Raw genomic sequence first — 72,089 nt, 5'->3', positions numbered from 1 at the left:
ATACCCAGAATCATAAAATTGGCATTTGTCTATTAAAAGTTGCTGGTGCATACTTTTGCTTTTCCTCTCTATTTGTGTGTCTTAAGAGTCACAGAGAAAGAGTTTCTCCAGTTGGCCATGGTGCCCAGTTGAATACACTATTATTTCCCAGAGATCACTGCAATGTCTCACAACTTAGTTGAGAACAGGATTTGAGTGATTTTTTTTTTCCTTAGGGATGCACAGAGGTGATCTGAATCAAGAAAGCATATAGAAACATATAAAATTCATTCTGACCACAAAAGTAACTTTGAGCCCTGGTGGCACAGTGGTTAAGCATTCGGGTGCTAACCAAAGGTCAGCAGTTAACATGGAAACCCTAAGGGGCATTTCTACTCTATCCTATGGGTTGCTATGAGTCAGAATTGACTTGATGGCAATGAGTTTTGGGGTTTATTTTAATATAAATTGCAACATGATATAATTTAATCACGCCTGCCAAGTTGGTAGCAATTCTTTATGCATTAGTAAGGCTCTCCTATTCCAAGCTCACAAATGAGTTACAATGTGATCATTATTTTCTTAAAAGATCATTATAGATAACGTTGCTATTTCTGTTATTTCTATTGGTGTGTGGCTAGCTAACATCTACAGTAACAGGAAAAACTGATTCCAGTTCATTGGCGGGACTATCCAATAAAGGTTTTTCACATATACACATCTTTTTTACATTCTACAGATCTCAAACAAACACAGGATGCATGCTTATAAAATCTAGCTTCTAGCGTTTGGTTTAAATGGGAGAGAAATGACCACACAATACTGCTTCTCTAAAGCCAAAATCCGTTTCTATGAAGTTGATTCCAACTCATAACTGCCCTACAGGACAGAGTAGAACTCCTCTACAGGGTTTCCAAGGGTGTAATCTTATGGAAGCAGATTGCCACATCTTTCTCCCATGGAGCCTGCCTGGTGGGTTTGATCCGCTGACTTTTCAGTCAGCAGCCCAGTGCTTAAGCATTGGGCCACCACAGCAGGGATACTTAGCTGGCCTAGAGTTCAGATTCCTCTTTCAATCTATAACCTAATCTAGGTAAATAGCAAATGCATTTACAGACATCAGATGTGCAGATAGCACCACACCTTTATTGGGCCTAAGGAATCAGGAGAATAAAGAAAAACCTCAAGGCTTTGGGAACATTTGAAAGGCTGTTGAATTATGAATATGGTATTGTCTCCCATCAAAGAATAACTAAGATTGCACAGACATCCACCTACCTTCCGGAAGAAGCAAGAAGGTCTTTAAAGGACCGCTACAGTTCTGTGAAACTAGAACATTGACATGTTGATGGGAAAGTGAATACAAGGCAGATGAAACCACACGAATGCTGGTCTCTCAAATATGGTAATTTCAGTGATTAGCAAGTGATGTTGTTTGGTCTTGGAACTGGAGAAAAGGGCTAGGGGATGAAGTTGGAAAAACAGAATCATTAGAATATATTAAGAATATATTTACAGTATACCTTTAAAAACAAGCCATTCTTGGACAGGATAGTTCTTGAAAATGCTTAACCATCAAAGGCAAGAAAAGTGAAAAATGCTACTCACTCAGGTTCTGACAAAGGTAACATCAATTTTTTTTTTTAATTACTGTTAGCATAAATGTTTCATCTCCAAGTTTTCCCAGGAACAGTTTCCACTCATTTTATAGAGTGTTTGAATGCATCAGAAGGAGTAGAAATTAGGGTAGACAATTGAGCCTGTTACCAAACAGAGGGTGGAAATCTGTGAATTCAATGGAATCTTCCACGAATAAAAGAGCTAATGTTATATCTGAGGGTTATTTTTATGAGCCACCAAATTCAATGTATATGCTTTAGGGACTGAGATGTTTGAAGAAGTTTCTGTTTTTTAGTGGCCCCAAGAGTGCCTTGCCCTACGTAACTCATTAGCTTCAGTTCAAGTATCCAGAGTTTGACTGCTCCCCAGAGGGAGGCCCTGGAGAAGTGACAAGAGATAGTCCATCTTTTCCTGCCAAATTGACTAGGAGTGAGCCTATTATTTTTGTTTAACATCCATTTCTCATGTTAGTTGTTCTGACTGCAATTATTTTGGTCACTCTTTAAATTTTCACCCTTATTTTAAGAACTATCATTTCTTCCTACCTAAAAGAGAGAGAAAAAAACAAAAGATATTTGCAAATACCTTTTTTCACCAGCATAAATGGCAACTATACACATGGATCTCGTCAGATGGAATACACAGGAATTAAATTGACTACATCTGTGGAAAGAGATGATGAAAAAGCTGTATATCATTAGTCGGAACAAGGCCAGAGGAGGACTGTGGATCAGACCATCAATTATGCATATGAAAGTTCAAATTGAAACTGAAGAAAATTAGAACAAGTCAACGATAGCCAAAGTACGACCTTGCGTATATCCCACCTGAATTTGGAGACCACCTCAAGAATAGATTTGATGCATTGAACACTAATGACTGAAGATCAGGTGTTTTGTACAATGACATCAAGGACATCATACATGAAGAAAGCAAGAGGTCGTTAAAAAGACAGTAGAGGAGGATGGGGCCAAGATGGCTGACTAGGTAGACGCTACCTCGGATCCCTCTTGCAACAAAGACTCGGAAAAACAAGTGAATCGATCACATACATGACAATCTATGAACCCTGACCAACAAACACAGATTTAAAGAGTTGACCTGAGTGACAGAGACCAAGAACGAACAACTACGGGGAAGCAGCAACTGTTTTCGGAGCCTGGAGCCAGCGTCCCAGACAGGAAACCTTGGCGCCGGGCTTTGGACTGGGTGCAGGGGAGCTGAGCACAGCATCCTGTGACGGCACAAACATGGGGTGCGGCCCTACCCCCCTGAACTGACCTCGGGAGGGGGCCCAGCAGGTCTACGAGCAGTGCAGCAAAGTGGCTGGCGGGAGGAGAATTCAACGGGAGGCAGCGACTGTTTCTGGAGCCGGGAGTGCAGCGTCCCAGCTGGGGAACCTTGACACTGGGCTTTGGACTGGGAGCGGAGGAACTGACGGCGGCTTCTGAGTCAGCGCAAGCACGGGACGCGGGTCTGACCCTCGGGGGCAATCTCTACCCAGCCAGTGCACACAGGCGACGCACCGCTCGGGGATTTCAGATAAAACAGTCATCCCAAGCAAGAGAAGTAACTTTGCCTATATTCCGGGGTGCTACTCTCTCCGGTTTTTCTGAACCCTCCCCTCTCCTTCACAGGTGGCTTCATTAACATTGGAATTTCCTGAGCCAGAGGAAGAACTGCCCCCCGGTTTTTCTTTTCCTTTTTTTTTTTTGGTCTTTTCCTAACCCATTCTTCTGGCCTGAGAGAAGCAACCACAAAAAAACCCAGGGACCAAAAAATCCTTCCCTAATTGGACTAAAAACACAGAACCAGCTCCAGCCAAGCATGTGTGATCCACAGTCTCGGGCTTTCATCCCCACAGGGAACAAGGTGGCTATTATAATGCAAAGGCATTTCTGATAGGGATCTGACTGCATTTGTTTTAGCGGATTTACTGGAAAGACAAGTTTCCCAGGTCTGATATCTCTGCATATTCAACAGAGCCCTCACTGGCCCACAACAGGGAACGGAGGGCTGAAGCTCCCCCCAGACCACCTAGCCTCACACCTTAGAGGTCTAAGGAGGGTGACTCCTACCAATCTTTAGAGGTACTTGCATTGGGGGCCTAAGGTACAGCTGCAGAGTCCACCCACCAAGGTGCTTTAGGAATAGAGACACACCTACCTCCCTGACACTGGGGAGAAGCCTGTCAGCATCCTGCCCCACCCCCTGGAGTGTAAATCCCAGCTGCTACTAGAATCTGGTGCACACAACTATCACCACTACTTCTCAAGGTGGATAGGTGACAGTGTGCATCACACACCTGATGACCCAAAATCAGATTCTACTCAAGAATAGTGAATGGACTCAGGCATATATATCTGATACAGCCCAAACCAGCTGGTGATGGTCATAAGTGAGTCAATGGCTACAACAAACAAGACAGCGCAATCTAGTAGCCCATCTACGTATATTGAAAGAAAACAAAACAAGATAAGACTCAGTGAGCAAATATAGAACAAATCACTACAATATCTTAGTGATGGCTCGGAGACAGCAGTTGATATCAAACCGCATAAAGAAGCAGACCATGACTGCTTCTACAACCCCCCAAACTAAAGAATCAAAATCTTTCCCAAATGAAGATACAATCCTGGAATTACCATATGCAGAATATAAAAAACTAATTTACAGAATGCTTCAAGACATCAGGGATGACCTCAGAAATGAAATAAGGCAAGCGACAGAAAAAGCCAAGGAACACACTGATAAAGCAGTTGAAGAACTCAAAAAGATTATTCAAGAACATAGTGGAAAAATTAATAAGTTGCAAGAATCCATAGAGAGACAGCATGTAGAAATCCAAAAGATTAACAATAAAATTACAGAATTAGACAACGCAATAGGAAGTCAGAGGAGCAGACTCGAGCAATTAGAATGCAGACTGGGACATCTGGAGGACCAGGGAATCAACACCAACATAGCTGAAAAAAAATCAGATAAAAGAATTTAAAAAAATGAAGAAACCCTGAGAATCATGTGGGACTCTATCAAGAAGGATAACTTGCGTGTGATTGGAGTCCCAGAACAGGGAGGGAGGACAGAAAACACAGAGAGAATAGTGGAAGATCTGTTGGCAGAAAACTTCCCTGACATCATGAAAGACGAAAGGATATCTATCCAAGATGCTCGTCGAGCATCATTTAAGATAGATCCAAAAAGAAAATCACCAAGACATATTATCATCAAACTTGCCAAAACCAAAGATAAAGAGAAAATTTTAAAAGCAGCCAGGGAGAAAAGAAAGATCTCCTACAAAGGAGAATCAATAAGAATAAGTTCAGACTACTCAGCAGAAACCATGCAGGCAAGAAGGCAATGGGATGACATATACAGAGCACTGAAGGAGAAAAACTGCCAGCCAAGAATCATATATCCAGCAAAACTCTCTCTCAAATATGAAGGAGAAATTAAGATATTTACAGAAAAACACAAGCTTAGAGAATTTGCAAAAACCAAACCAAAGCTACAAGAAATACTAAAGGAAATTGTTTGCTCAGAAAACTAATAATATCAGATACCAGCACAATAGAAGGTCACAAAACAGAACATCCTGATATCAACTCAAATAGTGAAATCACAAAAACAAATTAAGATTAATTTAAAAAAAAAAAACGCTCAAAACAGGGAATCATTGAAGTCAATATGTAAAAGATCACAATAATCAAAAAGAAGGACTAAATACAGGTGGCATAGAACTGCCATATGTAGAGGGATACAAGGCGATATAGGACAATACAAGTTAGGTTTTTACGTAGAAAAATAGGGGTAAATATTAAGGTAACCACAAAGAGGTATAACAACTCCATAACTCAAAATAAAAGCCAAGAAAAACATTACGACTCAGCAAACATAAACTCAAATACTATGAAAATGAGGAACACACAAATTACAAAGAAAAAGTCTCAGCACAAAAAAGTAAGTGGAAAAATGAAACTGTCAACAACACACATAAAAAGGCATCAAAATGACAACACTAAACATGTATTCATCTATAATTATGGTGAATGTAAATGGACTAAATGCACCAATAAAGAGACAGACAGTCTCAGACTGGATAAAGAAACAGGATCCGTCTATATGCTGCCTACAAGAGACACACCTTAGACTTAGAGACACAAACAAACTAAAACTCAAAGGATGGAAAAAAATATATCAAGCAAACAATAAGCAAAAAAGGAGTAGCAATATTAATTTCTGACAAAATAGACTTTAAAGTTAAATCCACCACAAAGGATAAAGAAGGACACTACATAATGATTAAAGGGACAATTAACCAGGAAGATAAAACCATATTAAATATTTATGCACCCAAAGACAGGGCTGCAAGATACATAAAACAAACTTTAACAGAACGGAAAAGTGAGATAGACACCTCCACAATTATAGTAGGAGACTTCAACACACCACTTTCGGACAAGGACAAGACTTCCAGTAAGAAGCTCAAAAGAGGCAAGGAAGACCTAATTGCTACAATCAACCAACTTGACCTCATTGACTTATACAGAACACTCCACCCAACAGCTGCAAAGTGTACTTTTTTTTCTAGTGCACATGGGACATTCTCTAGAATAGACCACATATTAGGTCATAAGACAAACCTTTGCAAAGTTCACAACATTGAAATATCACAAAGCATCTTCTCAGACCACAGGCCGTAAAAGTGGAAATCAATAACAGAAAAATTAGGGAAAAGAAATCAAATATGTGGAAACTGAACAATACCCTCCTGAAAAAAGACTGGGTTATAGAAGACATTAAGGAGGGAATAAAGAAATTCATAGAATGCAACGAGAATGAAAATGCTTCCTATGAAAACGTCTGGGACACAACAAAAGCAGTGCTCAGAGGTCAATTTATATCGATAAATGCGCACACACAAAAAGAAGAGCCAAAATCAGAGAACTGTCCCTACAACTTGAGCAAATAGAAAGTGAGCAACAAAAGAATCCATCAGGCACCAGAAAAAAAGAAATAATAAAAATTAGAGCTGTACTAAATGAATTAGAGAACAGAAAAACAATTGAAAGAATTAACAAAGCCAAAAGCTGGTTCTTTGAAAAAATTAACAAAATTGATAAACCATTGGCCAGACTGACTAAAGAAATACAGGAAAGGAAACAATTAACCCAAATAAGAAACGAGATGGGCCACATCACAACAGACCCAACTGAAATTAAAAGAATCATATCAGATTATTACGAAAAATTGTACTCTAACAAATTTGAAAACCTAGAAGAAATGGATGAATTCCTGGAAAAACACTACCTACCTAAACTAACACAATCAGAAGTAGAACAACTAAAAAGGCCCATAACAAAAAAAGAAATTGAAACGGTAATCAAAAAACTCCCAACAAAAAAAAGCCCTGGCCCTGACGGCTTCACTGCAGAGTTCTACCAAACTTTCAGAGAAGAGTTAACACCGCTACTACTAAAATCATAGAAAATGACAGACTACTACCTAACTCATTCTATGAAGCTACCATTTCCCTGATACCAAAACCAGGTAAAGACATCAAAAAAAAAAAAAAGAAAGTTACGGACCTATATCCCTCATGAACATAGATGCAAAAATCCTGAACAAAATTCTCGCCAATAGAATTCGACAATATATCAAAAAAATAATCCACTATGACCAAGTGGGATTTATACCAGGTATGCAAGGCTGGTTTAATATTAGAAAAACCATTAATGTATCCACCATAGAAATAAAACAAAAGACAAAAACCACATGATCTTATCAATTGATGCAGAAAAGGCATTTGACAAAGTCCAACACCCATTTATGATAAACTCTCAGCAAAACAGGAATTGAAGGAAAATTCCTCAACATAATAAAGGGCATCTATACAGAGCCAACAGCCAACATCATTCTAAATGGAGAGAGCCAGAAAGCATTTCCCTTAAGAAAGGGAACCAGACAAGGATGCCCTTTATCACCGCTCTTATTCAACATTGTGCTAGAGGTCCTAGCCTGAGCAATTAGGCTAGACAAAGAAATAAAGGGCATCCGGATTGGCAAGGAGGAAGTAAAATTATCTCTATTTGCAGATGACATGATCTTATACACAGAAAACCCTAAGGAATCCTCCAGAAAACTACTGAAACTAAGAGAAGAGTTTGGCAGAGTCTCAGGTTATAAGATAAACATACAAAAATCACTTGGGAGGCGGGGCCAAGATGGCGGACTAGGTGGACGCTACCGTGGATCCCTCTTGCAACAAAGACTTGGAAAAACAAGTGAATCGATTACATACATAACAATCTACGAACCCTGAACAACAAACACAGATTCAGAGACGGAGAACGAACAAATACGGAGAGGCAGCGATTGTTTTCAGAGCCTGGAGCCAGCGTACCCGTCAGCGGATTTTCTGGAAAAAACTAGTTTCCCAGTGATGGCTCAGAGACAGCAGTCCATATCAAACCACATAAAGAAGCAGACCATGACAGCTTCTCCAACCCCCCAAACAAAAGAATCAAAATCTTTCCCAAATGAAGATACAATCCTGGAATTATCAGATACAGAATGTAAAAAACTAATTTACAGAATGCTTCAAGACATCACAAACGAAATAAGGCAAACTGCAGAAAAAGCCAAGGAACACACCGATAAAACTGTAGAAGAACTCAAAAAGATTATTCAAGAACATAGTAGAAAAATTAATAAGTTGCAGGAATCCATAGAGAGACAGCATGTAGAAATCCAAAAGATTAACAATAAAATTACAGAATTAGACAACGCAATAGGAAGTCAGCGGAGCAGACTCGAGCAATTAGAATGCAGACTGGGACATCTAGAGGACCAGGGAATCAACACCAACATAGCTGAAAAAAAATCAGATAAAAGAATTAAAAAAAATGAAGAAACCCTAAGAATCATGTGGGACTCTATCAAGAAGGATAACTTGCGGGTGATTGGAGTCCCAGAACAGGGAGGGAGGACAGAAAACACAGAGAGAATAGTGGAAGATCTGTTGGCAGAAAACTTCCCTGACATCATGAAAGACGAAAGGATATCTATCCAAGATGCTCATCGAACCCCGTTTAAGATTGATCCAAAAAGAAAAACACCAAGACATATTATCATCAAACTCACCAAAACCAAAGATAAAGAGAAAATTTTAAAAGCAGCCAAGGAGAAAAGAAAGGTTTCCTTCAAGGGAGAATCAATAAGAATAAGTTCAGACTACTCAGCAGAAACCATGCAGGCAAGAAGGCAATGGGATGACATATACAGAGCACTGAAGGAGAAAAACTGCCAGCCAAGAATCATATATCCAGCAAAACTCTCTCTGAAATATGAAGGAGAAATTAAGATATTTACAGATAAACACAAGTTTAGAGAATTTGCAAAAACCAAACCAAAGCTACAAGAAATACTAAAGGATATTGTTTGGTCAGAAAACCAATATCAGATACCAGCACAATACAAGGTCACAAAACAGAATGTCCTGATATCAACTCAAATAGGGAAAGCACAAAAACAAACAAATTAAGATTAATTTAAAAAAATAAAATAAAATAACAATACACATAACAGGGAATCATGGAAGTCAATAGGTAAAAGATCACAATAATCAAAAAGAGGGACTAAATACAGGAGGCATTTAACTGCCAGATGGAGAGTGATACAAGGTGATATAGAACGATACAAGTTAGGTTTTTACTTAGAAAAATAGGGGTAAATTATAAGGTAACCACAAAAAGGTATAACAACTCCATAACTCAAGAAAAACATAACGACTCAACTAACATAAAGTCAAACACTATGAAAATGAGGATCTCACAATTTACAAAGAAAAACGTCTCAACACAAAAAAGTATGTGGAAAAATAAAATTGCCAACAACACACATGAAAAGGCATCAAAAAGACAACACTAAAAACTTATTTATCTATAATTACGCTGAATGTAAATGGACTAAATGCACCAATAAAGAGACAAAGAGTCACGGACTGGATAAAGAAACACGATCCATCTATATGCTGCCTACAAGAGACACACATTAGACTTAGAGACACAAACAAACTAAAACTCAAAGGATGGAAAAAATTATACCAAGCAAACAATAAGCAAAAAAGAAGAGTAGTAGCAATATTAATTTCTGACAAAATAGACTTTAGACTTAAATCCACCACAAAGGATAAAGAAGGACACTATATAATGATAAAAGGGACAATTGATCAGTAAGACATAACCATATTAAATATTTATGCACTCAATGACAGCACTGCAAGATACATAAATCAAATTTTAACAGAATTGAAAAGTGAGATAGACACCTTCACAATTATAGTAGGAGACTTCAACACACCACTATCGGTGAAGGACAGAACATCCAGTAAGAAGCTCAATAGAGACACGGAAGACCTAATTACAACAATCAACCAACTTGACCTCATTGACTTTTACAGAACTCTCCACCCAACTGCTGCAAAGTATACTTTTTTTTCTAGCGCACATGGAACATTCTCTAGAATAGACCACATATTAGGTCATAAAACAAACCTTTGTAGAGTCCAAAACATCGAAATATTACAAAGCATCTTCTCAGACCACAAGGCAATAAAACTAGAAATCAATAACAGAAAAACTAGGGAAAAGAAATCAAATACTTGGAAACTGAACAATACCCTCCTGAAAAAAGACTGGGTTATAGAAGACATCAAGGAGGGAATAAGGAAATTCATAGAAAGCAACGAGAATGAAAATACTTCCTATCAAAACCTCTGGGACACAGCAAAAGCAGTGCTCAGAGGCCAATTTATATCAATAAATGCACACATACAAAAAGAAGAAATAGCCAAAATCAGAGAACTGTCCCTACAACTTGAAAAAATAGAAAGTGAGCAACAAAAGAACCCATCAGGCACCAGAAGAAAACAAATAATAAAAATTAGAGCTGAACTAAAGGAATTAGAGAACAGAAAAACAATTGAAAGAATTAACAAAGCCAAAAGCTAGTTCTTCGAAAAAATTAACAAAATTGATAAACCATTGGCTAGACTGACTAAAGAAATACAGGAAAGGAAACAAATAGCCCGATTAAGAAACGAGAAGGACCACATCACAACAGAACCAAATGAAATTAAAAGAATCATTTCAGATTACTACGAAAAATTGTACTCTAACAAATTTGAAAACCTAGAAGAAATGGATGAATTCTTGGAAAAACACTACCTACCTAAACTAACACATTCAGAAGTAGAACAACTAAATAGACCCATAACAAAAAAAGAGATAGAAAAGGTAATCGGAAAACTCCCAACAAAAAAAAGCCCTGGCCCGGATGGCTTCACTGCAGAGTTCTACCAGACTTTCAGAGAAGAGTTAACACCACTACTACTGAAGGTATTTCAAAGCATAGAAAAAGACGGAATACTACCCAACTCATTCTATGAAGCCACCATCTCCCTGACACCAAAACCAGGTAAAGACATCACAAAAAAAGAAAATTACAAACCTATATCCCCCATGAACACAGATGCAAAAATCCTCAACAAAATTCTAGCCAATAGAATCCAACAACACATCAAAAAAATAATTCACCATGATCAAGTGGGATTTATACCAGGTATGCAAGGCTGGTTTAATATCAGAAAAACCATTAATGTAATCCATCACATAAATAAAACAAAAGATAAAAACCACATGATCTTATCAATTGATGCAGAAAAGGCATTTGACAAAGTCCAACACTCATTTATGATAAAAACTCTCACCAAAATAGGAATTGAAGGAAAATTCCTCAGCATAATAAAGGGCATCTATGCAAAGCCAACAGCCAATATCACTCTGAATGGAGAGAACCTGAAAGCATTTCCCTTGAGAACGGGAACCAGACAAGGATGCCCTTTATCACCGCTCTTATTCAACATCGTACTTGAAGTCCTAGCCAGGGCAATTAGGCTAGACAAAGAAATAAAGGGTATCCGCATTGGCAAGGAGGAAGTAAAGTTATCACTATTTGCAGATGACATGATCTTATACACAGAAAACCCTAAGGAATCCTCCAGAAAACTACTGAAACTAATAGAAGAGTTTAGTAGAGTCTCAGGTTATAAAATAAACATACAAAAATCACAGGGATTCCTCTACATCAACAAAAAGAACACCGAAGAGGAAATAACCAAATCAATACCATTCACAGTAGCCCCCAAGAAGATAAAATACTTAGGAATAAATCTTACCAAGGATGTAAAAGACCTATACAAAGAAAACTACAAAGCTCTACTACAAGAAATTCAAAAGGACATACTTAAGTGGAAAAACATACCTTGCTCATGGATAGGAAGACTTAACGTAGTAAAAATGTCTATTCTACCAAAAGCCATCTATACATATAACGCACTTCCGATCCAAATTCCAATGTCATATTTTAAGGGGATAGAGAAACAAAGCACTAATTTCATATGGAAGGGAAAGAAGCCCGGGAGAAGCAAAGCATTACTGGAAAAGAAGAAGAAAGTGGGAGGCCTCACTCCACCTGATTTCAGAAGCTATTATACAGCCACAGTAGTCAAAACAGCCTGGTACTGGTACAACAACAGGCACATAGACCAATGGGACAGAACTGAGAACCCAGATATAAATCCATCCATGTATGAGCAGCTGATATTTGACAAAGGACCAGTGTCAGTAAATTTGGGAAAAGATAGTCTTTTTAACAAATGGTGCTGGCATAACTGGATATCCATTTGCAAAAGAATGAAACAGGACCCATACCTCACACCATGCACAAAAACTAACTCCAAGTGGATCAAAGACCTAAACATAAAGACTAAAACGATAAAGATCATGGAAGAAAAAATAGAGACAACCCTAGGAGCCCTAATACAAGGCATAAACAGAATACAAAACATTACCAAAAATGATGAAGAGAAACCCGATAACTGGGAGCTCCTAAAAATCAAACACCTATGCTCATCTAAAGACTTCACCAAAAGAGTAAAAAGACCACCTACAGACTGGGAAAGAATTTTCAGCTATGACATCTCTGACCAGCACCTGATCTCTAAAATCTACATGATTCTGTCAAAACTCAACCACAAAAAGACAAACAACCCAATCAAGAAGTGGGCAAAGGATATGAACACACATTTCACTAAAGAAGATATTCAGGCAGCCAACAGATACATGAGAAAATGCTCTCGATCATCAGCCATTAGAGAAATGCAAATTAAAACTACGATGAGATTCCATCTCACTCCAACAAGGCTGGCATTAATCCAAAAAACACAAAATAATAAATGTTGGAGAGGCTGCGGAGAGATTGGAACTCTTATACACTGCTGGTGGGAATGTAAAATGGTACAACCACTTGGAAATCTACCTGGCGTTATCTTAAACAGTTAGAAATAGAACTACCATACAACCCAGAAATCCCACTCCTCGGAATATACCCTAGAGAAATAAGAGTCTTTGCACAAACAGATATATGCACACCCATGTTTATTGCAGCTCTGTTTACAATAGCAAAAAGCTGGAGGCAACCAAGGTGTCCATCAACGGATGAATGGTTAAATAAATTGTTGTATATTCACACAATGGAATACTACGCATCAATAAAGAACAGTGACGAATCTGTGAAATATTTCATAACATGGTGGAACCTGGAAAGCATTATGCTGAGTGAAATTAGTCAGAGGCAAAAGGACAAATATTGTATAAGACCACTATTATAAGATCTTGAGAAACAGTATAAACTGAGAAGAACACATACTTTTGTGGTTATGAGGGAGGGAGGGTGGAAGAAGGTTATTTAGTGATTAGTTAGTAGATAAGAACTACTTTAGGTGAAGGGAAGGACAATACTCAATAACTCAATACAGGGAAGGTCAGCTCAACTGGACTGGACCAAAAGCAAAGAAGTTTCCGGGATAAACTGAATGCTTCAAAGGTCAGCGGAGCAATGGCGGGGGTTTGGGGACCATGGTTTAAGGGGACTTCTAAGTCAATTGGCAAAATAATTCTATTACGAAAACATTCTGCATCCCACTTTGAAATGTGGCGTCTGGGGTCTTAAATGGTAACAAGTGGCCATCTAAGATGCATCAATTGGTCTCAACCCACCTGGAGCAAAGGAGAATGAAGAACACCAAGGTCACACGACAACTAGGAGCCCAAGAGACAGAAAGGGCCACATGAACTAGAGACTTACATCATCCTGAAACCAGAAGAACTAGTTGGTGCCTGGCCACAACCGATGACTGCCCTGACAGGGAGCACAACAGAGAACCCCTGAGGGAGCAGGAGATCAGTGGGATGCAGACCCCAAATTCTCACAAAAAGACCAGACTTAATGGTCTGACTGAGACTAGAGGAATCCCGGTGGTCATGGTCCCCAAACCTTCTGTTGGCCCAGGACAGGAACCATTCCCGAAGACAACTCATCAGACATGGAAGGGACTGGACAGTGGGTAGGAGAGAGATGCTGATGAAGAGCGAGCTATTTGTATCAGGTGGACACTTGAGACTGTGTTGGCATCTCCTGTCTGGAGGGGGGATGGGAGGGTAGAGAGGGTTGGAAGCTGGCAAAATCGTCAGGAAAGGAGAGACTGGAAGGGTTGACTCATTAGGGGGAGAGCAAGTGGGAGTATGGAGTAAGGTGTATATAAATTTATATGTGACAAACTGACTTGATTTGTAAACGTTCACTTGAAGCTCAATAATAAAAAAAAAAAGACAGGAGAGAAAGAAAAGACCTAAATGGATGTCAGAAGACGGTCTGAAACTTGGTCTTGAACATTGAGTAGCTAAAGCAAAAGGAAAAAGTGATGAAGTAAAAGAGTTGAACAGAGGATTTGACAGTGTGGCTCGAGAAGACAAAGTACAGCATTATGATGACATGTGCAAAGACCTGTAGATAGAAAACTAAGAGGGAGTAACACACTCTGCATTTCTCAAGCTGAAAATTCTGAGGAAAAAATTCAAGTCTCGAGTTGTAATACTGAAGGTTTCTACAGGGAAAGTATTAAATGACACAGGAAGCCTCAAAGAAGATGGTACTAATTCACAGAGTCTCTCGCCAAAAAGAATTTGTCAACATTCAACCATTTCAGGAGGTTACATACGATCAGGAACCAATATGGTAAAAGGAAGAAGTTCAAGCCGCACTGAAGGCATTGGCAAAAAAGAAGGCTCCAGGAATTGATGGAATACCAATTGAGATATTTCACCAAACGATGCAGCACTGGAAGTGCTCGCTTACCTATGCCAAGAAATTTGGAAGACAAGCTACCTGGCCAACTGACTGGAAGAGATCCATGTTTATGCCTATTCGCAGGAAAGGTGATCCAACCAAAAGCAGAAATTATCAAACAATATCATTAATATCACATGTAAGAAAAATTTTGCTGAAGATCATTCAAAATCAGCTACACCAGTATATCGACAGGGAACTGCCAGAAATTCAAGCTGGATTTAGAAGAGGACATGGAAACAGGGATATCATTGCTGATGTCAGCTAGATCCTGGCTGAAAGCAGAGAATACCAGAAAAATGTTTGCCTGTGTTTTATTGACTATGCTAAGGCATTCAACTACGTGGATCATAAGAAATTATGGATAACATTGCAGAGAATGTGAATTCCAGGACACTTAATTGTGCCCATGAGGAATCTGTACATAGATCATAAGGCAGTCATTCGAACAGAACAAAGATGATTTAGAGTCAGGAAAGGTGTGCATCAGGGTTGTATCCTTTCACCATACCTATTCAGTCTCCATGATGAGCAAATAATCTGAGAAGTTGGACCATATGAAGAATGGGGCATTAGGATTGAAGCAATTACCGATGAAGACCAAAGACCATAGCCTTCATTATGGTTTACACCTCAACATAAAGAAAACAAAAATCCTCACAACTGGACCATAAGCAACATCATGATAAATGGAGAAAAGATTGAGATTGTCAAGGATTTCATTTTACTTGGATCCACAGTCAACACCCAGGGAAGCAGCAGTCAAGAATTCAAAAGACACATTGCATTGAGCAAATTAGAGGCAACAGATCTCTTCAAAGTGTTAAAAAGCAAAGATGTCACCTTGAGGACTAAGGTGTACCTGGCCCAAGCCATGGTGTTTTCTATCACCTCATATGTATGTGAAAGCTGGACAGTGAATAAGGAAGACTGAAGAAGAACTAGTGCCTTTAAATTGCGGTGTTGGGGACGAATATTGAATATACCGTGGACTGCCAAGAGACAGAACAAATCTGTCTTCTAAGTACAACAACCGGAATGCTCCTTGGAAGCAAGGATGGCGAGACTGCATCTCACGCACCTTGGACATGTTGTCAGAAGGGATCAGTCCCTGGAGAACATCGTACTTGGTAAAGTAGAGGGTCAGTGATAAAGAGAAAGACCCTCAGTGAGATGAATTGACACGGTGGTTGCAGCAATGGGCTCAAGCATAACAACAATTATGAGGATGGCACAGGACCGGGCAATGTTTCATTCTGTTGTGTGTAGGGTCGCTATGAGTCGGAACCGACTGAATGTCACCTAACAACAACAAAAGAGAAAAAAAGAGATCATGAGGCATAAATGTTTGTGCCTTTTACTTTTTACATTATATGCTTATGTTATCGACTCACTTAAAAACTTTTTTCCCATGATACTATTAATTCTATTACCTCTCAATTTTTTTGAGATTTTTTTCACTCAGTTATAATTAATCTTTACGTATCTTCGGCTTCTAATAAAATACGTCATTAACTCTTTATCATCATCTAGAAATGTGTGCAAGTCTATCAAATCATAAAAACAAATATAGAATTAAACCTACCTCCCCTCAAACTCTTTTAACTTTCCATTCCATTTGTGTACAGTCTTTTCGATAGGACACAAAATATCCATGATTTCTCTCCTTCCATCTAGAATTACAAATGCTGTTATTTGCCTTCTTCTTATTAACAGTTAATGCTGTTATTCCTACTTGCAATAAAATCTCCAATACTCTTCCCAACACAGAAAATAGATGCACTAACTGTCATCTTACTAAAGAATGCAATTTGGCATTGATCTTCCTCTCCTTTAATAAACGATCCTGTCCATTGGCTTCATCACACACTTTTTGTTTCTCTATTAAAAAAAAAAAAAAAATTTTTTTTTTTTAATTATGCTTTAGATTCTAATTCTTAGTCGTCTTTCCCACTGGGCACTAATTTCAATGTTCAGATTTCCCAAAGTCCTGTCTTTGGCTCTCTTTTCTCTCCACACTGTCCCTGGAACATATTTCCATGGCTTTAACTACCATCTATATGATAAACCCTCTTCTTGAGTACCATACTAAATCAAATTGAGTCTTGGCTATACACGCATGAATTATTTGTGAACTCTAAAATTTCAGTAGTTTTACAACTCAACTTATCATCTTCTGAAACCAGCTCCTGTCTTTGCATGACAAATTTCCAGAATCTCCATGCCAAGCCTTCAGTTACCTAAGAGAGGAATTCCCAAGTTATCCTTGATATTTCCTTTTGCTTTGATTTCAACATTCAACCTACGCTTTGTTGATTCTCTCTTTTTTCTAGAATACATTCACTATCCAGCCCACATTTTTTATCTGTTGCCAATACTTGAACCAAGGTATTTTTACCCTTCCTTGAACCATTTTAACTTATCTCCCAGGAGGTCTTCCAGCCAGACAGATTCTCAGCTTCTGCAGTTTGGTCTGAATTATTTTTCCTAAAACTGACACATTACATCATTTCCTTGCTTAAAAATAGTTTTACCTCCCATTGTCTACATAGAGGGTCAGCAAAGAAGAGGAAGGCCCTCAAAGAGATGGGTTGACACTGTGGCTGCAACAACCAGCTCAAGCATAACAATGATTGTGAAGATGGCGCAGGACTACGAAATGTTTCATTCTATTGTACATACGGTCGCTATGAGTTGGAATGGACTCGAGGGCACCTAACAACAACAACAACAACGACTGTCGACATGATTAAATTAAAAGCACACTTTTAATATACAGATCTGTATTTATTCTATAGACCCTGCAATTCTGGGAACAAACTCACAACTTACTAGTCAATGAATATACCATTCTTTTTTGAGGCCTGCATTCTAGCATACATTCTATTATTCTACTATGCTATTTAATCTGAGTTAACTCATATCTTTGTTATTTAATGATAATATTGATAGCTAATGATAGAATTCTCTTATCATAAGACCTAACATATGATCTTTTGATTCTTTGTATTTCTCTAAGGTCAATTGTCATGTCCCCACTTTCATTTCTGATTTTAGATATTTGCATCTTCTCTCTCTTATTCTTTGTCAGTCTAGCTAAATGTTTGTCAATTTTATGATGTTTCCAAAAACCCAATTTCTGGTTTCATTGAGTCTCGTTTTTCTCTTCTCTATTTCATTTATTTCTGCTCTGATCTTTGTTATTTCCTTCCTTCTGGTAACTTTAGGCTCAGTTGCTCTTCTTTTTTCTCGTTCCTTAAGTCATAGAGTTAGGTTATTGATTTGAGATTTTTCTTCTTTTTTAATGAAGGTGTTTATTGTTATAAGTTTCCCTCTGAGCACTGCCTTCACAGCACCCCATAAGTTTTGGTATGTTGTAATTTCCTTTTTATTCAACTCCTAGTATTCTCTGATTTCTCTCTCAATTTCTTCCTTTACCCATTGTTCGTTTACTAGTGTGCTATTTAATTTCCACGTATTTGCATATTTTCCAGTGTTCCTTCTGTTATTAATTTCTAGTCTTATTCCATTGTGGTCTGAGAAGGCACTTTCAATCTTTTTAAATTTATTGAGATTTGTAGTGACCTAACATATAATTTATCCTGGAGCATGATCATGTGCGCTGGAGAAGAATATATATGGTGCTGTTGTTGGGTGGAGTGTTCTATATATGTTGATGGGTCTAGTTGGCTTATAGCACTGTTCAAGTCTTCTATTTCTTCATTGATTTTCTTTCTAGATGTTCTGTTCTTTATTGAAAATGGGGTATTTAAGGCTCCAACTACTCTTATAGAACTTCTATTTCTCCCATCAATTCTGAGTGTTTGTGTCCTATATTCTGGGGTTCTGATGTTAGGTGCATATCGTACTTATGATTGTTATGCGTTCTTGGTGGATTGATCCTTCTGTCATTACATAATGTTCTTCTTTGTGTAGTATAACAGATTTTGACTTAAAGTCTAGTTTGTTAAGATTTCTTAATTAATTCATGAATATTTTTATAATGTGCCTCTAAATTTCTAAGCAGCAAGTTGTTTCATTTATATTTCAATATTAATTTCTAATCTGTATTTTGGTCAGAAGTCATGAACTTGATGCCAATTATACTTTAAAACATATTTGAGGCTTTCTTGGTGTAATGTCCCATCTATGCCTGAGAAAGATGTATCTTTTTTTTAAATTGTGCTTTAAGTGAAAGTTTACAAGTCAGTCTCTCAGACAAAAACTTATATACACCTTGCTATGTACTCCTAGCTGCTCTCTCCCTAATGAGACAGCATACTTCTCCTCTCCACCCTGTATTTTCTGTGTTCACTCAACCAGCTCCTGTCCCCCTCTGCCTTCTCATCTCACCTCCAGACAGGAGCTGCCCACATAGTATCAAGTGTCTACTTGAGCCAAGAAGCTCAGTCCTCACCAGCATCAGTTTCTTATAGCCCAGTTCAACCCCTGTCTGAAGAGTTGGCTTTGGGAATGTTTCCAGTTTGGGGCTAATAGAATCTTTTCTATTTTTGAATACAGAATTCTATAGTTTCTCTTAAATCAATGTCGTTAATTTTGTTTTTAGGATCTGTTATATCCTTCCTTATTTATTTATTATCTTTTTGACAATAAATAATCTAAAGTAGTGTGTTAAATCTTATACTTTGATGGTGGGTTCAACTCTTTATTCCTTTATTTCTATCAATTTTTCCTTCATATATCTTGAGACAATTTTATTAGATGCATTTATGTTTTAAATTCACGGTGAATTAAAATGTTGAGCTTTTATAATCAGTTGGTGTACCTCTCTGTACCCAATAATGCTTTTTGTTTTAAAACAAATACTCGGCTGAAACCTTTTTTTTTATCCTTATGTTTTGTTGTGTTTCTCTTGAACAGCGTATAGTCAGCCCCCCCTCCCATCCAACTGGTTAATCCTTTTTTTTCAAATATGGGGTGAGAGAAGGTTTAGTTCATTTAAAGATATTATAATTATTGAAATATTTGAATCAACAATCTTATTATTTCAGTCCCACTTTTTCTTAGTTTATTTTTAATCCTTTCTGGAGTTTGAAAAAATTGATGTCAATACTTCCTCTCTCGCTAATAAGTGAAGAATTTAACTCACTTTCACATCCTTTAGACTCCCCACAAGTTTTTTATTTCAGACTTTTGAAAATGAACCTCCATTGTTCGTTTACATTCAATGTTGCTTTGAAAGAATTTGGTAGTGCATCCATGTGACTTGGACAAAAAAAATGCAAATGCTGTCTGAAGAAACACAACCTTAATCCAAGCTCCAAACACTCCTCCAGGTACAGTTCAAGAGAATGAGCACTTCACAAACCAAAATCACATAAAGACACAAGGAAACAAGTTACCATGAGTAAGAACAAGATGGAATCAAAAGAGAGCAGAATCAGATTGAAAAAGATTTTGGAATATTTAAATACAGAATATAAAATAAATATGATTACTATGATTCAATAGTCCAAAAAAAAAAATTTCAAAGTTCAGAATATATGAACGAGAAACAAATGACTACGGGAACAAAAAAGCAGAATCCGGTCCTGAACATCATGCTGAACTATGACCAGAGCTGACTTCTTCCCTCAAGATAGTTCTCAGAGAAATTCAAGAAGATAGAGGAAACTCAATAGATAGAAAATAAATATACCATGAAGTTAGTAATCAGAATAAATTTTGTGCGTTTATATTATTATCATAAAAAGTAGATAATAAAATTAAAAAATTGCTAGGGTCAGTAATGATGTTGCAGGACAACAAAAGAAATACTTCATCCAGAAAATATGAAATTAACTTATATGTACTTAGTTACATAGATTCAAATATATAAAAAAAAAATCGATGATGTTATCTAAAGGACTTGCAACAATCACAAGCATGACCACAGATATAACCCTCTTCTCTCCATGATACATCAAGTAGACAAAAAAATCAGAAAAGTTTTTGAACAACACAATAAATATACTTGTGCTGGTAGGCATATACATGATTCCAAATGCTAAAAATGAAGAATACACTTTTTTGAACAAAATTGATTCGGTCTTAAATGAACTTCCCACAAACACTAAAAAAATCAGTATAATATACATCACTTTCACTGACCACAGTGATATTAAATTACAAATCAATACTAAAGATACAAATTGTAAAATTTTGAAAACTTAAAACCTTCATTTTAAATAACTTCTAAGATAAAGGAGGTATCACATACAAGAAAAGTACTACATACAAATGATTCTGGGGTGCTGTTAAAAGTGTATTTAAAGGAGACGTTTATAGCCTGAAATGGTTACATCAGAAGAGAAAAAAATGTTAAAACAATAAACATAGAATTCAACAAGTTACAAAATAAGAAGAAAATAAACCTCCAAAAGTAGAAAGAAGGAAATAATAAAGATAAGAGCAGAAAATCATGTAAAAAGGGAACAGAGGTAACCATGTTGTTGTTTTCGTTGTTAGGTGCCGTCTAGTCGGTTCCTACTTATAGCAACCCTATTTAAAACAGAAGGAAACATTCTCTGATCCTGTGGCATCCTCACAGTTATTGTTGTTTGAGCCCATTGTTGCAGCCACTATATCAATCCATCTCATTGAGAGTCTTTCTCTTTTTCCCAGATCCTCAATTTTAGCAAATATGATGCACTTCCAGGGATTGATCCCTCCTGATGACACATCCAAAGTAAGTACCCTCCTTGCTTCCAAACAGCATTCTGGTTGTACTTTCTCCAAGACTTCTTTGTTCGTTCTTCTGGCAGTCCATGGTATGTTTAATATTCTTCAGCATCACCACAATTCAAACGCATCAATTCTTCTTTGTTCTTCTTTTTCCATTTTCCAGCTTTGGGTTTTTTATGGGGTGATTGAAAATACCATGGCTTGGGTCAGGCACACCTTAGTTATCAAACTGACATTGCTTTTCAAGGTTTTGAAGAGGTCTTTTTGCTTAAGATTTGCCCAATGCAATACATAGTTGATTTTTTGACTGCTGCTTCCATGGGCATTGATTGTTGATCCAAGAAGAAAGAAATCCTTGACATCTTCAATTTCTTCAGTCTATCATGATGTTTTTATGTGCCCACTTGTGAGGGCTTTCAATTTCTTCACGTTCAGATGTAAACCATACTGAATGTTGTAGGCTTTTAATTTTATCATTAGTGCTTCATTCTGGGCAAGGAAGGTTGTGTGATCTGTATATTAGAAGGTGTTAATGAGTATTCCTCCAATTCTGATGCCTTGTTCTTCTTCACAGAGTCCGGTTTCTCAGATTATTTGCTCAGTACACAGGTTGAATAGGTATGATGAAAGGATACAACCCTGACACACAACTTTCTTGACTTTAAACCACGCAGCGTCCCCTTGTTCTGTTCGAATGACTGCCTCTTGATCTGTGTACAGGCTCTTCATGGGCAAAATTAAGTTTTCTGGAATTCCCATTCTTTGTAATGTTATCCATAATTTGTTATGATCCACACAGTCAAATGCCTTTGTGTAGATAGTAAAACACAGGTAAACATCTTTCTGGCATTCTCTGCTGTCAGCCCATGATCCATTTGACATCAGTAATGATAGCCCTTGTTCCATGACATCTCCTGAATCCAGCTTGAATTTCTGGCAGTTCCCTGTTGATGTTTGGCTAGAACTGTTTTTGACTTTTCTTCTGCAAAATTTTGCAAGCATGTAATATGAATGATATTGTTAGATAATTTCCACAATCCATTTGATTGCCTTTCTTTGGAATGGGCCTGAATATTAATCTCTTCCAGTTAATTAGTCAAGTAGCTGTCTTTCAAATTTCTTGACACAGATGAGTAAGCACTTCCATCATTGCCTCTGTTTGTTGAAGTATGTCAATTGGTATTCCAACAATTCCTGGAGCCTTGCTTTTCACCAATGCCTTCAGAGTGGCTTGAAATTCTTCCTTCACTACCAGCTGTTCTTGGTCATATGCTACCTTCTAAAATGGTTGACTGTCAACCAGTTCCTTCTTATACAATGACTCTGTACAGTACTCCTTCTGTATTCTTTTGATGCTTCCTGCATCGTTCAATTTTTTGCCTGTAGAATCCTTCAATATTGCAACTTTAATAACTGTAATAGAGAGTATTAAAAAAAACCACAAATCTTATCTGAAAATACATATAAAAGATTCAGTTCTCTGACAAGACTAACCAAGTGAAGTAGTGCCAGACAGGGGGAGAGAGAAAGAGTGAGAGAAAGAGATCAAATAAACAGCATGAGAAATAAAAAAGGAATCATACCTACAGGTACAGTAGACAATAGTGAATGCATATTTTGCACAGGCATGAGTGCCAGGTTTAATAATTGGGTAAATACGGCGGGATTTTCATATGGAAGATTTTCAGTTGAAGATTGACATAATTATCCATGTTTTAAGAAAATAAAACTGGAAGCATTATATTTGGATGCAATGGAGAAGAAATGAAACTTAGTTGAAATAGTTAATGTGAGAGTCGGTTAGAGACTGAATGGTTTTGGTTGCAGAGGATTTCAAACGAAGGAAGAGATATGAACCCACCATACTTATAATGTTTTGAATCTATGTCAATATTCCTTCTACTAGAAGAAAAGATGAATCAAAAGAATTATTCCGATTTACATAATGTAAGTTAAACCCAAACTTTGTGTAAAAGGAAAACCATGATTATTTAGTATTGTACTATCTGTTAGTCCTGGCTTATATTTAAAGTTTTAAATGTAAATATTAATGAAGTACAAAATACGTACAGAAAATGCAGATATCAAAGTGCACATTTCTATGAACTTTCACAAATTCCACACCTTATGTAACCAGCATCCAGAACAAGAAGCAAAACATGACCAGAACTTCTGAAGCCACCTCCCATTTCCCCTTTCAATCACCACTCCACAGGGCAACCACTCTGACTTTTAATGCCACAGATTTATTTTGCCTAGCTTTGAGTGTTCGTATAAACAGATTCATACAACATGAACTGTTTTTTATCTGAGTTCTTTCACTCGACGTTGAGCTTGTGAGAATCACTCATGTCATTCTATGTACTTACAGTTTGTTCATTCTCATTATTGTATAGTATTCCAATATATCATAGACCACCATTTATTTTTAGCTTATCTTATGTAACTTATCTTCTCTCCCTTAGGAAGTTTAGCTCGAAGAGGACAGGTGTTTCTCTTTTTTGGTCACCGATGTATCCCAAGTACTTAGAACTGTGCCTGGTACAGTAGGTGCTGCATAAGGATTTGTTGAATTACATTAAAAGCACTTTTAGCTGCTGAGAAGTTTTCCAGAGCACAAGCACTTGGGCCTGCAAGCCCTGTATTAACCCTCTTTTGAAGCTCTCCCCACTAATCTCCTTAGTGCCCCTTTGACTTCCTTGTTCCTCAGCGTGTAAATCATGGGATTCAGCAGGGGAGTCACCAGAGAATAGAAGAGTGCAATGCTTTTGTTCACATCCTGCGAATAACTGGTGGGAGGCTGGAGGTACATGGAGATGAGCGTGCCAAAGAAAATGATCACCACCAGGACATGAGAACCACAGGTTCCAAAAGCTTTCCATCTCCCCTGTGCTGACTTTATCATCAGGACTGCATGGGTAATGTGACCATAAGACACTAAGATGAGTGAAAGAGGCACCACCAAGAACAAGACACTGACGGCAAAGAGTTCAGCCTCATTGATGGAGGTGTCAGTGCAGGCCAGTTTCAACATCGCTGGAACTTCACAGAAGAAATGATCCACTTGGTTTTTACCACAGAGAGGGAGAGTCATGGTCAATGCCGTCTGCATCACAGAATTACCAAAGCCTATAAGCCAAGCAGTTGCAACCAACTGCAAGCAAAGCTGGGGATGCATGATCACCATGTAGTGGAGTGGGCAGCAGACAGCTGCATAACGGTCATAAGCCATAACAGACAAGAGGATACATTCCACTCCCCCCAGACTCACAGCAATAAAGAGCTGTGTGACACAGCCACCATAGGTGATGGTCTTGTCCTTCCCCTTGAAGTTGACCAGTGCCTGAGGGACAGTACAAGTAGTCAGACAAAGATCCATAAAAGACAAGTTGGAGAGGAAGAAATACATAGGGGTATGGAGACGGGGTTCCAAAATTGACAAAAGTATGATGATGCCATTGCCTAGAAAGCTCAACAAGTAGGTGATTAGGATAACCACAAAGAGAACTGTCTCCAGATGGGGTCTGCCAGAGAAGCCCAAGAGAATGAATCTGGAGAAGGTGCTGTCATTAGCTCTTTCCATTGTGCTCTACCTGTTGGAAACAAGAGGCCTCTATATTTTACCATCTGTGTTTAATCATTTGATTAGGGATTTGAGGGGTTTTCAGTCACCTCTTTATTTGCAAGAAAGAGGGTGATAAACGAACATTATGAGTGCCTTCTATTTTGCCACAACAACCATATGAGAATGACACTTGAGACACATGAGACACATGAGAGAACTGAGGGTTAAGAAGATTCAGGAACTTTCCCAGGGTAACTCATCTAATAAATGGCAGAGACGAGATTCAAACACCTAGGGACACTACCTTTTTAAGATTGCATGAACTTTAAAGATAACTCGAGTTTCTCCTTAAACTTTTCTGAATGAATTTCAAATCTGTACTCCCCTAATCTCTCAATCTTCGTGCTCCATCAAGAACTGAAATATTTCAGATTGGCTCTCCCACTTCTGTATTTTCTGAGGATATGTAGAAGATAAAACCTACCCCTTACCAATTTTACTCAAAGGGGAGCAATACATTTTAATCTATAAACTGATGGAAGCTTCCATCATTGGAGTCTGTAATCATGTTTCTAGACAGCTTCTATTGGAAAAGATATATGAATTTATGGTAACCAAACCTCATATTTCAAGAGTACCAATCTTAAATAATCATCATCAATAATATTTTCAGCAAAGGCCCAGGGAATAACTAATCCAATATCTAGTTTTTTTCCTTCTCTTGCTTTATAATTCTCTTTTTACTTTCTTCATTGTAATAGAGTAATTTTTTTCCACAATTTCTCACTCTGTACTTTCTCAGATAGCAATCTTACATAAATCATTGCCTTTTTCATTAAAGTCAGTGGGCCCGGTGTTAGAAATAAACTATCTTCTCTCTCAAACACACAGCATGATGCAATCTTAACAGTAAATATTACATGAATAAGAATAAATCAACATGAAGCTCGTCAAGGTAAGAGACCTCAACTGTCTTGATCTCCATAATGTCCCCATAGTCTAGAAAAGAGCTTGGCATATTTTAGACGCACAAAAAAAAAAAAAACAAAAAAAATTATTCAATAAATGAAAATGTGGAGTAAGCTTAAAAAATGTGATTGGCTATAGAAAATATGCATAAGGGGTTATAGAAATTTACAGCTGTTTAATAGCAAAACAAAACAGAAGAAAACAAAAACTTCAGGAATCTTTATTAAAAAGTTATGTTATCTCCCAAAAAAGGAAGACTTAAGCTGCCAGAAAAATGTGCATGTTTTGGGAAATAAAATTTAATTTCAATTTCCTTTTGCAGTTTTCTCCACAGTGGTAAATCTATTCTACACTAGAGACACATGGTAATAAACAGCCATGAATATTCCTATTTTAGGCTGTTATTTAATGCTATGTTGCGTGGAAACTTGCAGGACTCTCTTAATTGGAAATATCACTCTTCTGTTAGCAAAATCCATGATCAAGGAAGAGGATGTATTTTGCCACTTCCCCATCCTATTTTTTCTTTTGGATTCTAGATGCCCCTAAGTCTTTTGTTCCTCAAGCATTTCAGTGATTGCTTTGGTGGCAATTGTGACTGTGGTGCCAAAGGATGAAATTAATTTGGACTAATATGTTCTAAAATGGAATAAAATGGGGATCAAGATCTTGGATTCTAAGTATAAATCTGACATTCATAAGCTTTGAAATTCTAAACTCCATACCCCTACCCTTCCTTCTGGGCTAGTTTACCCTTCCAAATAAAAGACATAATGTCATTCGACTTTAGCGCTTTACTGAAACTGGTCGGTTTACTTACAACAGAACTATTATCATATTTTGAATAACAGAAATAGCACATTCTTCATGACAGCATGGTTCTTAATTTCTATTCCTTCTACATTTTCAGTCCTTGTATCAAAATACCCAGAATCATAAAATTGGCTTTTGTCTATCAAAAGTTGCTGGTGCATACCTTTGTGTTTCCCCTCTATTCGTGTATTTTGAGAGTCACAGAGAGTTCCTCCAGTTTGGCATGGTGCCCAGTTGAATATACTATTATTTCCCAGAGATCACTGAAATATCTCACAACTTAGTCGAGAACATGCTTTTGAGTGATTTTGTTCTTCTTAGTGATGTAAAGAGGTGATCTGAACCAAGAAAACATATAGAAACATATAAAATTTATTATGACCACAAAAGTAGATTTGAGCCCCAATGGCACAGTGGTTAAGCATTCAGTTGCTAATCAAAAGGTTGGCAGTTCACGTGGAAAACCCATGGGGCAGCTCTACTCTGTCCTATGGGTTGCTATGAGTCAGAATTGACTCGATGGCAATGAGTTTTGGGGGTTATTTTAACATAAATTGCAACATGACATAATTTAATCAGGCCTGCCAAATTATTGCAATTCTTTACAAAATGGTAAGCCTCTCTTATTCCAAGCTCAGGCATGAGTTACAATGCGATCATAATTTTTTAAAAAGATCATTATTGATAATGTTGCAATTTCTATTATTTCTCTTGGTGTGTGTCTAGTAAAAATCCACAGAAATAGGAAAAACTCGTTCACCTTAATTGGCAGGCGTATCCAATGAGGGTTTTCACATACACACATCTTTGTTACATTCTACAGATCTAAAACGTAAATACAGGCTGCGTGCTTATAGAACCTAGCATCAAGCATCTGGCTTAAATGGAAGAGGAAATGGCCATACACTACCACTTCTCTAAACCCAAAACCCATGGCCATCAAGTTGATTGTGACTCCTAGCAACCCTAGAGGACAGAGAAGAAATGCTCCACGGGGTTTCCAAAGCAGTAACTTTTATGGAAGCAGACTGCCACATCTTTCTCCCATGGAGCGCATCTGGTGGGTTTGAACCACTGACCATTCAGTTAGCAGCTGAGTGCTTAGCCATTGCACCATCAGAGCAGGGATATTTAGCTGGCCTAGAGTTCAGATTCCTCTTTCAGTTTAGAACGTGATCTAAGTAAATAGCAAACGCATGTCCAGACATCAGATGTACAGATAGCATGACTCCTTTATTGGGCCTAAGGAATCAGGAGAATAAAGAACAACCTCAGTGGGCCTTGGAAACATTTGAATGGGTGTTGAATTAAGAATATGCAATCGTCTCCCATCAAAGAATAACTAAGATTACACAGACATCCATCTACCTTCTGGAAGAAGCAAGAAGGTCTTTAAAGGACCACAATAGTCCTGTGAAATCAAAATATTAGCATGTTGATGGGAAAGTGAATACTACCCAGATGAAATCTCATGAATGCTGGTCTCCCAAATATGGTATGTTCAGTGATTAGCAAATGGCGTTGTTTGGTCTCGGAACTGGAGAAAGGTGTTAGGGGATGAAGTTGGAAAAACAGAATCATTAGACTATGTTAAGAATGTATTTATAATATGCCTTTAAAAATAAGCCATTCTTGGACAGGATATTTCTTGAAAATGCTTAATCATCAAAGGCAAAGAAAGTGAAAATTGCTACTCACTCAGGTTCTGACAAAGGTAACATCAATTCTTTTTAAAATTACTGTAAACATAAATGTGTCATCTCCAGGTTTTCCCAGGAAGAACGTCCACTCATTTTATAGAGTGTTTGAGTGCATTAGGAGGAGTAGAATTTAGGGTAGACAATTGAGTCGGTAACTAAACAGAGGCTTGAAATCTGTGAATTCTACAGAATCTTCCGTGAATAAAGGAGCCAATGTTATATCTGAGGGATATTTTTATAAGCCACCAAACTCAATGTATATGCTTTAGGGACTGAGATATTTGAATATGTTTTTATTTTCTAGTGGCGCCAAGAGTGTCCTGCCCCATGTAACTCATTAGCCTCAGTTCAAGTATCCAGAGTTTGAGTGCTCCTCAGAGGGAGGCCCTGGGGAGGTGACAAGAGATAGTTGATCTTTTCCTGCCAAATTGACTAGGAGTGAGCCTACCATCTGTGTTTAACCTCCATTTCTCATATTAGTAGTGCTGATTGCAATTTTTTTTTGGTCAACCTTTAAATTTTCACCCTTATTTTCAGAAATGTCATTTGTTTTTACCTAAAAGAAAAAAAAAATAAGATATTTGCAAATACCTTTTTTCACTAACATAAATGGCAACTATATACATGGATCTAGCCAGATAAATACACAGGAATCAAATTGACTACATCTGTGGAAAGAGATTACGGAAAAGCTCAATATCATCGGTCAGAACAAGGCCAGGGGCTGACTGTGGATCAGACCATCAATTATTTATATGCAAGTTCAAATTGAAACTGAAGAAAATTAGAACAAGTCTATAAGAGCCAAAAGACTGCCTTGAATTTATCCTACCTGAATTTAGGGACCATCTCAAGAATAGATTTGACATGTTGAACACTAATGACTGAAGACCAGATATGTTGTGGAATGACATCAAGGACATCATACATGAAGAAAGCAAGAGGTCATTAAAAAGACAGGACAGAAAGAAAAGTCCTAAATGGATGTCAGAAGAGACTCTGAAGCTTGTTCTTGAACATTGAGTAGCTAAAGCAAAAGGAAAAAATGATGAAGTTAGAGAGCTGAACAGATTTCACAGGATGGTTGGAGAAGACAAAGTGCAGTGTTATGATGACCTGTGCAAAGACCTGGAGATAGAAAACCAAAAGGGAAGAACATGCTCTGCATTCCTCAAGCTGAAAGAACTGAGGAAAAAACTCAAGCCTCAAGTTGTAATACTGAAGGTTTGTACTGGGAAAACATTAAATGCACAGGAAGCATCAAAAGAAGATGGAAGGAATACACAGAGTCACTATACCAAAAATAATTGGTTGATGTTCAACCATTTCAGAAGGTAACATATAATCAGGAACCTATGGTACTGAAGGAAGAAGTCCAAGCTGCACTAAAGGCATTGACGAGAAACAGGGCTCCAAGAATTGATGGAATACCAATTGAGATATTTCTACAAACAGATGCAGCACTGGAAGTGCTCTCTTACCTATGCCAAGAAATTTGGAAGACAGCTACATGGCTTATCAACTGGAAGAGATCCATATTTATGCCTATTCCCAAGAAAGGTGATCCAAGTGAATTTGGAAATTATCAAACAATATCATTAATATCATATGTCAGCAAAATTTTGCTGGAGATTATTGAAAATTGGCTATAGCAGTATATCAACAGGGAACTGCCAGAAATTCAAGCTGGATTTAGAAGAGGAAGGGAAACAGGGACATCACTGCTGATGTCAGATGGATCCTGGCTGAAAGCAGAGACTACCAGAAGAATGTTTTATTGACTATGCTAAGGCATTCGACTATGTGGATCATAAGAAATTATGGATAACATTGCAGAGAATGAGAACTCCAGAACACTTAATTGTGCTCATGAGGAATCTGTACATAGATTGGAAGGCAGTCGTTTGAACAGAACTAGCAAGGTTTAAAGTCAGGAAGGGTGTGAGTCCGGGTTGTATTCTTTCACCATACCTATTCAGTCTGTATGCTGAGCAAATAATCCAAAAAGCTGCACTATCTGAAGAAGCACGTGCCATCAGGATTGGATGAAGACTCATTAACAACCTACGTTATATAGATAATACAACCTTGTTTACTGAAAATGAAGAGGACCTGAAGCACTTACCGATGAAGATCAAAGACTACAGCCTTCAGTATGGATTACACCTCAACATAAAGAAAACAAAAATCCTCACAACTGCTCCAATAAGCAACATCATGATAGACGAGAAAAGACTGAGGTTGTCAAGGATTTCATTTTACTTGGATCCACAATCAACACCAGGGAAGTAGCAGTCAAGAAATCAAAAGACACATTGCATTGGGCAAATCAGTCGCAAGAGATCTCTTCAAAAAATGTTGAAAAGCAAAGATGTCACCTTGAGGACTACTGTGCACCTGACCCAAGCCATGGTGTTTTCAATCACCCCATATGCATGTGAAAGCTGGTCAGTGAATATGGAAAAATTGATGCCTTTGAATTGTGGTGTTGGGGAAGAATATTGACTATACATGGACTGCCAAAAGAACAAACAAATCTTTCTTAGAAGTACAACCGGAATGCTCTTGGAAGCAAGGATGGTGAGACTGCATCTCAAGTACTTTGGACGCAGGAGGGATCAGTACCTGAAGAAGAATATCATGCTTGTTAAAGTAGAGGGTCAGTGAAAAAGAGAAAGACCCTCAATGAGATTAACTGACACAGGGGCTGCAACAATGGGCTGAAGCATAACTACAATTATGAGGATGGCACAGGACCGGACAGTGTTTTGTTCTGTTTTGCATAGGGTTGCTATGAATCGGAACCCACTGAATGGCTCGTAACAACAACAACAAAAGAAAAAAAGATATCAGGCATAAATATTTGTGCCTTCTACTTTTCATATTATATGCTTATGCTATTATTGACTCACTTAAAAATATTTTTTCATAGTACTATTAACTCTATTACCTCCCAACTTTTCTGAGATTTTTTCACTCAGTCATATTTAATTTTAACGTATCTTCAGCTTCTAATAAAATACTTCGTTAACTCTTGTTATGCTTCTCTGTTCTGGTACTGCAATCACTTGTAGGTTATTTCCTTGATGGAATCCCACATGATTCCTACATTTTCTTCATTTTTTTAAATTTCTTTTATCAGGTTTTTCTTTGAATATTTCGTGCCAAGTGTTTTACATTCAGTCTCACTAATTCTGCCTTCCCTTTCCTCAGTTCTACTTCTCTGACTTTCTGTTGTGTTTTCTAACTCTGTAATTTTATTGTTAGTCTTCTGAATTTCTGCTTGTTGTCTATGGATTCTTGCAGCCTATTAAATTTTTCGTTATATTCTTGAATAACCTTTTTAATTTCTTCAACTTCTTTATCTGTGTGTTCCTTGGCTTGTTCTGCATTTTGCCTGATCTCCTTCCTGATCTCTTGAAGAGTTCTGTATATTAATCTTTTGTATTCTGTATCTGGTAATTCCAGGAAGACATTTTCATCTAGAAGATTCCTTGCTTCATTGTTTTGAGAGCTTGTTGAAGCAATCATGGTCTGCTTCTTTATGTGATTTGATATTGACTGTTGTCTCTGAGCCCTCCATAAGTTATCATATCAATTTATTTTAAGTTTGCATACTGCATCCTAGCTTCTTGCTTTGTACTGTTTTGATATGCCCAAATAGGCTGCTTGACTGAGCTAGCTTGATTATTTGCACCTTTGAAGCCCTAAGGTCCTGTCACCAGATTGGCTAGAGCTGTTACCAGGTATATGAGCCTAGGAGTCCATTCGCTTTTCTTGTATGGATTCAGCTTAGGTGTCCAGGTAGTTGGTCATCAAGTGTGTGGTACAGGCTCTGTCCTACAGTCTTAGAGGAGCAGGGATATTTGGTGTAGGCACAAGTATCTGGTTGCAGCAGGGGGTCTGAACAAGGCAGAGGGGCTGAAAACCATCCCCTGAGTGTCTGTGAGGAAAGCGTGTCCCTGTTCCCTAGAGTGCACAGGTAGGTGGGTTCTCCAGCTGTACCATGGGCACCCAGTGGTTTTGGTTGTAAGGACTGGGAGACATCACTTATCCTTGGACCCCTGTCATGTGTGGGTAGGTAATATGGGTGGAGCCACAAGCTCTTAGGCCCCTAATGTGGGTAGGTGAGGACCCTGTTAAATAGGCAAAGTGGTGTCAAACATCAAAAACCTACCTCTCCACCACACAGCTGAAATAGCTGAAGTCAGATCTCAAGCACATACACTGTTTCAGTCTGCCAAAAAGGGCCTAATTTCCTGAAATGGGTCCACATAGGTCCATGCAGGGGTGAAAGGTATTCAACGTCCGTGGACCATTTGTGCCTGGACAGGAGCTGCCTCTGTCCTGAGATCCCCAGCTTAGTGGAGCTGGCAGATTATCTTTCCCCCCAACTGTTCATTTATTCCTTCTTCAAGGCCAGGGGAATGTCTTGGGATGCACAGTAGGACCTATCTCAGGCCCAGGGAAATCCACAGCCACTGGAGCCAGCTTGGGACTGGGGGCATGGTAAAATAAATGCAAGTACTTAGCTTTTGCCAGGAGCATTGTTCTTCTCTGGTTCCGGAGGTGTGAGAAGACTGTGGCTTGCTGTCTCTCCCTAAGGAAACCACATCTGGAATGCTAATGCCAGCCCCACTGCAATGGCTCTAGGGGATTGTGCCTGAGGGGCACTGGTTCCTGCAGAGTCAGTTTCAGCAACTCCTTGCCGCATTTGAATGGTCTCTCCCTCCCCCTGCTGCTCAGTCCGATTTCGTAACTTTGCTTTTCATGTTCAGGGCTCCTAGCTAGTCCATATGTGATTGTTTCATTTGTTTTTTGGGGTCTTTGTTGTAAGGGGGATCACGGGAAACATCTGACTACTCTGCGATCTTGGCCCTGCCTACTACTTCATTAACTCTTTATCCATAGCCTAGAAATATGCTCAAGCCTATCCAATCATAAAAACAAATATAGAATTAAACCTCCCTACCCTCAAACTCTTCTAGCTTTCCCTTCCATTTGTTTAGAATCTTTGTGACAGGACACAAAATATCCTTGATTTCTCTCCTTCCATCCATACTCTCAAATGCTGTTATTTGCCTTCTTCTTATTAACTTCATCAATAGTTAATGCTGCTATTGCTGCTTTCAGTAAAATCTCCAATACTGTTCCCATCACACAAAATAGATGCACTAATTGTCACCTTACTCAAGTAAGGAATGCAATTTGGCATTGATCATCTCCTCCTTCAAGAAATAACTCTGTCCATTGGCTTCATCACTCACTTTTTGTTTCTCTGTTACGCTTTAGACTTCTGATTCTAATCTTCTTTCCCACTGGGCACCAATTTCAGTGTTTAGATTTCCCCCAAGTCCTGCCTTTGGCTCTCTTTTCTCTCCATACTGTCCCTAGAACACATTTCCATGGCTCTACCATCTACATAATAAATCCTCAAACCATACCCTCTTCCTGAGTACCATACTAAATCAAATTGAGTTTTGGTTATATATACATGAATTATTTGTAAACTCTAAAATTTCAGTATACAACTAAACTTGGTGTCTTCTGAAACCAGGTCCTGTCTTTGCATGTCAAATTTCCAGATTCTCAATACCAAGTCCTCAGTTACCTGAGAGAGAAATCCCTGAGTTATTCTTGATTTTTCCTTTTGTTTTGGTTTCAACATTCAACCTAAGCTTTGTTGATTGTCTCATTTTTCTAGAATACATTCACTATGCAGTCCACATTTTCCATCTGTTGCCAATACTTTAATCAATATATTTTTACCCTTCCTTGAAACATTTAACTTATCTCCCAGGAGGTCTTCCAGCCAGACAGACTCTCTCACCTTCTGCAGTGTGATCTAAATTATTTTTCCTAAAACTGACAGATTACATCATTTCCTTGCTTAAAAATAGTTTTACCTCCCATTGTGTACATAGATGGTCAGCAAAGAAGAGGAAGACCCTCAAAGAGATGGATTGACACCATGGCTGTAACGATGAGCTCAAGCAAAACAATGATTGCAAGGATGGTGTGCTGACTGGGCAAGGCTTCATTCTATTGTACATAGGGTTTGCTATGATTTGGAATGGACTCGAGGGCACCTAACAACAGCAACGATTGTCTACATGATTAAATAATGTATTTATTGTATAGACCCTGCTGTTCTGGGAACAAACTCATGACTTGCTAATCAATGAATATACCATCCTTTTTTGAGGCCTGCTTTCTATCATGCATTCTATTATTCTACTATGTTCTTTAATCTGAAAGATAAGTCATATCTTTGTTATCTAATGATAATATTGATAGCTAATGATAGAATTCTCTTATCATAAGACCTAACATATGATCTTTTGATTCTTTGTATTTCTCTAAGGTCAATTGTCATGTCCCCGCTTTCATTTCTGATTTTAGATATTTGCATCTTCTCTCTCTTATTCTTTGTCAATCTAGCTAAATGTTTGTTAATTTTATTGATGTTTCCAAAAACCCAGCTTCTGGTTTCATTGAGTCTCTTGCTTTTCTTTTCTCTGTTTCATTTATTTCTGCTCTGATCTTTGTTATTTCCTTCCTTCTGGTAACTTTAGGCTTAGTTGCTCCTCTTTTTTCTCATTCCTTAAGTTGTAGAGTTAGGTTATCGAGTTGAGATTTTTCTTTTTTTAAATGGTGTTTATTGCTATAAATTTCCCTTTGAGCACTGCCTTCACTGCATCCCATAAGTTTTGGTATGTTGTTGTTTCATTTTCAGTCAACACCTAGTATTTTCTGATTTCTCTCTTGATTTCTCCATTTACCCATTGGTTGTTTACTAGTGTGCTATTTAATTTCCACATATTTGCATATTTCCCAGTGTTCCTTCTGTTATTAATTTCTAGTCTTATTCCATTGTGGTCTGAGAAGGCACTTTCGATCTTTTTATATTTATTGAGATTTGTTGTGACCTAACACATAATTTATCCTGGAGAATGATCATGTGCACTGGAGAAGAATATATATGGTGCTGTTCTTGGGTGGAGTGTTCTATATATGTTGATGGGTCTAGTTGTCTTATAATGTTGTTCAAGTCTTCTATTTCTTCATTGATTTTCTTTCTAGATGCTCTGTTCAGTATTGAAAGTGGGATATTGAAGGCTTCAACTATTTATTGTAGAACTTCTATTACTTCCTTCAATTCTATCAGTGTTTGCTTCCTATATTGTGGGGTTCTAATGTTAGGTGGATATATATTTATAATTGTCACGTCTTCTAGATGGATTGATCCTTCTATCATTACATAATGTCCTTCTTTATCTTTTATGACATATTTTGACTTAAAGTCTAGCTAAGCACACTATATTTTTATATTGTGCTTCTAAATTTCTAAGCGGAAAATTGTTTCATTTATATTTCAATATTAATTTCTAATTTGTATTTTGTCTGAAATCAGGAACTGGATCCCAACTGTATTTGAGTCTTTCTTGTAATGTTCCATCTTTGCCAGAGAAAGCTGTATCTCTTTTTTTGTGTGTGTGTGCTTTAAGTAAAAGTTTACAAATCAAGTCAGCCTCTCATACAAAAAATTATATACGCCTTGCTGTGTGCTCCTAGCTGTTCTCCCCCTAATGAGACAGCACACTCCTCTTCTCCACTCTGTATTTCCTGTGTCCATTCAACCAGCTCCTGTCCCCCTCTGCCTTCTCACCTCACCTCCAGACTGGAGCTGCCCACATAGTCTCACGTGTTTACTTGATCCAAGAAGCTTACTCCTCACCAGTGTCATTTTCTCTTTTATATAGTCCATTCCAATCGCTGTCTGAAGAGTTGTTTTGGGAATGGTTCCAGAAGAAAATAGAAAAGAATCTTTTCTATTTTTGAATACAGAATTCTATAGTTTCCTTTAAATCAATCTTGTTAATTTTGGTTTTAGGATCTTTTATATCCTTCCTTATTTATTTTTTTGTCTTCTTACCAATAAATAATCTAAAGTAGTGTGCTAAAATCTTATGTTTTGATGGTGAGTTTAACTCTTTATTCCTTTATTTCTATCATATGCTTCGTATGTTGTTGTTGTTGTTAGGTGCCATCGAGTTGGTTCTGACTCATAGTGACCCCATGCACAACAGAACGAAACACTGCCTGGTCCTGTGCCATCCTTACAATCGTTGTTATGCTTGAGCTCATTGTTGCAGCCGCTGTGTCAATCCACCTTGTTGAGGGTCTTCTTTTCCGCTGACCCTGTACTTTGCCAAGCATGATGTCCTTCTCCAGGGACTGATCCCTCCTGACAACATGTCCAAAGTATGTAAGACACAGCCTAGCCATCCTTTCTTCTAAGGTGCATTTTGGTTGTACTTCTTCTAAAACAGATTTGTTCACTCTTTTGGCAGTCCATGTTATATTCGATATTCTTTGCCAACACCACAGTTCAAAGGCATAAATTCTTCTTCCATCTTCCTTATTCATTGCCCAGCTTTCACATGCATATGATGCGATTGAAAATACCATGGCTTGGGTCAGGTGCACCTTAGTCTTCAAGGTGACATCTTTGCTCTTTAGCACTTTAGAAAGGTTCTTTGCAGCAGATTTATCCAAAGCAATGACTCTTTTGATTTCTTGCCCACTGCTTCCATGGCTGTTGATTGTGGATCCAAATAAAATGAAATCCTTGACAATTTCAATCTCTTCTCTGTTTATCCTGATGTTGCTCACTGGACCAGTTGTGAGGATTTTTGTTATCTTTCTGTTGAGGTGCAATCCATACTGAAGGCTGTGGTCTTTGATCTTCATTAGTAAGTGCTTCAAGTTCTTCTCACTTTCAGCAAGCAAGGTTGTGTCATCTGCATAGCACAGGTTATTAATGAGTCTTCCTCCAATCCTGATGCCCTGTTCTTCTTCATATAGTCCAGCTTCTCGTATTTTTTGCTCAGCATACAGACTGAATAGGTATGGTGAAAGAATACAAACCTGATGTATTCCTTTCCTGACTTTACACCAATCAGTATCCGCTTGTTCTTTCTGAACAACTAACTGCCTCTTGATCTATCTAAATGTTTCTCATGAGCACAATTAAGTGTTCTGGAATTCCTGAAACCTTTTCTTATTTTTTTCCCTTATATTTTGGCATGTTTCTCTTAACTGCATATAGTCAAGTCCCTCTCCACTCCCATCCAATTGGTTAATATTTATTTTTCAAACATGGGGTGAAGGACGGTTCAGTTCATTTAAAGATATTATAATTCTTGAGTTATCTGAATCAATCATCTTAACTTACTAATTTAGTGTGGTCCTGAACATCATGCTGAACTATGACTTCCCTCCCTCAAAATAGTTCCCAGAGAAATTCAAGAAGGTAGAGAAAACTCAATAGATGGAAAAGAAATATACCATGAAATTCATAATCAGAATAAATATTCTGCATTTATATTATTATCATAAAAATAGATAATAAAATAAAAAAAGAACCATTAGGGTCAGTCAAAATGATGTTGCAGAACAAAAGGAAAGCTTCATCAAGAAAATTTGAAATTAACTTATATGTACTTGGTAGCATAGATTCAAATTTGTGAAACAAAAATTGATGATATTATCTGAAGGAATTGCCAAAGTCACAAGCATGATCATAGATTTAACCCTCTTGTCTCCATGATAGATCAAGTAGACAAAAAGAAAAAAATCAGAAAAATCTTAAACAACACAATAAATACACTTGTACTGGTGGGCATATGCATGATTCTGAGTCCTAACAATGGAGAATGCACATTTTCTTTGAAAAAGTGAAATATTTACAAAATTGATTGGGTCATAAATAAACTTCCCACAAACACTAAAAAATGAATATAATAAAATACATCACTTTCTCTGACCACAATGATATTAAATTACAAATCAATGCCAAAGATATAAATTTTGAAAACTTAAAACCCTGATTTTAAATAACTTTTAAGATAAAGGAGATATCATATAGAAGAAAAACACTACATACAAAAGATTTTGGGATGCTGTTAAACCTGCATTTAAAGGAGACATTATAACCTGAAATGGTTATATCAGAAGAGAATAGAATGTTAAAAGTATAAACATCTAATTCAACAAGTTAGAAAAGAAGAATATAAACCCCCCAAAGTAGAAAGGAGGATATAATAAAGAAAAAAGCAGCAAATCATGAAAAAAGGAAAGAAAGATAACCATGATGTTTTTGTTGTTAGGTGCCATCTAGTCGGTTCCTACTTATAGCAACCCTATAGAAAACAGAAGGAAGCGTTCTCTGATCCTGTGCCATGCTCACAGTTATCGTTTTGTTTGAGTCCATTGTTACAACCACTAAATCAATCCATCTCATTGAGAGTCTTTCTCTTTTTTGTAGACCCTCAGCTTTACCAAGTATGATGCCCTTCCAGAGACTGATCCCTCCTGATGAAGTGTGTCCAAAGTAAGCACGATCCTCACTTCCAAAGAGTATTCTGGTTATACTTTCTTCAAGACTTCTTTGTTCATTCTTCTGGTAGTCAATGGCATGTTCAATATTCTTCACCATCACCACAGTCCAAAAGCGTCAGTTCTTTCTTCTTTCTTTTTCGTTGTCAAGCTTTCACATGCATTGGCAGTTCCCTGTCGATGTTCAGCTACAGCTGTTTTTGAATTATCTCCTGCAAAATTTTGCAAGCATGTAATACTAATGATATTGTTAGATAATTTCCACAATCCATTTGATTGCCTTTCTTTGGAATGGGCCTGAATATTAATCTCTTCCAGTTAATTAGTCAAGTAGCTGTCTTTCAAATTTCTTGACATAGATGAGTAAGCACTTCCATCATTGCCTCTGTTTGTTGAAGCATGTCAATTGGTATTCCAACAATTCCTGGAGACTTGCTTTTCACCAATGCCTTCAGAGTGGCTTGAAATTCTTCCTTCACTACCAGCTGTTCTTGGTCATATGCTACCTTCTAAAATGGTTGACTGTCAACCAGTTCCTTTTCGTATAATGACTCTGTACAGCATTCCTTCTGTATTCTTTTGATGCTTCCTGAATCATTCAATTTTGCCCATAAAATCCTTCCATATTGCAACTTTAATAGATGTAATAGAGAATATGAAAAAACCCACAAATCTTATCTGAAAATACTTATAAAAGAGTCAAATCTCTGGCAAGACTAACCAAGTGAAAAGAGAGAAAGAGAGGGGACAAAGAGAACAGAGCAAATAAACAGCGTGAGAAATGGAGGAGGAATCATACCAACAAATACAGTAGACAATAGGTGAATCCACTTTTTGCATAGGCATGAGTTCAAGGTTTTAATATTTGTTTGGGTAAATATGAAGAGATATTTGGAAGATTTTGAGTAGAAGATGGATATAATTATCCATGTTTTAAGAAAATAAAACTGGCAGCATTATATTTGGGTGAAATGGAGAAGAAACGAAACTTAGTTGAAATAATGTGAGAGCCAATTAGAGACTGAATGGTTTTGGTTGCAGAGGATTTCAAACGAAGGTAGAGATATGAGCCCAGCATACTTCTAATGATTTGAATCTATGTCAATATTCCTCCTACTGGGAGAAAAGATGAATCAAGAGAAATATTTTGCTTTACATATGATGAGTTTAATTTATATAAGTTAAATTTGTCTGTTACATAGACAATTTGGCCAGAAAAAGGTTGGAAACATAATGCATGGTATTTGGAATCAATATTTAGCAGGCAGTTTGGATTTGAGGGTCATCTGCATAGGGAAGAAAATAGAAGCAGTGGAAACTGTTGCTATGATGCAAGTGATTGTAAGTAGGAAGGGGAAGTGCTCTATGGATAGAATAACCCTCCGTACTAAAAATAAAGTGTTCTTACACAGTTGTGAGGTCCCTGTGTGGCACAAATGGTTTACACTGAACTTCCAATCTAAAGGTGGGCAGTTTGAACCCACCCAGTGGCACCACAGAAGTGAGGCCAGGTGAACTGCTTCTATCAGCTAAGAAAACTCTAGGAGCAGTTCAACTCTGTCACACATGGGATCTCCATGAGCCAGAATTGACTCAAATAGCAATGGTTTTCTTTTTTCGTACCCAGTTTTACTCTAGGAAAGCTCTCCTTTTTCATTCTCTTAAATAGCCATACTACTTTTCTACATTGGATAGAAAAGAATATTACTCAGTGTGGTACCTAACCCATACTAATGGTTTAATATGCTTTTTAAGAAAATAAATACATATAAATGTCTCCAATATGAAGAAAACAACACAATAACATTATTTGGTTAACTTTTTTCATTTTTGTCAAAGCTATGTTCAGTGATGTCTACTTGGATCAAAACCGATAATAACTATTTAAAGAGCTCCGCATATTCATTAAAGGTCTATTCCTTAAAACGAATGATAGTGAGAAGACACTCTTGAATACATTTGTTTTTCTTCTATTAGCAGGAAAACACAGAAAAATTAATGCCAATTTATTTCCAAACTTGATCCATGTCAGAATCACACAGGTTCTTTTTCAGCACAAATATTCCCAGACTTACTAAACCTCAGAATTTCTGCTGTTGGGGTCTGAGATTCTATTAAAAATAATTTTTTCTCCAGATAATTTAAATATAGCTGGTCAGTGAAACAGTGTTTGAGCTGAAAAAATTATATCAGAGGCCCTGTCTACTAGGCTCTAGCTGTATCTCTCCAGGTAATTATAATATATACATGTATTTAATATAATATATAAAATTATTATATCACATAATAATATATACCTTAATATGTAATTATATTTATGGTACTGTAAATATTTTGACAGTCCATTGGCTCAATTAAATGATAAAATGACAACTATATAGAATATCGGTAAAAAATTAGATCATTGTATGGTTTTATTAAGTCATAATTTATGTTAGTTGATCCAGAGTATTGAAGCATCAATTCATGGCCTTGTTGGATTTTACTTAGCTCTGGCCAACTTGGAAAGGAGCAGAAAAGGTGCTTTGACATGTCAGATGCTAGAAGTTATGCAAATTAAATTTAATCTCTAATCAAGCTAATTATTAGCATATTTGGGGGCTTTGTAATACATTTTCTCAAGTCTCACTCCTGATGGTTCTTATTGGGTAGATAGAAATATCTTAGTGAATTTTAAAATTTCACTTCAGGAGTTGTTTCTATTAACTAAGTTGAAGTAGCAACCTTAGGAAAAGTCACTGCCACCTTATTTTCTAAACAAAAGCCTCTTCAGTGCACCCTTCACATCCTTGTTTCTCAGGGTGTAGATAACGGGGTTCAACATGGGGGTCATCAAATTGTAGAAGAGGGTTAGGAATTTCCCTTGGTCCTGGGAAGAATTATTACCTGGCTGCATATACATATAGATAATATTCCCATAAAACAAGGAGACTACAGTGAGATGGGACCCACAAGTGTTGAAGGCCTTCCTTCTTCCTGCAGCCGACTTGATTCTTAGTACAGCTAAGGCAATGTAGCTATAAGAGATGAGGATAAGAGACAAGGGCACCAGGACAATTATTACTGATAAGATGAAAACAGTGCTCTCTATAGCTACTGTGTCAACACAGGCAATTTTTATCAGAGCTGGCATCTCACATAGAAAATGCTTCACCCTGCATGTCCCACACCGTGGCAGCTTCATAGTCACTGGAGACATAACCAGGGAGTTGAGGAGCCCAGCCACCCAAGCCACAGACACCAATGCCCAACAGAGCTGAGGGTGCATAATGACAGAATAGGAAAGGGGCTTGCAGATTGCAGTGAAGCGGTCATAAGCCATGACTGCCAAGAGGACACATTCAGTGCCACCCAGTCCCAGGAACATGAAAAGCTGGATGGCACAACCTGTGTAACTGATGGTTTTGTCTGGGCCACTCAAGTTGAAAAGCAGCTGGGGGATGGAACCGGTAGTAAAGCAGAGATCTAGGAAGGACAAGTTAGTAAGGAAGAGTACATGGGTGTGTGGAGGCTGGAATCCAGGCGGGGGACCAAGATAATGATGATATTGCCCACCAAGGTCACAAGGTAGAAAATGAGGACAAACACAAAGAGGATCTGCTCTAACCTGGGTCTGTCTGAGAAACCCATCAAGATGAACTGTTCCTGGCAGCTCTGGTTGCTCACGATAGTGAATAATCAGTACAGTACATGCCTGCAGGGAAGGAGATAGGAAAATTCCATGTTCTTAATAAAGAAGGCTAAGAAATCATCAGGGAGACAAGGGTAATATCAAGTCATCATGCAAAATAATTACATAAAATTTCAGCATGCTGTTGGAGATATTGATTATATATTTTAAGAAGAATATCTCTTTTTAGTGGCTTCTTTTATTTCTTTTCGAATGCCAAACAGATCATTATTGTAGAATATTTGGAAAACACAGGCACATATGCAAAATAGGAAAAATTGCCTACACCCCAGAAATAACCACTGCTATTATACCGATTTATTTGCTTTCCTTCTTTTCTTATGAGTATATGTAATTTGGAAACTCTGGTGACATAGTGGTTAAGAGTTTTGTCTGCTAACCAAAAGGTCGGCAGTTCAAATCCACCAGGCACTCCTTGGAAACCCTATGGGGCAGTTTTACTCTATCCTATAAGGTCGCTGTGAGTCAGAATTGACTTGACGGCAAAAGGTTTTGGTTATATATAATTTAGTGCAATCTAAATCATAATGTGTTTAAAAATTTATATTCTAAATTTCCTTTCACTGGATATTGCAGTGTGAGAATTTGCTTTGGTTTAAAAATTCTACCAAAAAAATTATTACTGTCTGAATAATATCCCTATAGATGTGGCATCATTGATCCAAACATTTCCCTGTAGTTGGCCACTGAGGATATTTCCGATATTTTAAAGGTCTTGATTGAGAGACTAAGAAAGTGCCTATTTTGTCCCTAAATTTTTGTTAATTGTTTGGTACAAAGTGACATCTCATATTGCTTAAATTTGAAGTTATTAACAAGATTGGTCTTTTTTTTTTAAGTTTATTAGCTTTTTCCATTTAAGAAAACATTTATTTGTCACTGAGCTAGCATGGCATATGTCAGAGAAAAACCTAGCAATAAAACTCAACAATGACTTTTAACATAACCATGAAAACAGGAGTAACGGCTAATTTCATTTTACTCACTGGAATTCAAGGCATAACCTTTCAATTTTTATTTAACAATTGAATCTATAACAATATACAATTTTATTTTTGTAAAAGGTGAACCCCCCAATTCTACTTTATTCTTTATATGAAGTTTTTAATTTCCCTGTCTACAAATAAATACTCACATACTTCATAAAATTGCAATTTTACAAAAGACTCAATTGTGTAAAGACTTTTCAAGGAATATTGTATTTTAATAATTAATTTTTTAATGAGTGGTGTTAGTAATTACAGTTTTTAACTGCTCATAACTATGAGTCAGATCTATAGTTCCTCACATGAAATTTTTAAATAGATATAAATGCCAAAAATAAGCTTGATTTAAAATTTTCAATACATTGATAGAGAATATTAATATGTTCCTTTTAGAAAATCAACTTTTTTTCCCAGAAACAGCTAATCGTAAAATATGAGAAAATTTAGGTAAATCAGTTTTTCATGTTTCATACTGATGGATTAACTCCAAGTCATAAAAATGTGGACTTTATAAAAATCTTTATATGCAGAAGAAAAATCTCAAAATCCTTTCATTGTTTCCTGCAACCAAAGATTCTCTTGATTGCATGACATAACTGGAGAAGTAAAAACTTTGTTTGGTAAAGTAGAGAGTCAGCAAAAATGAGGGAAACTGTCAATGTGACAGATTGATATAATAGCCACAGCAATGGACTCAAACATACCAAGGACCATGAGATAGCACAGGACCAGGAAATACTCATTGTGTAATACATACGGTTGCCATGAGTGGGAGAAGGCTTCATAGCTACTAAAAACAACAATAAAAGGTTTAGGTTTGTTCGAATATTTCAAAGGCACTGCCAAAATCAGACAATTTAAAACACTCAAAGATGATGTTTTCACGTTGATATCATACAAGACATGTCTAAGCACCTTAAATTAATAAAGATGTTTCCTGTATTCTATCTATAGATTGTGGTGTTTGTGTCAGAAGACCTTGGCTCAATACCCTCTCTGTGGTCTTGTGCAATAACAACTTCATTACCTTGCAGGGTTGTTGTGAATTACAGCTTTCAGTGCCCAGATACATAAAAAACTTTATGACTCCACAAGTTACTTCAACTAGTCACTGTATCTAGTTCCTGCTATAACTAGTGATCTTTCTGGGCATCTAAGTGTAAAACCAAGATCCAGGAGAGGCAGGTGAGGAGCACTTCTCCATCTCCATCTCTACACCAGTATCTCATACATATTGATGTCATTAAACACCATTGTCTATGTTTGTAAAAGCTCTTTGCACGACCTAAACCATGCTTCAGATATTAGGCATTACTATTATAACCAGGGAAACCCTGGTGTCATAATGGTTAAGAGCTGCTGCCAACCAAAATGTTGGCAGTTCGAATCCACCAGGCAGGCCTTGGAAACTATGGGGCAGATCTACTCTGTCCTATAGGGTCACTATGAGTCGAAATCGACTCGACAGCAACGGGATTATAAATAGGAAAGACTAGATCTGGGTTACATATGATCAAGAGGCAAACTTTTCTCATGCTATTTTGAGCATAAATATTAACAGTATTTTTAGCAAAGACAAAGCAATTTTACCATATTTTTACACAAATAATGCTTGTGTTATACATTTTTTTTTGCCAACTGCACAACACCCTCGCTTGTTATTTTCCTGTGCATGGTACGTACATTATATGAGTGTGCACATTATTTGTCAAAAAATACAGTAGTCAATTTAAATTAATTACAGCTGAAAAATGGCCTAAGAATCAACCTTTCGGCTGGAAGTTATATTCTAAGTGATTTTAAAAGGGCTCTGCAGATAAATATGTTGGTACAGCTTTCAGTCCGAGAAGTTAAGATTATCATCTTTGACCTGTGCACCTTCGAAATAATAATTTTAAAAACATTTACATTAACAAATGATCCCATATTCAACAAATATTTATAAAGCTCCTATTATATGCTGAGCTCTGTGTTACTCCCAGAAGCACCACAGAAGAAAGGCATGGCAACCTGTTTCTGTAAAGATTAAAAAAAAAAACAGCCAAGAAAACCCCATGGAGCAGCTGGAGATATAAGATTACTGAAATAGATGGCAATTGACCTCATTGATTTATAGTCTCATGAGAGAAACAGACATTCATCAAAAACTCACAAAAATGAATGTATGGTTAATTATCAATATTATTGAGCCCTTACTGAGTGCCAGGCACGGTGCTAAATGTGTTTGTGAACTGTTTTATTTCATCCTCATACCTGAATTTGAAGTATATAAGCATTAAATAACTTACCAAAGGACACACAGCCAGGAAGTTGTGATGTGGGATTCACACCCAGGCCTGTTTGACTCTCAAGCCAAGTTTCTAAACACCCTGAGGCTGAAACAGAAAGATATTGTAGTAGCCCACGACCCAAATATCACCCATTGGATTCAACAAAGTTAAACTGAGTTCATTGAGTCCTTTAATTGCTGGTTTGATCTCGATCAAAGAAGAACGTCAAAGAGGTCTACATAAAATAAAACAAACTAGTGAAAAGTCCCCAGATGTCAAAGTTTTCTAAAGCAAAGAAAAAATGCATAATTATTCATCTGTTTGAAAGTCGCTGGGTTTTAAATTAAAAAACAAAACAATGCACCTGAGCTTAGCATTGTTATAAGCCAAGATCAGCTGCTAAAAACAACCTTTTTTGGAAAACTGGATATGGTACATGTAGCCTAAAATCATTATTGAGAAGAATTACGACTGAATCTGTTAGAACAAATGTAACATATTTCCCCATGATCAGAGAATTAAAATAGTTAAAACATTCGAAAACTGCAGAAGGAATTTGCAAATGTTTTAAATCACTAATGATAGCCACAATATATGTACCATAGAAGGCTGCACATAGGGAGTGCAGGAGATCCTATTAGTCGCTCCTTTTTTTTTTTTTTCTTTGCTATTGTTGTTAGATGTGGTCAGTAGATTCCGACTCATAGTGACCCTATGTACCAACAGAATGAATTGCTGCGGAGTCCTGCGCCTTCCTCACAATCATTGCTGCGTTTGCTGAACATCAATTTTCTTTAGGTGTCAGACACATGGGAAGAAGTGTGATTTTCTCTAGATCAGTATTGCTAATCTGATTCTCCTTCAGCCATGATGGGTTTAGAGATGATAAGAGAATTGAGTTCAATCTTGACAGTGCAAGAGTTCACTGCTGACTAGAACTAGGAGGTACATATATGTACGAGGAGATGTGGAAGGTAAGCAAGAAGACGAGAAATAGTAACCAAATGCGGTAGCAGTTTGAGGATACTGGAAAAGTTACACAATCAATGGAAGAATGAAATAATATTAAAATTGCTGGTAAAAAAAAAGTTGCTTTGAGTTGGTTTTGACTCACAGCAACCCATATCAGTTAAAGCACCATTGACAAATACTAAAATTGGTTGATTAAGGAATCAGCCTATAAACATATTTTTAGAACTATTAAAATGAACTAAAAACAGAAACTGTTTAAAATTTCATCCACAGATATGTACTATTTGGTATGGGAAGGTGTGTGAAATTATTACTGCTTTATATGATAAAGCTTTTAGTACTTTTACAAGCAATATATAATGACAATTGTTGCAAAATGCAAACATAAATTTTTCAAAATTAAGTGTGGTTTCAAATAAAAACCTTATCTCTACCCTCACCAATTTTGGTGAGGATATTTAACTGTTCTGTGCTCAGTCAGGTGACACAGTGGTTGAGAGCTTGGCTGCTAATTAAGAGGTCGGGAGTTTGAATCCATCAGCCACTCTTTGGAAACCTTATGGGGCAGTTCTACTCCGTCTTATGATGGCAACCTTTTTTTTTTGGGTGCTCAGTTTTCTTACCTGTGTAATGGAAATGGTAAATTATATATGTTATAGGATTATTGTAAGGATGAAATTATATATGCAATTATATAGGCTAGCACATTGACTTGCATATTAATAATGCAATAAAGATTATTGTTTTGCTGCTATTTTATTAGTCTCAAATTCATTAAATTTTATTTTCTTTCTCTCAATTTTTTATTCAATGTTTACTTCTCTTCCGTCATGACATAGAACTCAAGACAACATTTCAAGATTGAAACGAACAGAAGTATCAAGCGCTGCCAACCTGTCACATTAAAAAGGTAACATTGATAGCAGGTCATATTGTTCATCATAAACCTTGAGTCTTAACACTCCTCACACTTTGGACCCAATTCACTTCAAACATTATTTTGAGTGATCATCCTTTTCCTAGGACTCAAATGCCATTGATATGTTGGTGATTCCTAAATGAATATCCCATCACTGTCGAGTTGATTCTGACTAATAGCGACACTATAGGATAGAGTGGAACTGCCCCCTAGGGTTTCCAAGGCTGTAAATCTTTACAGGAGCTTTCTTTCTGAGAAAGATGTGTGGCTGGTGGGTTTGAACCGCTGACTTTTTGGTTAGCAACCCACCTCTTAATTGCCGTGCTGCCAGGGCTCCTCACTAAATCTATAGCTTCTGGACTTTTTTCCTGAAATATGGACCTGCACATTCAATGTTTTTGAATATCTTTACTTGACTGACTAATAGATAGTTGAAAAAGAGGCGGCATAGTGGTAAACAGACCAGAAACTGAAGCCAGAATGCTGCTTTCAGATCACAGTCCTGCCACTGAGTAGCTAAAAGTTACTTAACTGCTCTATGCCTACATTTTCTCATCTATAGAACTGGGAAAATATTAGTCCCCACTTCAGAGCGTTGTTTTGAGGATTAAATGAGTTAATATCTGACTTGCTGATATTCTGGTTGAGAAGACAGACATCGAACAAAATCAATGCATATTTTCACTTGTTGATTTACTTACCAGACTTTTCTCACTCTCTCAGGTTAACTGATTCTGGCCGTGTCAGACATATCCCCACCCCAGGGCCAATGAAGCATTGGTTCCCAAGCAGATTGTTAAGTATGTTGGAAATTGTTAGTCTCAGAACACAAGACAACTTCTAAGGAACTACTATGGAAATTTGGAGGTGAAATAGGTTCTGAAATTTGGGAACATGAGATGCAATGGGTGGCTGTGGCTTGCTGCTTCTCTCCCTCCATTGATCCATCTTCATATTCTCAGTTCTTAGGAAAGCAGTAAAGAAATCTTTGTTTGAAGTGAGGCTCGGCCCTGTATGCAGCTATTCCTATCTGTTCATTGGGGATGACAACAACAACAGAAAACAACACTGCTGATACTGGTGTAAAGGTAAAGCAGCTAATTTATGAAATGCATTTTATTCTGCTGAACAATATCTATCTCTCAATGACTTTATCATTAACTCAATATTTGTACTCCTTTTAAGCTCACTTGGCCATGTGTGGCTCAAAGATTTTAAAGACCAAACTAAATCAAACCCACTGCTGTTGAATTGACTCCGACTCATAGTGACCCTATAGGACAGGGTAGAACTGCCCCATAGAGTTTCCAAGAAGTGCCTGGTGGATTCAAACTGCAACCTTTTAAGGGGGGTTACTTTTTGATGTTTACACCTCTAGTCACCAGCTCCATCAAGGCAGAGTACTTGAAACCAGAGCCGTGAAGTCCACCGACTGCTCTGAATAGAGTGGGGAATTTTTGGCCTGTAATTTTTACCAGTTGCTGTTGAGTTGATTCTGATCCATGAAAATCCCATGTGCACCAGAGTAGAAGGGTTTTCAGTGGCTGATTTTTCAGAAGTAGACTGTCAGACTTTTCTCCCGAGGCGCCTCTGGGTGGACTCGCATTTCCAACCTTTCAATTAGGGCATAGCCATTTGCACCACCGAGGGACTCCCGTGTAATTGTTAGGAGTAGAGAAATGAAGGAAATGTCTATTTTGAAATCCCTTCTGCCTGACCGTATCTGCACATCTTATTTCTCCTCTCACTATTATTACCTGCCCCACTGCAACAAACAATACTGCCTTATGTTCCTAATTTTTAAATTTCTTTTTCACCAGTTGCTTTCTTTTTATTTATAATTCACCCAGCCTTTTCCAGTCTAGTATTTTTTCCAAAGCCTTTAACAGTTTAGTCAAATGCAGGTGCCCTACTTGCACAGAATGAAATACTGGGGAGTATTTTAGAAAAAAATAAAACATGAGTGTGTACCATATCATTGACTCTGTGCTAAGTGCAGGGGTAACATGACAAACGGGGTAGAGCTGATCACTGGCCTCACAGAGATTACAGTCCAGTATGGGACTCAGACGACAACAAGGCAACTGTAATGGAGAATGATATGTCATGTGATTGGAAGGTGTATACACATAGATGGGGTGCTTAGCCAAAACCTGGGGGATGAAGGATGTATCCTTAGAAGAAGTGGTGCTTCAGATAAGAGTTTTAGGATGATGGCATTAGAGTCAAGACAGAACATATCAGGGAAGCTGGGAAAGCTCAGTGTTGTGGATTGTGACAAAAGAATGATATTTGCTCAAACTGGAGAGTGAATAAAGGCTAGATAGAGTATGTACGGTCCTATAGCTCATTTAAAGGAATTTTGTCTATATGTCCAAAAAAGAAACATTTTATTATTTAAAGCAGACACAGGTTGAATTTGGCATTTAGAACTCACAATGGATTGGAAAAGAACAATACTAGAATTGGGAGACAATCACGAGGTGGCTGAGGTAATCCAGATCAACAAAATGATGGTGGTCTGCTACAGTATGAAAGCCACAGTAAAGAGAAGAGTAGAGATAGATGGATGAGAGCGTCAGGAGCTCTGGGAGATTTATTAGACAAGGGGTGGGAGAGTGATGAAGCAGGATCTTCCAAGTTCGAATCTGACTGGTTGTGTAGATGTTTAGGGAAGTGTGAACAGAAAAGGAAAAGGAGCTCATTTGGGTTGGTGGAGAGAATTTAATAGTGGGAGCCTAGAGAGTTTGAAGTTTCTACAGGACCTCAGAGTGAACAGTTCCATTAGGCAGATGGACATTTGTGCCTTTTCCAGCTTTACAAACCACTGACATTTAATTGCCACCAAAACGATGTATCTGTAAAACAAAAAGAACTTTCAGGGAAATTTTCAATCTTTTTGGTTTGTTTGTTTGTTTGTTAATTAAGGTGACTAATCCATTTAGGCACAAGTTAAGGCAATATGATCTATAGAATCTAGTAAACCAAAAACCAAGCCCATTGCTATCGAGTAGATTCTGATTCCTAGAGGCCCTGTAGGACAGGGTAGAGCTGCCCCACAGGGTTTCCAAGGAGCAGCTGGTAGATTTGAACTGCCGACCTTTTGGTTAGTAGCTGAGCTCTTAACCACTGTACCACCAGAGCTCCATAAAATCTAGTAAAGCCTTGGAAAACAATCCATTTTGCTAATTGAGCTAGTATTCTGTTTTGCATTGTTTTATGGTTAGAGTCACTGAATCACAAGGGGTATATGAATTTTCAATTTGTTTAATAAGTTGGTGTATAGTCAATTTGTCCTCAGAACTGAGACTGCTATGAAGAAGCAGCAATACTAGTCCATGTTTAGAGAATAATGATATTCACTGAAATCAATGCACTTTCCCAACAAGAACCTAAGATTCTGCTTTAGTGTCAACTAGTGGAATCTTCAGTTGATAGAGATTTCATGCAATGTATTGAATCAAGGTTCTTATCGATAGATTTTCAAGTGTCCAAAATTTGTCTTTCATCAAATTTTCTTTATCTCTGTTGAAGTATTCCAAGCCAAAGGATATTTTAAAAACTATTTTATTCATACAGTTTATATCAAAACACATGGATTTTCTACAACTAGATTATTAACAATGCCTTAAGACAGCCAAAAAATGAAAACTTTTTATTTATGCCTAAGACTTTTAGTATAACTTTACATTTCCAAGATCATAATTCATTACTGGTAAAAATGTAGAATTTTTGAAGGTTTGGTGTAGGGATCCAGGAATCTAAACTTTGTCATTCTGGAATTTCGTAAGCATGAAATTTTAGTACATCATTCATCTATATGAATTCTATTTTTATGATTATCTAGCCTGTTTCTATTACCAACCATCTTAGAAGTAATATTGCAATCCAGTATTTCTTTCCTATATGACTGTCCCTACTGCCCTGTTTTTTCCTAATGCTTCAATTGTTGGGTCAAAGAAAAATACAGCCATTGGGCATGCTACTAAATATGACATTTTTAAACATTAAGAGATAAAGTAGACTAGAGGAAGAAAAAAATTAATTTATTGTTAGAAAATAATTAAAATGTAACTTGCCTCCTTTAAATGTCTTGAAGGGGCAAAGCTGTCAGGATTCAATTCTATTATAATTCTTCTTCTTTCACTCTTTCATCTCTCTCTTTCTCTCTCCTGAAATCAGTTTTAGTTCTAGGAAGGTGGCAGTTGGTCCCTGTCCTTGAAGATAGTTGCCCTTCTGTGGCTTTACTTTGTAACTTGTTTCTGAACTTGTACAATAAATCCTACAAGGAGGCCAGTGTGAGAGAGCAACCACTCACCAATCAAGTGTACAATTTGTATCGTAGTCTTGACTTCAGTCGCTTTGACCCTCAGCTTGTGCTGAGCTGAAAAACAGTGGCAGGATTCCCGTTAAATCAGTACCCTTTCCATTTGTGAAGCCATCTTGAAGCCCTTGCTAGGATTCAGCATACCCCACACCAGGAGTCTGAGAGTAGATCTTCAGACTCCTAAAGGACTCTTCTGAAGTAAGAAAGACCATTTATACTTTAGAATTTTACTGAATGTCTCAGATTGGAGAACTAAAAATGTTTTATTTTCTTCACTGAAGCCTTTGGGAATATATGTTCCATTCAAGTAATTAAGCAAGTTTGCTCTTCTGTCCAGAAAGGAAGACCAGTGGGACGTGTCTAAGAAAACTTCTAATATCTGCGCTTCCCTAGATTTTGAGTGTGACTAGGGAGTGGGGAAGGGAACTTGTTCTCACTTCAGATAAGGTATCTACCTCCTTTAGCTCACCTTTTAGGCTGAGGAGGCTTGGCCAGGCCTGTGACCACTGCCAAGTGAATTTAATGTTCTTTTAGGTGCCAAACGTTTTTTTTTTTTTTGGTAATCATTTCAAAATTGTAGAAAAGTTGCAAGAATAGTACAAATAACTTTTTTTTTTTTTAATGATTTGAAAGTAGATTGTTGACATGATGCTACAGCAAATATCTGTGTTGTTGTTGTTGTTAGGTTCCGTCGTGTTAGTTTGGACTCATAGCGACCCTATGTGGAACAGAATGAAACACTCCCAGGTCCTCCACCATCCTCACAATCGTTGCTATGTTTGAGCCCATAGTTGCAGCCACTGTGTAATCCATCTTGTTAATGGTCCTCCTCACTTTACCATGCATGATGTCCTTCTCTAGGGACTGGTCCATCCTGATAACATGCCCAAAGTATATGAGATGAAGTCTCACCATCCTTGCTTCTAAAGACCTTTCTATATGAGCTTTTTCCAAAACAGAGTAGTTTGTTCTTCTGGCAGTATATTCAATACCCTTCGTCAACAGCATCATTCAAAGGCATCGGCCCTTCTTCATTCTTTTTATTCATTGTCCAGCTTTCACATGCATATGAGGTGATCAAAAATACCATGGCTTGGGTCAGGGGCACCTTAATCCTCAAAGTGACATTTTTGGGTTTTAACACTTTAAAGAGGTCTTTTGCAGCAGATTTGCTCAATGCAACACATCATTTGATTTCTTGACTGTTGTTTCCATGAGTGTTGATTGTGGATCCAAGTGAAATGAAATCCTTGACAACTCCAATATTTTCTCCATTTATCATGATGTTACTTATTGGTCCAGTTGTGAGAATTTTTGTTATCTTTATGTTGATGTGTAATCCATACAGAAGGTTGAGTGTTCGAACTTCATCAGTAAGTGCTTCAAGTCCTCTTCACTCTCAGCAAACAAGATTGTGTCATCTGCATATGCAGGTTGTTTATTAGTCTTCCTCCAATCCTGACACTGTATTCTTCTTCATATAGTCTAGTTTCTATGATTATTTTCTCAGCATACCTATATTATAGGTATGATGAAAGGATACAACCCCTTGATTTTAAACCAAACAGTATGCCCTTGTTCTGTTTGAATGACTGCCTCTTGGTCTATGTACAGGTTCCTCATGAACACAATTAAGTGTCCTGGAATTCCCATTTTTTACGTTGTTATTCATAATTTGTTATGACCCACACAGTTGAATGCCTTTGCATACTCAATAAAACACTGGTAGACATCTTCTGGTATTCTCTGCCTTCAGCCAAGATCCATCTGACAACAGCAATGATATCTCTCATTCCATGTCCTCTTGAATTCCTGGCAGTTCCCTGTCGATGTACTGCTGTAAGCACTTTTGAACGATTTTCAGCAGAATTTTCCTTTGTATGATATTAATGATATGGTTCATTAATTTCTGCATTCTGTTGGATCACCTTATTTTGGAATGAGCACAAATAAGGATCTCTTTCAGTCACTTGGCCAGGTAGTTTTCTTCCAAATTTCTTGGCATAGATGAGTGAGTGCTTCCAGCAATCCGTCTATTTGTTGAAACATCTCAGTGGGTATTCTATCAATTCCTGGAGACTTGTTTTCACCAATGCCTTCTGTGCAGCTTGGATTGCTTCCTTTTTGATCATATGCTACCTCCTGAAATCGCTGAATATTGGCCAATTCATTTTGGTACAGTGTTTCTCTGTATTCCTTCCATCTGCTTTTGATGCTTCCCACATTCTTCAATGTTTTACCCATAAAATCCTTCAACACTGCAGCTCCAGACTTGAATTTTTTCTTCAGTTCTTTCAGCTTAAGAAATGCTGAGCATGTTTTTCCCTTTTGGTTTCTAACTCTAGGTCTTTTTACAATTCATTATAATATTTTATTTTGTCTTCTCAAACCACGCTTTGAAATCTGCTGTTCAGTTCTTTTACCTCATCATTTCTTCCATTCAGTTTAACTACCCTACATTCAAGAGCAAGTTTCAGAGTCTCTTCTGACATCCATTTTGGTATTTTCTTTCTTTTCTGTCTTTTTAATGATCTTTGGTTTTCTTCATGTGTGATGTCCTCGATGTCATCCCACAACTCTTCTGGTCTTCAGTCATTAGTGTTCAACACGTCAAATCTATTCTTGAGATGGTTCTACAAACAAGGACATTCTCCTACATAACTACAATAAACAAGTTGCTATCAAGTAGATTCTGTCTCATGGCGACCTCATGTGTGTCAGAGTAGAACTGTACCCCAAAGGGTTTTCAATGACTGGTATTTTGGAAGTAGATTGCCAGACTTTTCTTTTGAGGTGCTTCTAGGTGGACTTGAACCTCTGATTTCTCATTTAACAGCCTAGAAAATTAACCGTTTGCACCAAACATAACCACAACTACCAAAATCAGGAAGTTTATATTTACATATTAAGCCAAACCAAATCAAACTCTTTGCCATGGAGTCAGTTCTGACTCATAGCGATCCCCATCATCTAATTCACACACTCTGCTCAAGTTTTATCAGTTGTCCTAATAATTTTTTTTTAACAGCAGAAGGATCCAGTCCAAAATCACAAATTGCATTTAGTTTCCAAGTCTGTAATCTTCTTCAATCCAGAAAAGTTTTCCTCAGTTTTTACTTGAGTTTTATGACTTTGACACCTTTGAAAAGTACAATGTAGTTATTTTGTTAAGCTGTTCCTCAGTTTGGGTTTCTTTGATATTGCCTCATGAGGCAGTCATCTTTGACAAAAGTATCATGTAAGTGATGCTATGTCCTTCATGTTGCATCACATCAGAAGGTCACATGATGTCAGTTTGTTCCATGACTGATTATATTAGCTTTGATCAGTTGATTACGGTGATGTATTTCATGTTACACATTGTAAAGTTACTCTTTCTTCCATTTGTAACAAATAGGTATTTTACGGGGAGGTACTTTGGAGACGTAAATATCCCATTTCTCATCAAGTTTTCCTCATTTGCTTTAGCATCCATTGATGCATCTTGGCTGAATTAATTATTGCTATGATTTTTTCTAACTGCATCATTCTCTCTGCAACTATTAGTTGGTATTCTACTGTATGGAAAAATCTTACTCTTAATTTTTTATATCAGTATGGATTTTATTTATTCAACAGGTTATAATATTTATATCATTACTTATTTTGATCTTCAATTTATCCCAGATTTTTCCAGTGGAAACTCCTTCAACCCAGCTTCTATGTCCTTTTTTAAAGTATTTTTTTAAAATTATTTTAGATTTACAGATGAGTTTCAATATAATACAGAGAGTTCTTCTTTAAACTTCACTCAATTTTGCTTAATGTTAACATTTTACATAATCATGGTTCTGTGTACCTTAGACACATCTGCATCAGTCTTTGAAACAGTTCTTACTTTTTAGCAAAAGATATTCCAGCCTAATCTTATAGTTTATTATACTTTTTTTTCCTTACACTTTTCCCTGTGGTGGTCCTGGAATTAGCCATTTCTTCAAGCGGTCCTAACTCACAGGGTCTTGTGACAGTCACTGGGCTCTCAATATGGTACTTCCCCTGAGGAGATCACACTCTGTAGCAACATGATTACATTATATCACTTCTGTTCAGATAGGGCAATTTATTCTTACTAAGATTAACACATACTCTGAGTATAGATTTGCTTTCCTAGCCTGTAATGCCTCAGCCAGCATAACTCTCCAAGAGCTCAAAGAATGCTTGATTTACCAATCATGGGATCCTGAAAACATTGCCTCAGACCAAGGGGAAATCCACTTTATGGTGAAGGAAGTGTGACAATGAACACATGACCTATGGAACTCCCTGGGCCTACCGTATACTTTATTACTTAGAGCTGTTGGCCTTATAGGACACTAGCATGGTCTCTTGAATGTGAAGCTAAGATGCTGGCTTGGAGATGGCATCCTGCAGGGTTTGATCATTGTCCTTTGAAATGTGGTATTATCTTGAAGAAATGGCCATGATATTGTGGTGTGCCACTGATAGGTGGAACATGGGTCCAAAACCATAGGGTGGAAATGAGTGGCTCTCTCGTTATTACTCTCAGTGACCCATTTAAGGACTTTGTGCTTTCTATTCCTGCAACTTTATGATCAGTGGATCCAGAAGTGCTGGGTTCCAGGGTGGGTGGGACACTTCCACCAGGGGTCACAGTAAGAGTTTCACTGAATCTAAAGTTATGGATGCTACCTGATTATATGGGTTCCTCATTCCAGTAGACTAGCAGGAAAAGAAAGGAGCTACCATAATAACAGGGTAATTGGCCCTAATCATCTTACAGAGGCAGTTTCTGCTATATAAAGAGGTAGAGGGAATATGTCTTAAACTCAGGATATTCACTGAGGCTCCCATGCCCTGTTTTACCCATGAAGAGGAAATTACGGCAGCCGTGGCCTGACAAAAGCAAGGAAATCTGGCACTCAGGCCCTCAAAGGAGGTCTGAGTCATCCTACAGACTCCCAGGCATGCAACTGAGACTAGCAAAAGTTTTTCCTGAGAGTAAGAGATATCTAACATAGGTGGTAGAGGAAAGAGATATGAATATCAACTACACCTTGGAACCACTGCAGCAGTGGGGGTTGATGCTGATTCCACTAACCCTCCTTTCATAAATCTTTCCTACAAATTAGAAGAATTCACCATGTGAAGAATCAGAGGTGTGAACTTAATATGAGACATGAGTTAATCTGAACAATGCAATGGGTAAATTGCAGCACAAGCTGTCAGTGTTCTGCCCATATCTCATCATAACCCTTTATCAATTTTGTTCCCGCTGGCCTCTGATAAGTTTTCACTCTGAATAGCTAGCAGTAGCATCTCTTAGTCAGGGGATTGCACTCGGGTTGCTAGAACTCGCTTTGATTGTTGCTCACGGAGCTTTTTGTTCGTCGAGCTTGTTGCTCATGGACAGCCAGAAATAGTTGCAAATGTATGTTCCCTAGGGGCACACCTGACAAATAACCAAGCATGAATTCCCCCGTTCCATTGCACCTGATCAGGAAAACTCTCAGGAACCTACACTGCCTCCAGAACTCTGTGGGGGAATGAATCAAAGTTACTTTCTACGTCAGTTTTCTACTGGTGTGTAACAAATTATTACAACTTTAATAACTTAACACTCACTTATTAGCTAGCTGTTCTAGAAGTCAAGGTGGAAGGGGAAGAATCTATGTCTAAGCTCTTTCAATCGTTGGCAGAATTCACTTCCTTGCACTTGTAGGACTGATGTCCCCATTTTCTTTCTGGCTATTGGGGAGAGGTTACTCTCAGTAGCTAGAAGCAGCAGTCTGGTTCTTGATACGGCCACCTTCATATTCAGAGCCAACAATTGCAGATCAAATTTTTCTTGTGCTTTGAATCTCTCTGATTTCCCCTTCTGCCACCAGCTGGAGAAAGTCTTCTGCTTTTAAGGGATTTATGTGATTATATTAGGTCAACTCATATAATCGCTTTTATCATATAACCTAATATAATAAAAAACAGTTGAAGCAGTACATCCCTAGGGAACTGCCAGAAATTCAAGCTGAATTCAGAAAAGGATGTGGAACGAAGGTTATCATTGTTGATGTCAGATGGATTTTGGCTGAAAGCAGAGAATACCAGAAACATGTTTACCTGTATTTTATTGACTATGCAAAGGCATTTGACTGTATAGATCATAACAAATTATGGATGACATTGCAAAGAATGGGAATTCCAGAGCACTTAATTGTGCTCATGTGAAACCTGTACATGGAACAAGAGGCTGTCGTTTGAACAGAACAAGGGGATACTGTGTGGTTTAAAATCAGGAAAGGTGTGCATCAGGGTTGTATCATTTTATCATATTTATTCAGTCTGTGTACTGAGAAAAAAATCAAAGAAATTAGATTATATGAAGAGGAACAGGGCATCAGGATTGGAGGAAGGCTTATTAACAACCTGCGTTATGCAGATGATACAACCTTGCTTGCTGAAAGTGAAGAGGACCTGAAGCACTTACTGAAGAAGATCAAAAACCACAGCCTTCAGTATGGATTACACCTCAGCATAAAGAAAAAAAATCCTCACAACTGGACCAATAAGCAACATCATGACTGTCATGGATTGAATGTGTCCCCCCAAAATCTGTGTCAACTTGGTTAGGCCATGATTCCCAGTATTGTGTGCTTGTCCTCCATTTTGTGATTGTAATTTTAAGTTAATGGGGATTCGAGTGTGACTGTAACATCCTTACCCAGGTCACATTCCTGATCCAATGTAAAGGGAGTTTCCCTGGGGTGTGACCTGCACTACCATTTATCTTTCAAGAGATAAAAAGGAAAGGAAAAGGAGCAGAGGGGAAAAATTTGTACCACCAAGAAAGCAGGGCCAGAAACTGAGTGTGTACTTTGGACACAGGGTTCCTGTGTGGAGAAGCTCCTAGTCCAAGGGAACACTGATGAGAAGGCCAACACAGTGAGAAAGACTTCCACTGGAGCTAAAGCCCAGAATTTGGACTTTTAAGCTACTTAACTGTGAGGATATAAACTTCTGTTTGTTAAAGACATCCACTTGTAGTATTTCTGTGATAGCAGCACTATAAGACAATGATAAATGGAGAAAAGATTGAAGTTGTCAAGGATTTCATTTTACTTGGATCCACAATCAACACCCATGGAAGCAGAAGTCAAGAAATCAAACAATGCATTGCACTGGGCAAACTCACTATAAAAGACTTTTTTAAAGTGTTAAAAAGCAAAGATGTCACCTTGAGGACTAAGATGAGCCTGACCCAAGCCATAGTATTTTCAATTGCCTCATATACAAGTAAAAGCTGAACAAATGAATAAGGAAGACTGAAGAAGAATTGATGCATTTGGATTATGGTGTTGGTGAAGAATATTGATTATACCATGGACTGCCAGAAGAATGAACACATCTGTCTTGGAAGAAGGACAACCAGAATACTCCTCAGAAGCGAGGATGGCAAGACTTCATCTCTTGTATTTTGAACATGTTATCAGGAGGGACCAGACCTTGAAGAACATCATGCTTGGGAAAGTATAAGGGTCAGTGAAAAAGAGGAAGACCCTCAATGAGATGAATTGACGCAGTGGCTGCAGCAAAGGGCTCAAACATAGCAACGATTGTGAGGATGACGAAGGACAGGCAGTGTTTTGTTCTGTTGTACCTATAGGGTTGCTATGAGTCAAAACCGACTCCATGGCACCTAACAACAATAACAATAATATAATCATGGGAAACACCAGGAAGTGAAGGTTATGGGAGTCATCTTAAAATTCTATTTACCATGCTTTCCGTGAGACTTTGTATATTGTACCCTTGCTTGTTCTCATAGAAAAAAGCCTATCAAAAAGTCAGCATAGTTTAAGAAAACATAAAAGCATAGTAGAATAACCACCAAGGGAATCTGGAAAGTCACAATCAAGATGGAGATTTTTTAATACACCTCTCTGAAAAACTGATAGACCAAATGGTCATAAGAATCAAGGATATGGAGCCTAAGGCCACCACAATTGAAAATTGAAAGCTTGAATGTACGTATATAAAATACTCACACACACGCACATTTACAAAATTGAAACAACTTGATGAAATATATATGTTTACAATTAAAAATATAAATTTTGTTAATATATATTTATAAAAATTGAATGAATATTAAATCATAAGTAAAGCATCAACAAAATAGACTTTTTTTGCATTTTGTTTAACAAGGCCTTTCTGACTCCAAAATAAAATCATGGAGATATTCTGCTACATAGTCCTCTAAATTTTTTATGGGTTAAAAATGGGTTTTTAACACATCTGAAATTTTCTTTTCTAAATGCTTTACTAGGCATTTCTAAATTTATTTCATTTTTTAGAAATCATATATGTTATAATCAATAAATGCTATTGCATTGCTTTAAAAAGTCAGTACAGCAAACAAAATATATCATTAAACAAGGCTTAAAGAGTGACAGCGCTAGGAGAAAATACTTATAGCACAAAAAAATAAAGCTTAGAAATCTGAATATATAAAGAAAACATTGAATTACTAGGAAAAAATACATATAATAAAAAGAAATGGGAAAATATATCAATTGGTGATTAATCAATGAGAAAATTCTATTAGCCAATAAAATACATAAAGGTTTTCAAACTCAATAGAAATCAATGTGATATGAATTAAAACAATAATTTACCTTGTTTCACCTGTAAAAATGAATTATGCTGGCACATGGGGGCATATATTAGAATTGACTGTATCTTAATACAATATAGGAGGCAGAGTTCAGCTTTTTTGCTGAAATATGATAAGGTATGAAGTTATCAATAGAGTGTGAATAGAAAGAAGAGGGAAATTTAAGAGGTATCTAGACTATACAATTGAAAATGCTAGGTCTGGGATGATAAGAGAGAAGACAGGAAAGTTAGTAGTTGTATAATAAAGAAATGTCTCATTCAGTTATTCCACGATTGTAAAATTGCAGTAACAAAGTATTTCAAAAATGGAACAAAGTCTTTCAAAACTAGAAGTGAAATATCTCATGATACTCTCCCTAGAAGAGTTAATATGTAAACTTAAATGTGTTTTAGAGAAGTTTTTTAGTATAAGAAACAGCATTATTCATTTGAAAGTGGAAAGTGAAAGAGAATTGGACAAAAAGGAAAAAAAATCCCAGGGAGATATAAAATGAATAAAACGAGAAATAGGAAACTGAGAAAAGAAATTGAAAAAAAGAAAAATAATCTTGGAAATTAAAAAAACAATTTTTTTCTTAACTATTTAATAAAGCTATGAATTTTGTCTAAGTATTATATTACTTTAGAAGAGCCCATAAAAATAATGTTTACTATTTTGTCAATATTTTATGTGTGTTTTACTATTCTTAAAATGAATCTCTTTGACCCAAGAGTTATATTAACGGCCTTTTAAAAAAAATTCCTAAGTATGAGTTATGATTATTTGTTTTCAAATTTTGCCATTATGTATTTTTTTAAATTGTGCATTAGGTGAAAATATAAAGAGCAAATTAATTTCCCTGCTATTAAGTTTTACATCTTTCTGTGATCAGGTAATAATGCCTCTAAACTTCCTACTTTTTAGAATTGATTGAGGTGTTCTTTATGGTCTAATAAATGGGTACTTTTTGTGAATGCTCCATAGGCATTTGAGATAAATGTGTATTCTGTTTTATCCTATAATTTTTATATAAACTTTTAATTTTAGAACTATTTAGTTTTATAGAAAAATTGTGAAGATTGCACAAAGAGATCCATATTGCTCACAGCCAGTTTCCCCAATGATTAACATCTTACATTAGTATGGTACACTTGTCACAATTAATGAACAAATATTGACACATTGTTGTTGTTGTGTGCAGTCCAGTCCTTTCTAACTCGTAGCGACACATTAGTACTAACTAAAGAGTACATTTTTTCAGATTTTCCAAGGTCTTTTTCTGTTTCAGGAGCCCATCCAGGACACCACATTACATTTAGTTGTCGTGTCTCTATAGGCTGAAATTGTTTCTCAAACTTTCTTTGTTTTTGGTGACCTTGACAGTTTAGAAGAGTACTGGTCAGGTGTTTCATAGAATGTCCTTCAACTGGGATTTGTCTGTGGTTTTTTTTTTTTTTTTTTTTTTTCTTAGTTAGATAGGGGTTATGTTTTGGGGAGGAAGACCACAGAGGTAAGGTGCCATCTCCTTACATCATATCCAGAATGGATAAAATCAACATGACTTATCACTGTTAATGTTAACTATGACCATGTGGCTCAGGTAGTGTTCGTCAGGGTTTTCCACTGTGAAGTTACTCTTGCCCCCGTCTTAGCTATCTAATGCTGCTACAACAGAAATACCACAAGCGGATGGCTTTAACAAAGAGAAATTTATTCTCTCATAATCTAGTAGGCTAAGGTCCAAATTCAGGGAGTCAGCGCCAGAAGAAGGCTTTCTCTCTCTGTCTGCTCTGAAGGAAGGACCTTGTCATCAATCTTCCCCTGGACTAGTGTAGGAACCTTGGGTCCAAAGGATGAGCTCTGCTCCTGGTGCTGCTTTCTTGGTGGTATGAGGTCCCCATGTCTCTCTACTGGCTTCTCTCTTTTGTATCTCAAAAGAGATTGGGTTAAAACACAATATAATCTTGTAAATTACCTCGTTAACATAACTGCCGCTAATTCCACCCCATCATCATAGAGATAGAATTTACAACACACAGGAAAATCACATCAGATGACAAAATGGTGGACAATCAATCACACAATACTGGGAATCATGGCCTAGCCAAATTGACATATACTTTTGGGGGACACGGTTCAATCCATGACACCCCCTTTTCTATACTGTACACTTTGGAAGGAGATCACTATGCATAGTCCACACTTAAGGAGTGGGGCATTATGCTCCACCTCCGTGAGAGTGGAGTATTTAAGTAAATTATTTTGCATTCTATTTATTCTCATTTATTTCTTATTCATTTTTTATATCAGTATGTTATTAGGTGCCATCGGGTTCGTTCCAATTCATAGCAACCCTATGTACAACAGAACGGAACACTGCCAGGTCCTGTGCCATCCTCACAATAATTGCTACGTTTGAGCCCATTGTTGTAGCCACTGTGTCAATCCATCTTATTGAGGGTCTTTTTCTTTTTCACTGACCCTCGTCATATCAGTATAGACCCATAGATATTTATTTTATATTTTGGGTTATAGTCCGAAACTACTTTATTGCTCAAATTGTCGTGATTTGGCCATGGATACCTCTTTCAGTTGTTTCCTGTGCTCCTTTAGCACATCCTGATCATTGTAGGTTTTTTTCTTTTCTTTACTTTTTTTCTTTTTCCTGTTTGAGCACTTCCTAACTTTCTGGCTCTATAAGATACTCAAGCTCATCTTGTATATTTCCTGCCCTAGTCCTGGAATTGGCTATTTCTCCAAGAAGCCTTGGTTCCTTTTATTGGAGAATGGTACTGTAATTCTGGAAATCATCAAAAAGGAAATGAAACATATAAACACCAATACCCCAGGCATTAGTGAGCTGAGATGGACTGCTATTGGCCATTTTGATTTGGACAGTCATATAGTCTACAATGCCAGGAATGACAAGTTGAAGAAGAATGGTGTTGCATTCATCATCAAAAAGAACATTTCAAGATCAATCCTGAAGTACAATGTTGTCAGTGATAGAATAATATCCATATGCCTCCAAGGAAGATGAGTTAATATGACTATTATTCAAATTTATCCACCAACCTCTAAGGCCAAAGATGAAGAAACTGAAGATTTCTGTAGGCTTCTGCAGTCTAAAATTGATCGAACACACAATCAGTATGCCTTGATAATTACTGGCGTTGGAAACAAAGAAGAAGGATCAGTAGTTGGAAAATACAGCCTTGTTGATAGAAACAATGCCAGAGATCGAATGATAGAATTTTGCAAGACCAATGACTTCATTGCAAATAATTTTTCCGCCAACATAAACAGTGACTATATACCTGGACCTCACCAGATGGAACACACAAGAATCAAACTGACTACATATGTGGAAAGAGATGATGGAAAAGCTGAATATCATCACTCATAACAAGGCTAGGGACCAACTGTGGAACAGACCATCAATTGCTGTATGCAAGTTCATACTGAAACTGACGAAAATCAGAACAAGTCCACAAGAGCCAAAATACACCCTTGAGTATATCCCACCTGGATTTAGAGACCATCTCAAGAATAGATTTGATGCGTTGAATGCTAATGACTGAAGACTATACAAGTTGTGGCATGACATCAAGAACATCATACATGAAGAAAGCAAGAGGTCATTGAAAAGAAAGGAAAGAAAGAAAAGACCAAGTTGGATGTCAGAGGAGATTCTGAAACTTGCTCTTAAATGTCGAGCAGCTAAAGCAAAAGGAAGAAATGATGAAGTAAAAGAGCTGAACAGAAGATTTCAAAGGGCAGCTTGAGAAGACAAAGTAAAGTATTATAGTGACATGTGCAAAGAGCTGGAGATAAAAAACCAAAAGGGAAGAACACGCTCTGCGCTTCTCAAGCTGAAAGAACTGAAGAAAGAATTCGAGCCTCAAGATGCAATACTGAAGGGTTCTATGGGGAAATATTAAAGGATGCAGGAAGCATCAAAAGAAGATGAAAGTAATATACAGAGTCATTATACCGAAAATAATTAGTTGACATTCAACCATTTCAAGAGGTAGCATACGATCGGGAATCAATGGTGCTGAAGAAGTCCAAGATGCACTGAAGGCATTGGCAAAAAACAAGGCTCCAGGAATTTCAGGAATGCCAATTGAGATCTTTCAACATACAGATGTGTAACTAAAAACTAAGAACAACCTTGAGTATATCCCATCTGAATTTATGGACCATCTCAAGAATAGATTTGGCATGTTGAACACTAATGACTGAAGACTAGATGAGTTGCGGGATGTCATCAAGGACATCATACATGAAGGAAGCAAGAGATCATTAAAAAGAAAGGAAAGAAAGAAAAGACCAAAATGGATGTCAGAAGAGACTCTGAAAATTGCTCTTGAACATCGAGTAGCTAAAGCAAAAGGAAGAAATGATGAAGTGAAATTGCTAAACAGAAGATTTCAAAGGGAGGCTTGAGAAGACAAAATAAATATTATAATGACATGTGCAAACATCTGGAGTTAGAAAACCAAAAGGGAAGAACACGCTTGGCATTTCTGAAGCTGAAAGAGCTGAAGAAAAAATTCAAGCCTCACGTTGCAATATTGAAAAATTCTATAAGGAAAATATTAAATGATACAGGAAGCATCAGGATAAAATGGAAGGAATACACACAGCCACTATACCAAAATGAATTGGTCAATGTTCAACCATTTCAGGAGGTAGCATATGATCGGGAACTGATGATACTGAAGAGGTCCAAGCTACACTGAAGGCATTGGCAAAAAACAAGTTTCCAGGAATCGACAGAATACCAATTGAGATGTTTCAACAAACGGATGAATCACTGGAAGTGCTCACTTATCTATGCAAAGAAATTTGGAAGACAGCTACCTGGCCAACTGACTGGAAGAGATCCATATTTATGACAATTCCCAAGAAAGGTGATCTAACCAAATGTGGAAATTTCAAACAATATTATTAATATCACACACAAGTAAAATTTTCCTGAAGATCGTTCAAAAGTGGCTGCACCATTATATTCAACAGAGAACTACCAGACATTCAAGCCAGATTCAGAAGGGGATGTGGAGCCAGAGGTATCATTGCTGATGTCAGATGGATCCTGGCTCAAAGCCTAGAATACCAGAAAGATGTTTACCTGTGTTTTACTGACAATGCAAAGGCATTCGACTGTGTGGAGCATAACAAATTATGGATAACATTTCAAAGAATTGGAATCCCAGAACACTTAATTGTGCTCATGATGAACTTGTACATAGATCACGAGGCAGTCATTCAAACAGAACAAGGGGATACTGTGTGGTTTAAAGTCAGGAAAGGTGTGCATCAGGATTATATCCTTTCACCATACCAATTCAATATGTACAATGAGCAAATAATCCTAGAAGCTGAACAATATGAAGAAAAACATGGAATTAGGACCAGAGGAAGACTCATTGACAACCTGCAATCTGCAGATGACACAACTTTGCTTGTTGAAAGTGAAGAGGACTTGAAGTACTCACTGATGAATATCAAAGACCACAGCCTTCATTCAGTATGGATTATACCTCAACATAAAGAAAACAAAAATCCTCACAACTGGACCAGTAATGATAAATGATAAGTAGAGAAAAGATTGAAGTTACCAAGAATTTCAATTTACTTGGGTCTACCACCATGGAGTAGCAGTCAAGAAATCAAATGATGCATTGCATTGGGCAAATCTGCTACAAAAGACCTCTTTAAAGTGTTAAAAAGCGAAGATATCACCTGAACAGTAAGTTGCACCTGTCCCAAGCCACGGTGTTTTCAATCGTCTCATATGCTTGTGAAAACTGGACAATGAATAAGTAAGCAAGACCGAAAAAGAATTGATGCATTTAAATCATGCTGTTAGCAAAGAATACTGAATATGCCATTGACTGCCAAAAGAATGAACAAACCTGTGTTGGAAGAAATACAGCCAGAATGCTCCTTAGAAGCGAGGATGATGAGACTTCATCTCACATACTTTAGACTTGTTATCAGGAGGGATCAGTCCCTGGAGAAGAACGTAATGCTTTGTAAAGTAGAAGGTCAGTGAAAAAGAGGTAGACCTTCAATGAGATGGATTGACACAGTGGCTGCAACAATGGGATCAAGCATGACAATGATTGTGAGGATGGCACAGGACAAGGCAGTGTTTCATTCTGTTGTACATAGGGTTTCTATGAGTTGGTACTGACTCAAGGGCACCTAACAACAATAATAATGTGATCACTAAAAAAAAAAAAAAACAACTTTTTTTTTTCACTAAGGTTATGTGTCAACTTGGCTGGGCCATGATTCTCAGTGGCTTGGAAGTTATGATGTAGTTCGGCAGTCATATGATGCTGTGTTAACTTCCATGATAAGATTTGATATAATGTGATGACCTTCATGGTGGAATCTGCTGTGAATAGCCAATCAGCTGAAAGGGAGTTTCCTTGGGGGCATGGCCTGCATAGAATATAAGTGGACTCTCTGGCAAGGCTCACAGACTTTTGCTTGCTCTAGATCCTGCAGCTGGCTCCTGTTCATATGACCTCTTGTTCTTGGGACTTGTGCTAGCAGCTTACCTCCAGTCTTGCTTGCCAATCTTGAAATGTGTTAGTTTTTACAGCTCGTGAGCAAGAGCCTTGCTCTCTGACCTGCCAATGTTGGGTTTGCCAGCCCCTGTGGCTACATGAATCAGCAGCAGCCTCCAGCCTGACCTACAGATTTGGGACATTCCAGCCTCTACAACCATGTGAACAATTTCCTTGGTATAAATCTTTTTATAGATATTTGTATGCTTTATTGGTTTTCCTTCTCTAGAGAACTTAACCTAAGACATTTGGTACTAAGTGTGGTTTGAGAGGAACAAAATTGTAAGGATGAGTTTTCTAAATTGGTTCTCAAATCTGGTTAGTTTTAAAGATGTTGATGGCTCTACTAGTAGTAAAGAGGGCACTGCTAACCCATGGTGTGAGGTGGCAATACAAATATGCAAAATATTACCACCAATAGACCAGGTACTGGTGAAAGGTAAGGCTCTAGGTGATCACATGTGTGATACCTTTCTACAATTTTGTCATAATGAGAAGTATAATGAAGCTGGTTGGTTGGTCCTGCTTTCACTAGACAAACTGGTGGAAGAAAGAGATGAGCTCAGGGCTTCAGAGTCAAAGCTCAAGTGCCACATAAATGACCTCAAAGTTTCCACTTGGGCCTTGAAAGAAAACCTTATTTCTTGTAGTAACAGACTGACATTGCTGAAAACCAAACCCAGAGTCTTATTGTAAGAGTGGCTGAATTACAACACCAACCCAATTGCCAACCCCGAGAGGTGTCTGAAGTTAAAGTGAGGGCATTGATTGGGGGAAAATGGGATCCTGAAGCTTGGGGTGAGGACATACAGGCAGGTAATCAGGAAGCTGGAGATACTGACCCCCTAAATTCCATTGTATCCTGCTGACAGAACCAGCCCTCTCACTCCCATTTGAAGAGACTACTCCATTTTTGTCTGTGAATCCACCCTCCTCAGTAAAATCATTAGCCCCTCTACCCCCATCTGATGAGATTTACCCAGCTGTATCTAAAGAGCCTTTGCCTGAGTCATTGCCTGGGGCATCATCTGAGGCAGTTGCTTTACAAGACAATGCTGAATGTTCTCAAAACACATCACCATCAATTTTGGCTTCTAGACCTCTAACTAGATTTAAGTTCCAGTGAGCCCCAAAAGGTGAAGTACAAAGTTTGACCCAAGAGGAGGTATGCTACACCCCAAAAAACTGCTTGAGTTTTCTAATACGTACAAACAGAAACCTCGGGGATATGTGTGGGAATGGCTATTAAGGGAATGGGATAATGGTGCAAGGAATATACAGATGGGTCAGCCTGAGTTTATTGATATGGGCCCACTAAGCACAGATTCTTCATTCAGTGTTTTAGCTCAAGAGGTTAGGAAAGGATCTAATAGTTTATTTTGTTGCATTGTTGAAGCGTGGATTACGAGGTGGCTTACATTAAATCAAGTTGAAGTACCAGACCTGCCTTGGTGTACTATAGAAGGTATCCAAAGGCTTAGGGAAATTGGCGTGCTAGAGTGGATTTATCAGGCTGGACCCACACATGGAGTGCCCAGAGGGCACACCTTTTACCACAATGGTGAGGAACAAATTTGTGAAGGGAGACCCAGCATCCTTGAAAAAGGCTCTGATTGCTGTTTTATGTAAGTCAGATTTGATAGTGGAAACTGCCCTAGTTGAATTAAGACATCTAACTACAATGGGGCAGCAATCAATCAACAAAGACAAGGTTGACATAGTTACTGTAATGGGCAACAGAGCCAAAGCAGCAATCAGAATTGTCTGACTTGTATGACCTTATGACATTGGCTACTTAGTCATGGTGTCCCTAGGAGTGAAATAGATGTGAAATCTGCTAAATATTTACTTGATCTGTACAAGTGGATGAGTTCTAGGTCAAATGATCAGCAGTCTAACATGAATGGCCAGAATAGAGAGTCACAGCCCCCCAGTCAATTCCCAGACTTGAGTGAGTTTAAAGACCCACAACTCCTGAATGAAGGGGAGGCATGGTTCCCTTTAGGAATGACTCCAATATGCTGCAAAGACTTGCACTGTTAAACTTTTCCTAGCCTTCCCCAAAGGGAACTACAACCTTTTACAAAAATGACTGTTCTTTGGGGAAAGGGAAATAATCAGACTTTTGGGGGACTATTGGATACTGGCTCTGAGCCAACATTAACTCCTGAAGACCCAAAATGTCATTGTGGCTCACCAGTCAGAGTGGGAGCACATGGAAGTCATATTATTAATGGAGTCTTAGCTCATGTCCATCTCACAGTAGGTCCAATGGGCCCCCAAACCCATCCTGTAATGATTTCCCCAGTTCCAGAATGCATAATTGGAATAGATATACTCAGCAACATGGACTTCCACTCACCAAGGCTAACTTGGCTACAGCCACTGCTGAATGCCCAATCTGCCAGCTGCAGACACCGACATTGAGTCTCTGATATGGCACCATCTCTCAAGGTGATCAGCCAGCAACCTGGTGGCAAGTTGATTACACTGGACCACTTCCATCATGAAAAAGGCAGCAGTTAGTTCTTACTGGAAGAGACACTTACTCTGGATATGAATTTGCCTTCCCTGCATGCAATGCTTCTGCCAAAACTATGATCCATGGACTTATGGAATGCCTTATCCATTGTCACGGTATCCAACACAGCATCTCCTCGGATCAAGGGTCTCACTTCACAGCCAATGAAGTGTGGCAATGGGCCTATGCTCATGGAATTCACGGGTCTTACCATGTTCCCCATCATCCTGAAGCCGCTGGCTTGACAGAACAATGGAATGGCCTTCTAAAGACACAATTACAGTGCCAGCTAGGTGGCAATACTTTGCAGGGTTGGCACAATATTCTCCAGGGGGCTATATATGCTCTAAACCAATACATCCAATATATGGTGCTGTTTCTTCTATAGCCAGGATTCATGGGTCCAGGAATCAAGGGGTGGAAATGGAGTGGCACCACTCAATGTTACCCATAGTGACCCACTCACAAAATTTTGCTTCCTGTTCCCACAACCCTATGCTCTGTGGGTCTAGAGGTCTTTGTTCCAAAAGAAGGAATGCACCCATCTGGAGACACATCCATGATTCCATTGAATTGGAAGTTAAGAATGCCACCTGGCCAATTTGGGCTTCTTATGCCTCTGGATCAATAGGCAAAGAAGGGAGTTACCCTATTGGCTGGTGTCATTGATACTGATTACCAAGAGGACATCAGATTGATAATACATAATGAAGGTAAAGAAGTGTACGTCTGGAATGCAGGAGATCCTTTAGGACGTCTCTTAGTACTACCATGCCCTGTGATTGAAGTCAATAGAAAACTACGGCAACCCAATACCGACATGACCACTAATGGTCCAAATCCTTCAGGAATTAAGGTTTGAGTTACCCCACCAAGTAAAGATCCACAGCCAGTTGAGGTGCTTGTTGGGGGTAAAGGGAATACAGAATGGGTGGTGGAAGAAGATAGTTCTAAAACTTAATTATGACCACATGACCAGTTGCAGAAACAAGGACTGTAATTTTTATGAATATTTCTTCCTTGTATGTATGCATCAAATATTTTTATTTTCTTCATTTATAATATATAAGATGTAAACAGGGCAGTGGGACCAAGATGGCAGAGTAGTCAGACTCTTCCTGTGGTCCCTCTTACAATAAAAAAAAAAACACAATAAGGACCAAAAAAAACAAGTGAATTGATTATCTATGACAATTTAGGAGCCCTGAACATCAAAGAAAAAGTTGAGGAATTGGACTGAGAAGCAGGGGGAGGGAGAGATGATTCAAAAGCAGCGCGAAGCTGCCAGACCTGAATTGGCTGACACTGGTACCCCGCAGGCTGGATTGGCTACAGTGAGGCAAGAGTGGCACTCAGGATGCATTTTCCACATAAGAAGAGACTGAGTGACGGAGAGTCTGCTCAAGCCTCCAGAACCAGTGACAAATGGCACTCAATAGGTGAAAAATAAGTACAAGTGTCTAACCTACTGCACAGATAAAAAGAAAAAAACCCTTTTGGGAAGTGCCATTCTCCCATTTACCTGCCCTCTCCATCCTTTGCTCCAAGTCCTAGTCCAGCTTCAGTGATTGCTGCATCCCTGGGCCAGAAGTAGGACCCTTTGTGTGTCCTGAGCCACTCTCTGTCTTTGGAGAGGGAACAAATTAACAAACAGGAAAAAATAACCCACCAGCTTCCATAAGTTGGGAGCTCAGGGCAGGCAGAGCCCCTTTGCTTAGGCACAGGCATAAGGGGTTCATGTACTTAGAATGACTGTCACCCCTGCATACACCTGTGCAGGCCCATTTCAACAGCAGAGGCCCTCATTAGCACAGTACAGCAGGGTATATACCTAAAGCCTATTTTCAACTGTATCAGCTATAAGAGGTGTGGCAGATATGTGACATTTGACACCCCTCTGCCTATTAAGCAAGGTCCTTCCCTATCCACATCAGGTGCCTGAGGACTGGTAGCTCCACCCACTCCACTGAGCCACCTGTGACAGGGACCAAAAATCAATGATGACTCCCAGTCCTAACAGCCAACAGCATTAGGTGCCTATAGTCTGGCTGCAAAACCACCTATCAACACACTCTAGGGAACAGGGGTGTGCATTCCACCCAGATACTCAGGGGCAGCAGTCAGCCCCCTGCTTTGATCAACGTAGAACCCCCTAATGCAGCCAGGTACCTGCACCTACTCCAATCACCC

At 37.8% G+C, this 72,089-nt stretch overlaps 1 protein-coding gene and 1 pseudogene across 1 annotated transcript; both read right to left on the bottom strand.

Annotated features, from left to right (window-relative positions):
- Positions 1-24,175: 24,175 nt before the first annotated feature.
- LOC126077276 (putative olfactory receptor 2B8) lies at positions 24,176-25,114 on the bottom strand. Its single transcript, XM_049886449.1, has one exon. It carries the CDS (start codon positions 25,112-25,114, stop codon positions 24,176-24,178), a length of 939 nt encoding a protein of 312 aa, XP_049742406.1.
- A 16,611-nt stretch (positions 25,115-41,725) lies between these two features.
- On the bottom strand, positions 41,726-53,165 carry LOC126061329 (olfactory receptor 2W3-like; annotated as a pseudogene).
- Positions 53,166-72,089: the final 18,924 nt, after the last annotated feature.

This window comes from Elephas maximus, chromosome 1 (assembly GCF_024166365.1).
Source record: "Elephas maximus indicus isolate mEleMax1 chromosome 1, mEleMax1 primary haplotype, whole genome shotgun sequence".
Taxonomy (NCBI): Eukaryota; Metazoa; Chordata; class Mammalia; order Proboscidea; family Elephantidae; genus Elephas; species Elephas maximus.
This window is presented reverse-complemented; position numbering and strand designations above follow the sequence as displayed.

Excerpts from the sequence above, each read along its gene's own strand:
- LOC126077276 (XM_049886449.1), bottom strand. The coding sequence starts at position 25,114 with ATGGAAAGAGCTAATGACAGCACCTTCTCCAGATTCATTCTCTTGGGC.